Source organism: Nannospalax galili, unplaced genomic scaffold (genome assembly GCF_000622305.1).
Source record: "Nannospalax galili isolate Female #2095 unplaced genomic scaffold, S.galili_v1.0 scaffold1007, whole genome shotgun sequence".
Taxonomy (NCBI): Eukaryota; Metazoa; Chordata; class Mammalia; order Rodentia; family Spalacidae; genus Nannospalax; species Nannospalax galili.
Window position 1 is genome coordinate 912,849 of NW_008355473.1, and position 57,573 is coordinate 970,421.

The following is a 57,573-nucleotide window of genomic DNA, read 5'->3' on the forward strand; positions in this document are numbered from 1 at the left end:
GAGTCAAATGTGCCCCTTCTGGGAGGGCCTGAATAGGTTAGGGGGACAACCATGGCACACAGGAACATATTCTTTTACAAATATGAAATCTGCATTCCAGACAGGGAAGGCTCTAGAGAGCTGTTCTTGCCAAAAACAAATTAGCCAATATGTCAGCCTAGCCACTCATAGAAAGAACATGGAGCCCTGTAGCATAACCTCAGCCAGGAAGTGGAGGAGCCATCAGTACCCACTATCCAACCAGGTCTCTCACTGCTGTCCTCACTTTAAATGGTTCCCAGCCCCTCAGGAAGGACAGGGTGGAAACACCAGCTGTAGAGTCACAGCCCACATTCTTGTCAGGGAGTGTGCTGCCTTGGGCAGCCTCAGTTTCCTTTAGATATAAAGAGAAACAATAGATTCAATCAGCTAGACAATGTCAGGACACAGTGCAGAAGGATTTGGATAATGGGCTGGGAGGAGTTTGTGTTTCCTCCTGCTCTTTGAACACTTCTAACCATCACAGGTTCCCCACCTGTTCCCGCCAATGTACTCGCTACATCCAGGCCAAACATTTGGATCAAGACCATGTACTGGCTTGTGTGGGCTGGGAGCCCCTATCTCTCAATTTTAGAAGCTCTTTCTGTTCCAGAAGTCCTGATGGGAGAAACATAGTCAACAATCTTGACTTGTCAGGAAATAGTCTTTATTACAAAAATCTGCATGTAAACAAATAGCAACCATAATGAACAGCCTTGCTCCAGGACACATAAGCCCATGTGGAGAAAGGCAGAGTCCTGATCATGACCACAAGCTGGGCTCAGGCTTCTTGGGATACATGTGGGCCTGCACATGCATCTCCATGGGCCCAGCCCTCAAAGGCCACTGGGAGCTGCCTCTCTGGGGATCACTGTCTGTCTGTCCATCCATGACCATTAGGCAGGGTATACACAGTTGGCAGCTCTGAGGAACACAGACGGTGGGCCAGTCCTGAGGCACCTAGGGCAGTTGGCTAGGCCAACCCATCAACCCATCCATCCATCCATCCATCCATCCATCTGCCCACCAAAGTGAGAGTCTATGGGGCCCTAGAGAACTGTGAGGTCATGGCAGGACTTGGACTTGTCACAGAAGACCATCTTACGGCTGTTGCGTGCTACGATGTGACCCAGAAAGCCTTCTTGCCAAGGCTCTCCCGTCACCGGGTACCAGCTTGCCGACATGCATTATCCTCTTTGCTGTCCCTGCGCAGGCGTATCTGACGCACGACGCCCTCAAACAGTGCCTGGACGTTGTGATGCAGTGCTACTGATGTCTCTATGAACTTGCAGTCGAAGACCACCGCGTAGGCCCGGCCCTCTGTGTGGTGGGGACAGGCATATACCAGTAAACAAAAGGTGGAGGAAACCTACTCAAAGCCTGGCCACATCCAGCAGCTACCATTCAAAAATCCTAGTTGGAGAAGGAGGAACACTGGGTCCTTCCCAGAGACACAAAGACCCCAGCTCCTGTGTTGAGAGTCTCAAGCATTGCTACATCACTAGATAGGCACAATGTTGGAAAGTTTAAGGGGTCTCCAAAATGGAGGCCCAGGAAAAGGCATTCATTTATTTAGAGTCCAATGTTTTAAGAGTAGTCTATAGTAGTGAACCAAGGAAAATGAAAACTACTTGACAGCTTAGTTTTATGATTTGATATTATATTACAAGGAATAATCCAGTGGACTGGGGTGGGGGCATGTCACTGAGTCTGAAGTATTCAGTGCTGGAGGCCACAAAGGAGGTTGCTAAGTCCAGTGAGGAAAGGCCAGGCTACTCTGAGACTGATCAGGGCCTGGAGTCAGGTGCTGACTTGGCCTGATTCCCTATACTTTCACCTCCTCAGCCTCAACCCTGTTAGACATGGGCCAAGGGAGCAGTTGAGGAGGATGCTGAGGTACCTCAGCTCTCCTAGCAAATCTGATTCTTTCCCCAGCCCCTATGCGGCCTTTGGGAGCCCAGTGGACCTGTAGCAGCTCTCCTGCCCTCAAACACCAAGTTCTCTTCCTGCACATTTTTAGCCACTGATGATTCCCAAGGACTCGAGCTGAGCCAAGACTAATTGGCCCACAGTCCAGTCAGGATCTCCCCCTTTCCTGACCTGCTTACCATCCACAGAGACCTCACGAGAGCGCACCAGGTCACTCTTGTTGCCCACGAGGATGATGGGTACATTGTCTGTCTGCCGTGCCCGTTGCAGCTGGACCCTTAGTTCTGAGGCTTTCTCGAAGCTGCCCTTGTCCGTTATTGAGTACACAATGACGTATGCATCCCCCATGGCCATGCAGTGGCCAGGCAGCCAGCAGCCTCCATCCTGGAGAACATATTCATGCCCCTGTTATTCTCAGGACCGTTCCCCAGCTCACTCTCCCCGCTTTCACTCAGTGACCCAGCCTGTGTCCTACCTGCTCCCAAATGTCATAGACCATAAGTGATGCTTCTTCTCCATCCACTGTGATAGAGCGATCATATGTGTGCCCTAGGAAGGAAGCCAATAACCCAGTCACCAATTGGTTGTCAAAAGGCCCCACTGTCTAGTTTTCTGTTCTGGCCACACCTCCCACTCCTTCTCAGAGTTCCCCTATCACTGGAGGGCTTGGTACGCCTGACCACCATCTCCATGTCTCCAAACTAGCAAAGTCCTGAGTGTCCAGAGTTCCCTGCCGTCCTGTTGCCTGGGCCCAGGGTGGCTGTGATCACAATGGCTGGAGTTAGAATAGCGACCATCATGACCCCCCTGGAGACCTTGGCCATCTAAGTCTCCTCTCCTAGAAACTCCCTGTGGTGTGTTCCTGCCAGCCCTGACAGGGAGGAATGTGTCTTGTCCCCTTGCCACAGAGAAGTCATACCCAGTCCTTGGGTCTTCTATTCTGGGCATATCTTCCCTACCAGGGACTGGCAGGTGGCTAGGGGAGAGATGGGGGGAGGGGGAGAAGTAAGCAGAAATTTATGGTGGCCTTATTCCTTCAGTTTCCCCAGCTTGGGTTGGGAGGTAAAGACATGATTCTGAAATCCCCATAGTATTGGTCACTTTTAGTCTGGGTCCCTGGCCTCCCAACTCCCCACTCCTGAACAGTCCAGTTCTCTCACCTGCAGCTTCTGCCTCAGGTCCGTCCTCTACACCACCAAAGATGCAGTTCCAGGGGATCCGATATCCTCTTCTGTCTTCCATGGGCATTGCACAAGACAGGTGCACTTACACACATGAAGGCAATACACTCATACACATAAATATTTTTTAATGTTTAAAAAAATAGAGAGTGATCAAGGGAGATACTCAAAAGTAGACTTCTGGACTCCACATGCAAGCCTGTAAATGCACCCATATCATGCAATGCCTGCAGAGGTCAGAAGAGGCACATTGGATTCTCCTGGAACTGGAGTTAGGGATGGTTGTTAGCTGCCATGTGGATGCTGGGCATCAAACCTGGGTCCTCTGCAAGAACAACCAGTGCTACCAAGCACTGAGTCATCTCTCCAGCCCTAGAAACCTAACACTTTATAACCTAACTAGAAAATATAGTTTAAAAAAAGAATTTGAGGGACTGGAAAGATGCTTCAGTGGCTAAAAGCACTAACTGCTTCTTCTAATCATGTGGTTATTAAATAAATAATTTTTTAAAAAAATTAAGTAGTGCGAGTGGAGGAAAATATGAGCAAAGAAAGTACAATGATATATGTATGAAAATGTCATGATGAGGAGCTGGAGAGATGGCTCAGGGGTTAAGAGTACTGGATCAGATACTCTCAAGCTTTCTCCTAAGGTCTGGATCCTTCCAGGAAAGATGTTGTCCTCGGGAATTTGGTGGTTGGACTGGCTTGGGAGCAGGGCCCTAGAAAGATGTTGGTCTTGGGCAGCTGGTGGTCTGCCACCCAGAGATGCAAAGGGAGATGGGGGCAGGTAGAGGCCCCAAGGGCTTCTGGGAACTGCAGGGAGCAACTGGGTTGATCTGGATGCAAAGGATCAGGAAGCAGTGGTGGTTCCCCCAGTGTCTGGGGCGCCAAGACAAAGAATGGGACAGTACCCAGGCTAGGAGGAGAGATGGGCGGCAGAGATGGGAGGGTGAATGAGGCTGGGGGAATCAAGGCAGGGAGGGCCCGATGGACTTAGCCAGGAGAGAGGCTGGTGGGCTGTGCAGGCCCAGGGAAGCAGAGGGAGGTCGTGGGAAATATTTGAACCATTGTTATAGGCAATGATTTTTGGGATAAGATTCCAATAGTACTAGTAGGACAAAAAGCAAAAATAACAAAGGTGGCGAAAGCCTTTAATCTCAGCACTTGGGAGGCAGAGGAAGGCGGATCTCTGTGAGTTCAAGGCCAGCCTGGTCTACATAGTGAGTTCCAGGACACCTGGGGCTACAGGGAGATGCTGTCTCAAAAAGACAAAAACAAAACAAAACAACAAAAAAGGTAAATTATATTAAAGTGAAAAGCATCCTCACAGCAAAACATACAACCAGCAGAGAAAAGACAGTGGACAGAAGGAGAGAAAAATCACTGTCAGCTAATCATCTGACAGAGGGTAAGTATCTGGAATAAAGTGTCAACACAGTTGGAGAGACGGCTCAGAGGTTAAGTGTTTGTTGCTATTGCAGAGGGCTTGAGTTTGGTTTCTTGCACCTGTAGCCAAGGCTGTTGGATTGTCTCTGTCTCAGGTAATTGTGGATTTTTTTTTTCTCTATGACCTATTGTTTTGTATGAGTAACTCTAAAGTCAGGGACTCTGCCACCCCTTCTGAACTTTGCAGGTGCCTCCAAGAATGTACTGCAACACACACACACACACACACACACACACACACACACACACACACGCACTCTTAAACATAAATAAAAATAAAATAAATAAATATATTTTTTAAAGTTGACAAGCTGGGTATGATGGCACATGATTGTAATCCTAGCAAGCTGAGGCCACAGATCACTAAACTTGAGGCAAACTTGCATTACAATAGTGTGTACAAGGGCACTTGACCTATGTTCTGAGAGTCCATCTCAAAACGTTAACAACAAAGAGACTGACTATTCCAACTTAGAAATGGGTACCTTACCTGAATACACCACTCAAAGAAAGAAAGAAAAATGGCCAACGAGCAACTGAAAAACAAAGATCGTTATTAGTAGTTATTAGAGACGTGGAAATCAAAACTACAGCGTGATTCCAACTCATCCCAGTAAGAAGGGCTATTATCAGGCCGGGCATGCCGCCACACACCTTTAATCCCAGAACTTGGGAGGCAGAGGCAGGTGGATCTCTGTGAGTTCAAGGCCAGCCTGGTCTACATAGTGAGTTCCAGGCCAGCTGGGGCTACAGGGAGACCCTGTCTCAAAAAGACGGAAAAAAAAAAAAAGAATGGTTATTATCATGAAACCAAAAACCAAATGCTTAGAAAGGCATGGCAGAAAAGGAGCTCTTCCATGTTGCCAGTAGGGTATAAATTATGATAAGCCTGTGGAAAACCGTACGGAGATTTCTGAAAAATACCTAAAACTAGAGACATTGCATAATGCAGCTATCCCACTTATGGAGCATGGGCCACTTACCAGAGGGGTTTTCTGAAGAAAACTGACTCTCCTTCCCCAGCAGCTCCCATCTGTAGCTCCTCAATTAGGAGTAGGAGTCGTGAACCCTCCCCAAGCCTGCTGAAATGTTGGCTGCTTTGTTCTTATGCAAGTCTAAGGAAGGTAACTACCGCTGTTGAGAGCTCATGAATCCGTCATGTCCAGAACACACTATTTCATGACAGTCCTCCTGGTCCTTTGGCTCTTGCTGTCTTTTTGTTTCTTCTTCCATGATATTCCGTGGCCTTGGGGAGAGGGGTGTGGCATAAACAGCTCACTTGGGAATGAGCACTCCACAGCCTCTTATTCTGCCCCTGATCCTTTGTGAGTCTCTGTATTAACCTTTTAATATTTCTGGATGAATGCATATTTCAAAAGACCTTTCTTCCAGATCAGATACTCTTTCTTCTGCTGTGGAGTAGGTGCCAGTCATGATAATTTCTCTCCCCAATTCTTCTATTTGTCCGTGCCCACCATGAATCAAACAGATGTTTTTTGAGACTATTTGATGACTGAGGCCCATAGAATTTCTCTCTCCTTTTGGTGTTCTCATGAAGAGGGGAAAGTGCTATTCCCTAAACAAGCTTCTCTATGGACCTTATTTCTGTAGACCATGTGGCTCAACTGAGAGGCTATGGCCTGTGTCATGGTGACAACAGGTACCCATCTTTGGTGCTGGGAGAAAGGTGGTAATGACTGGATACTCCAATCTCAGAGGGAAGGCTTCCCAATCACTGGTTTTATGGAGGAGAATCTCTGTTCTATACCACATTATAACAGCTGTGACCCACTAGCTATCACTGTCAGTGGGTTTTAGCAGAATCGTACCACTGATCCAGGTCTGGCTTGTGAGGGCAACCACCCACTGAGCCAGTACAGCGGAATGTCTGTGGGGATCTGAAGATAGGGATATTCACGGCTCTCAGATTCCTAGGATACCCTAAATTCAGACAATAAATCCCCTTCTTAAGATGGCTCCCGCTTCAGCACATTGGGGTTTTTAGGGAGATAAAGTATCTTCATTTTTCCAACCGGACTTTTGTACACATGTCGGGCTTCTTTTGTGTGTAGGTTGCAAACCTGTAAGGGCTGTAAACCGTTCCAATAGGTTGTTATTACTGCACAGAGTTTTAGTTTCAGTCACTGTGACAAAATATCTAAGAAAGCAGTGTGAAACAAGGCAAGACTTAGTTCGTCTCCTGGTTGCAAAGGATTCAGACCATGTTCACTTGACCCCATTGCTTTTAGGCTTGGGTAAGGCAGAGACATCATGGTGGAAGTGGCAGAGGAAAACTGCTCACCTCAGGGTGACCTAGAAGCAGAGAGAAAGGGAGGCAAGGTCTCCTTCACCTTCTAAAACCCTGCTCAACAATGAACTCCTTGATGAGCTAATCAATTAATGAAGTTGGTGTTCTCATGATCCAACCACCTCTCAGTACACTGGCAGCTGCATATCATGCCTTCAATGCACAAACCTTTTGGGGGAGTAATGTTTCATAGTCAAAACTGTTGTCATGTATAGACTTTTCCTCCAGGCGTAACATGACTCTCCCATTACATCAGGGATCAGGGAAGACTTTGGCCCCACAGTCCTGGCAATGAAACAAGCAGAGCAATAGGGCAATAGCTTGGTCTATGGCTATGATAAGGGAACTATTAATACTTCCCAGTAGGAGAGGACAAAAGGCCATGTGATCCTCACTGGAGATTCCATTCATCACTCACTATTGCCTACCAGATGCCTATTGTTTCAGTGTGTGTGTGTGTGTGTGTGTGTGTGTGTGTGTGAGTGTGTGCATGTGTGAGTGTGTGCATGTGTGATTGTATGAAAGTGTGAGTGTGTGAGAGTGTGTGTGTGAGTGAGTGTGCATGGAAGTGTGTGAGCATGTGAGTGTGTGAGTGTGTGTGCATGTGTGAATGTGTGTGAGTGTGCATGTGAGTGTGTGAGAGTGTGTGAGTGTGAGTGTGCATGTGAGTGTGCATGTGAATGAGAGTGTGTGTGTGTATGTGCATGTGTGTGTGAGAGTGAGTGTGTGAGAGTGTGTGAGTGTATGAGTGTGGGGGTGTGAGTGTGTGTGTGTGAGTTTGTGAGTGTGTGCGTGTGGGTGAGTGTGTGTGTGTGTTGGTAGAGGTAGGGTCACTCATGATTCTGTAAGCAGCTCCTCACTCATATTCTTGTAAATAAATCCAATAAGTCGGTTACTTCACCAAGGTAAACTTGGGTGGAATCATTACATTGGCTTGCTATCTGTGCCCTGTATGAGTTGAGTACATTTTCTTATATCACCCCTGAAGTAATACAACAAAAGTATAACAGTCTATGCTTGGCCCCCAAAAGGTTGTCCATCTCAAAGATGCAAAATGCATTTAGTCCGTCTTATGAGCCTCTAGTGTCTCAATAGTTCTGTCTTTGTAGAAAAGTGTAAGTTCAAAATCTTCTCTGAGACTCAATGCAAACTCACATCTCTGAGCCATGCAAAATCAAAGGGAAGGGTTTGGGATGTTCTCAGTGACAGAGTGTTTCCTAACATGTGAAGCTCCAGAATCAACACTTAGTACTTCAATAAATGAATAAATAAATAGATATCGACATACATAAATTATGTATTTCCAAATACAGTGGTGGAACAGATTATACATTGTTGTTCTATAAGTTAAGAATAGAAAAAACAAGTAATCAGATCAAACCAAGTCTGGAACCTAGCAGAATGAACATGAAATCCTGTAGCTCCGTGTTGGGCATCTGGAGCAGGGTGGCATAATGTAAGCTCCAAAGGGTAACCCCACTCTTGCATTCTTTTGGGATAGAGCCCTGGCCTCTTTCCTGAGCTGACTTCGCTGTGTGAGGCTTTCCTCAGCAGACGTTTCACATCATTGGCATCTTTAACAGTCTTGATCGCCACTGTAGCTTCTGCATTGTGGTCAGAGTTTCATGCGTCACTCTCGTGGACTGCCTGTGGGATTTAAATCCAAACGTGCCTCGCCTGGACTTCTAGGCTTTTCTGTGAAATCTTTGTAGGAGCATCTGTGACCTTGCAGCTGTTCCACCGTGCATGCCTGTACCTACTATTTTAACTCAGGAAATGCTTTGCTGTCTTCATTTTACGCACGTATTTTCTTGGGGTTTTCTTCATGTACCGAGTTCCTCTTCCTATATGAGCACATCTTGCTTTGCCAATCTTTTGATTTCCCAAATTTGTTGTATCCTCTTCATTTCTTTATCCATATGGAACTGTATCTTTAAAGGCATTACTTTATTGTCTTTTTAGAATCAGAGGATACAAGTTACTCCCTTTTCCATGGGAAGTTGTGCACTTTTACTTTTAAACAGAAACGCTGAGAATAATTCTTTGTGCATTTTGACGACAATATTGTTTCTATGCTATGAATACTCACTAGGTTATTTACATTTATTGTTTTTCATCATTCATATTATTTTACTTTTTTTTAGTACTGAGGTGAACATCTGCTCCATATATCTTTGAGCTCGCTGACAATTATTTACAGACAATAGATTTCAAATGTAGGTGACAAGTGACTGCAATGGAAAGCATAGCTTGTTCCCTATAGATCTTAGTACAATGGGCGCAGCATGGGAGGTGTGGTGGCTTCATTCAGGGTGTGATGAAGTAAGAATCTCCACTGTGGTTTCCACAGGAAGGAGAGGGCATGGTCAGAAGACGTGAGATTGGCTAATTTGAATGATTTCTCTGGGCTCTCAGGGTGCTCTAACTGGTGCCTTCTGATTATGGCAAGAAGGTAGAGATTCAGAGTGTGAGAATCTGATAAAAGAGGTGGTTGAGGATGTTGCCTTAGGATAGGTGTGCTTGTTTGAGAGAGACACACTAATAAGTGATTTACGAGCAGTAGGGATTAGCTACCTGTGTAGGACAATGCCTTATAGATTAATTAAGGCCACAGGTACTCCAGAGAGCATTCCAACAGAGAAAATAAAGAGCATGGCTAAATCCTTATATTTACGGACAAGTACGACAGTCACCACTTATCAAAAAAGCTTCTTTTGCAATAGACAGAGACTATTATAGAGTCCCACAGCTGGTTACACATGGAGATTAAGTGTCTGTGCAATGCCCAACCCTCAGTGACACATCTACAATGGAACCTCTATACCTAAGATTCACAGAACACAGTGGAACAAGGTATAGAAAGAACACTAATGCATCTCTCAACTTTCATCAATGAAACTCCCTCATGTAACCGAGGGCAGTGAACACAAAAGGCCACAAATGACCAAGGCATGGAGCACAAGTCTGCAGAGTGTGGCTCCTTGGACAGGATTCTACTCACCCAGGACTCAGGGACCATTGAGGAAGAACAGACAAAAAGACTGTAAGGGCCAGGGGAGGTGGTGCATGACCATATGGAAACAGAGTCCTACAGGCTCTTGGGACCTTGCTCATATGACTCTATAGCAATGGGGTCAGCATGCACAAGACTCATGAAAACTCTAAACAGTCAAAAGCTCAGCACATAACTGGGAAAATGGGAACAGGCCCCAATCTTAGTTGAAGAACTACTGACAGCTGATTATTGATGGGTAAAGGAGAACTGATCTTCTTTAAGGGAGTAATTCTAGATAGGCTGACTAGACCCCAGTTGATGAACTTGCACTGAGAAATGTCTGGGTACACTAACTTGACTCAATAAGACTTAACCTAAATGACAATGCATGAAATCCGGTGTGGCGTGGCTATGGGAGGGTGAGGATGGGGGAGTGGGTATAAAGATGATTAAGATGCTTTGTATGAACTACATAAAAATTCAATAAAAAATTGGAGAGATCATACTAATGACTCAATGATGCACCTGAAAGCCTTAGAAAAAATAAGCACCCCCCCCAAAAGATTAAATGGGCAGAGATAACCAAAATCAGAGCTGACATCAATTAAATAGAAATGAAAAAATACAAAAGAATCAATGAAATGAAGAGTTGGTTCTTTGAAAAGATTAGAAAGATTGACAAACCTATAGCCAAATTAACCGAAAGAGAAAGAAGACCCAGATTAATAAAATCTGAAACAAAAGGGGAACCGTTTCAAGAGCTACTGGGGAAATTTAGAGAATCGTAATGACATGCTTTAAAAAGCTATACTCCACTAAACTGGAAAATCTAAAACAAATGGATGATTTCTTAGATATGTATGACTTACCAAAATTAAACCAAGATGATTTTTATCAAAAGGTGAAAGACTTTTACCAGGCCTACAACCAGGATCTTGTTTTGCTATCCTGCTTCTGCGCTTAGAATAGAAGGAATCCCCAAGGCTTCATGCTTATCAATGTACAGCATTCTTATTCTTGGAGTCTTTATTGATGCTGCGCAAACCTTAAATCTTTACATGAATTATGCATTTATTTTGTGCATTAGGAAAAAATTCTAATATAAAATCCATGACTTACGTTTCTCATTTGCAGCAGTGATTGGTGGGAGTTTAAGAAAATGTTCATTTCCTAAAAAAATTCTTAGCATATACTAAATGTATAAACTAATGGGTTTCCCTGTGACGTTTTCATATGTGGATATAAAGTACTTCATTGTATTCATACCCTTATTACCCCTTTTTATCTCCTTTCCCCCCAATGTCCAAAGTTCTTTGGTACACATCTGGAACATTTCCCAGCCTTCTTTGCAATTAGATTGATCATGTGTGTCATCATCTCTCCAATGACATATCAGTGCAAATGACTTGTGTCACATTCAGGCCTGGATGCTGAGATGCTCTCTACTGCTGCTCTTTTATCCCCTTCCCCCTGTGCAGATGGCTGGAATCAATATCCACGCAACTTTAGAAGCCATAAGTAAAATCTTTGACAGAGTCATCTTAGTCTAGATCAGGGATCAGTAAGCTATAGTCCAAGGTTCAACTGTGGCTTGCTGTCTATATTTGAAATAAAGTTTTACTGAAACACAGTCTTGACCATTGCTTATGCATTGCCTTTGACTGTGTTCAATGTAGTAGCAGATTTGAGAAGCTGCTACAGACAGTGTAAGGTCTGCAAAGCCCAAAGCATTTATTACAGGTTTCTTAGTGTACAAAGCTTCTTTACACCCTGTTCTAGGTCTTTGGGTTAGCATGAAGGATGTCATTTTGTTGACCTGAACAACACTGTAATTCCTTACATAAGTAGGAATAAGCCATTAAAATTCTGGGTCTTTTTTTCTACTCTTGATCACTCCCCTCTCACTAACAGTTTCGTCCTCAGCAGTCCTTCAGAAAATGCGATGTGGTTTGCTGAATGTCAGTCATCTGTTCCTGTCAGTCATCTCAGGATGCAACTTATGTCTATGGAGTGTACAACTCTTTCCCTGGAACCCACCTACAGATCAAAGATTCTCTCAGACACTGACTCAGTCAGTCTCAGGACCATATTGACCCCAAGGAGAATGACCCCTATTTACAAACAGCATCAGCAACTTTGGGGCTATGGCTACTTTAGACCTAAGTTTCACTAAGTCTAAGGGCATCTGCCTGCTAATGCCTGACCTTGGGAAGATCACCAGGCACTGAGATGAGAGTTCTACAATAGAGAATGTCTTATCATGAAGTTGTATGTGTTTATGGTCATCTGTTATTTGAGACTTGGGTATAGACAGTTCAGACAAAAGAGGGTAGACTGGGCAGGTATGACTTAGTGGCCCTAAAGTGTTTCTGGGGAACCTTTGGGAAGAGGGAGAAGTTCTTTGTTACATTAGATTACGCAGTTTGGTTGGGCAGAAATCAAGGGCAGGGATTGAGGTTTGGGGTGGGACAGTGCATTCTTTGAGAGGAGTATAGAGAATTCAGAGCCTCAAGATCCTTCCATGATGTGCCTGTGTACTCTGGTCCTGGCCTCTTTCTCTGCTTGCATGGGTTATGGTGAGTCCCTCTGAGATACAAATATACAGAAATCCTGCTCCTGGGAAGAGGTGAACAGAAATGCACATAGAGCAAGGCATTATGGGTCTGGCTCTGCAGCACTGTTCATTCTCTTTTGGACTTGGACTTGGATTTGGAGCATCATGGCCAATTACCCTTGGCCATGACAAGCACACAGGGGAGAATAAATCAATTCTCTGGGCCTGCTGCAGGCATCAGGTTCAAGAGGGTGCTGGCTAACCTCAGGCTTTACACATGAGAATGAAGACAGATCAGATTATGTCTCCCTTGACTCTTAATCTGTTTCTAGACAGATCATGAAATATCTGAAATGGATCTTGCAAAAAACTTAGCAGAATATCAGGAGCAAGGGTGTGGATCTGAAATCCAGGTCAGGCCTTCTTAGCTGTGCATCTCTCTGCTAGGCACTTACTATTCTGTGCCTGAATGACTCGCCTCTGAAACAGGGATGATAACAATATGGTGCTGGACTATAGTGAGGATGAAATGGGGGTTTGTTTCTACAACATTTAGGATGGTGACTGGTCTAGGGAAGGAGATGAACACAGGAGTGTGTGTGAAAGGGGAGGCACCAGGATCGTTTAGAATGTATGAGGTGGGATACTGTGGGAAGGGGCCTGAATGGAGGAGGGAAGGCAGAGGAAACCAGTGTGCAGGGCTGGCTTTTTGGAGTTACTTAAGAGGACTTTGGGGAACAAGGCCTATCCCGGTTTTCTGTCATCTGGCTTTGTGTGACCAGGCCAGGAGTGGCCCAGGCTATGAGACTCAAAATCGGGTGACTGGGGTATGAACTCTGGAGTGTTTGGACTCTGGGAGTGACAGCTCCCCAGGATCAACAGAGCATCACAGGTCAAAGCAACAGATAAGAAACTAGGATCTGTGGTCAATGCGGGGGTGTAATGAGAGGTCTTGTCACACATCTGTGCCATTCCATGGAGGGGGGAACTGAGGCTCTCACAGACATGCACTCATTGAAGTTTGCTTGGAAAATCAAACTCAGGCTACCTCTGATTCGAGTCCAACACAGTGCTCACCTATTACAGCCCTGAGAACACAGGTCCGGTCTGAATTTTATCTTCTTTCTGGGCACTTGACCTCACAAGACGCCTGGAGCTGAATGTAAGACAGAATGAGGAGGACGCAAACCTGGAGTGGAACATTTCTTCACTGCTGTTCATGCTGGCAACGCCACCCTATCTTCATCATTAGTAGGTCCTTACAGGCTGCTTTGAAATTCTGTTTGTTATTCTGTCAAGTGGGCATATTAACAGGCACCTAGCAAGACTTAGGGGAATTCTATATAGGGACTGGAATACACATCTGGCACACAGTAAGTGCTCAAGATGTGTAATTATGTACATTTGATATCACATAAGTGGCGTTTGTTATGGCACTCTTTATCCTATGTTAAGCATGTTTTTATCTTGGACAATCTTCACAAGGGTGGAAAGTCACTGTGCCGTGACAGGGCAAACCTAGTGATTTCTGTTCAGATGTCACCCACACTCACCTCTTTTAAGTACTCGGTACTCTTGTAGGCCCTCTTGGTGGGCTTCTACAATGTGGCCCTCCTTCCCCTGCCCTGAGTATGGTAGGTGTTCTCATTCTTTGCTGTGCGTGGCCCTGTGTTTTAACTTTCAATTTTTCTTTTTCCCGCATTCTATTCTCTGCAGTGAAGCCACACACATCTGAGGCATATAGCATCACTTTCAGCTGGATGACTCCTCCTGTGTCTCATTGACCTCTTTACAGTGTTGAGATACTCACATTCAGTGGAAAATTCTTTTTTATTTTTAGATTTATTATTTATTTTGTGTATGGGTGTTTGCCTGCATGTATGCAAGTGCTCCATTTGTGAGCAAGGCATCGGAACCCTGGAACTGGAATTATGGATGGCTGTTAGCCGCCACATGGGTGCTGGGAACTGAATCTGGTTCCTCTGCAAGAGCAGTCAGTGCTCTTGATTGATGAGCCATCTCACCAATCCCCAGAGGCAAGTTCTCAACAGGACATCATACTGAATCCCCTGCTGAAACTGTCTCTCCTGGAGCCAGCATCACACACCTGATCATCAGTCTTTGTTCCCTTCCACAGACTCCTCACTGGGGCAAGAATCACGTCCTAATTCTGATGCCTCATATACAGCTCCATGTTTTTTCATAAGTTTTTTTTTCTTTTAGCTAGAAAAGGGGTTTTTATTCAGTGCAGAAATAATGGAATCATAAAGAGAAAAAGCAACTTGCAGTGCTTCTAACTCAAGATATCCTAATGTTTATGTTGCCCAGGAAGTTCATCTTGGTGATATTGGTGATAACTAGGAAAATAATGAAAGAAAAGTAGCATGGGGTTAGCTTACAGTCACATGCAGTAGGGGTATGGGCTTCTAGCCTTATTTCCCATTGGCTTTCCAGCATTAATGGTTATTCTTCTGTAATAAGGACATCCTTAGGCTTATGATGGGGTTAGGTCATGATAAATTCATGATCTTAAATTTGAAAAACTATACGTCAAAATATCATAAATCAAGAACCTCCTGGATGTGTCTCCTTGAAAGTTTATAAACTGGTAATAATTAGCAGCTACAACAAAAATCAACTTGAATATTCATGGTATGGAACTTGCAATTGACACTGTAAGACCTGGGTACTGTTTTAAAAACTTTTCCCATAAAGAGTTTCTAATACCTTGGCCATTCTTCTTTTAGGCCAAGTCTACATTACCATTTTCTCTCTGGAGACACACTTTGAGGGACATGTCGATATACTACCTGTATCCAGAGGGGAACAATTGGGAGGACATGAGTCAAGATATTATTTCATAGGAAGGGGGTCCTGGCACACTAAGGTTATCGAAGTCAGACAAGAGATGATGTCAGGAGTGACACGAGGAAGGGGGGTTGGGTTTAGAGCCGACAGAGGAGGGTTCTAGATGTTTGCTGTGCTTTCTCCTTCAACGCACTTCTCGTAGCCTATTGCCCATGAACTAAATCTCAGACCTTATGCTGGTCTTCCACCTGCTCACCCAGGAGCATAGTTCTCTTCTCATAGACTCCATTTGGTGGCATCATAGGTCCTACGTCCTTTCCAGCTAACCTGTGCTTTGCTCTCTCTGGGCCTTTGTGCAGTCTCTTCTCTCTGCTTTGTGTTTTCCCGCCCCCTCTTCCTCCACTCCTCCCATCTGCCAGTCTTAGCACCTCCACAATGACATCAGTCAGAAGGCCTCACTCTTCCTCTCAACTCCCATAGCCCCTTCCTGCTCTTCTCCCAGTTCACAGCCTTCTTCTTCCCGGAATTAGATCAAACATGTCTGTGCTCCTTCCCCTACAAGGTCAGCACCCTGCCAATCGAAGGGGATACTTCTTGTTCATCTGTCACCCAGCACTGAGAACCTAAAGGATAAATGTTTCCAGAGGTTTCTGAGAGGGAAGCCAAAGGTCTGTTTATTCCCAGCAATTCTTTTTTTTTTTTCAATGATGTTATTCATATGCTCTTCTGTCTCTAATTATAATTTACTCTTTCCATAATACCTGTGAGTTAGGAAGGACAGTTTTCTTCATTCTTAGTTTACATGAGAAGAAACAAAGACCTAGAGGGCTCAGGTGACTTATCCAAGGTCACACATCTAGAAAGAGGAAAAGCTCACTAGGAATTCAGTTCTAACCTTCCTTGTCTGATGTGTCCGTCTATTCTCTTGTCCAATAGGGCACCTGCCCTCACCACCCATAGCGGATACTGTGCATGGAAAAGTCCTGGGGAAGTACGTCAGCTTAGGAGTCCCACAGCCTGTGGCCGTTTTCCTGGGCGTCCCCTTTGCCAGGCCCCCTCTTGGATCCCTCAGGTTTGCTCCGCCACAGCCTGCAGAGCCATGGACCTTTGTGAAGAATGCTACCTCCTACCCTCCTATGTAAGATGCTGGAGTGGGCCTGGGCTTCTTTCAGTGGGGATGTCTGTTTCAGTGATGTGGGCAGGAGTCGAGGCAATTCTCTGATCAGTTATACTTTGTTGTGGAAGTCTCAAGAACACTGTAGAAATTAGAAGCTTCTAGAAAAGTCATAGCTTTCCAGGGCACTTTATTCACCATGTATTTATTGAGTGCCTATTGTGAGTCAGGCATATCCAAGGTGTTTGACTCCATGAACAAAGAAAACAGTGACCTTTACCTTCATGACACTTGTAGTTAGTAAACAATGAGCATGTGAACAAATAGTTTATATAATTTAATGTGTTAGTATATTGAAAAATAAGATTCTATATTTTCTGTCTTAAACTTTGGTGGACTGGGGCAACGTGGGGTGGGTGAGGCTGTACATGGGCTAGAGTGAATGGAGGTTGACTCTGCAAAGCCTTACCCCTGATGCTTCCAGATACCTGGTCACAAGCTGAGAGGTGGTGGCCGGACTGCCTTGGTCACCCTGGCCAGACAGGTGAAAAAGTTGAAGATCTTAAGTGGCCTCACAGCCACTCACAGAGAAGCTCGGATGCCTATAGATGTCAGTGCCAACATTTATCACCTCCTCAGCCAGTCACTTCTGAGGTTTCCAGGACCCCATTTCAGGCAACCTTCTTATCTTCACATTTTTAAAGCAAAAAATCACTTCCTGATTGCAAGTATAATGCAAACATTTTGCAAAAGTGTTAGGAAATACAGGAAGCAAAGGTAGACTAAAACCACACTCCATTTCATCACCTAGCGAGGACGGCTTTAACATTTCCAGTCATGTTTTCTGGTCTTATCTGTGGTGTTGGAACTTCCTGATCACTGATGCAGATACCATACCTGACTCCTCACCCCTGAGTATGTCATCACCACCAACCATTCCATTGAATTATCATAGCCTTGTGATAAGACTATAGTTGCTACTCAATAGCAGCCTTAAATTAGTATTAAAACATAATTTATTTTCTCAGTCTCATATTCAGGGTCTTTGTTTGGATGTTTTTGGCAACATAAATAACAATACAGTGAATATGTTTTTCTTGAATCATTACACACTTTCATAAATATTTTAGTACCCCAAAATGACATTTTTGAGTCAAAGAATATACGCTTTTGGTTTAATTTCTCTCCATAAATATTCCAAATATGCAAGCTCCTTTCATTAATATGTGAAAATATTTATTTAGAATATGCTTGCCAAGGCTTGGGCTTAATCAAAGAATGCTTTTTTGGCTATTGGTTAAAGATAATAATAGCATAATGGTCATAATAACAAATTCTAACACTGGATCTTCATTTTGCATTTATTTAAATACCAGTGAAGTTGAACACGTTCTCCATCTGAACACTGAATATCTGTTATGAATATTATTCACCTTGCTATTGATGACTTAGGGAAAAACTAAGTAGAAATAATGACTCCATCTCGGTTATCTCAGAGTCTGCCACTTGACAACTATGCCATTTTGGTACCGCGGACCCTCAGTTTCCTCTTCCGCATCCTAGGGGTAGCATGTTTCCACTCTGAGTCCACTATCAGGAAGTATTGATTCTCACTTACTTGGAATATAAGCACTCTGTACATGCGGCTTCCTGGCTGTGGTACCCTGGGCAGTTTCCTTAACTAATCTTTACTCATTTTTCTCATCTACAAAGTGGGGATAAAAATAACCCACGACAAGGGCTAATCTGAGGTTTAAATATTTTAGCATATCTAAATCAAAGAGAATTTGAGTCAATGCCTGGCTCATTGAGAAAATTTAATTCACCTTAACAGTTGTAATCTAAGGTGAATCTTTGAGGCCTCTTGAGAGGGAAGCCACTAAGGATTGATGGGATAGGTGGATGACAGAACCCAAGTGGACCAGAGCTGCAAGATCCCTAGAGACAGCACACTTCCCACCTGAATCTGGAAGATTGAGGACCAGAGCAGGAATGGAGCTCACCCAAGGTCACCCAGCATACCAGTGGCTGAGGCAGGACTAGATGGCAGTTCTGAGGTTAAATTTCAAAGATGCTACCCCTGTCTTACAACACGTCATTGGAGGTTATTCTCTGGGTTGGTAGAAATTTCTCAAGGACTAGAGCATATTTATATGGTTGAGGAGCATAGTCACTTTGTGGCCCATTACGCAAAGCCCAGCAGAGGGCAGGTCCTGTCCAGGGCAGGGCAGGAAATGTCATCTCTCAGGACAGGTCAGTATGTGAGCACCTCCTCTCCTTGGACCAGGTCAGCCTAAAGGTTCTGGGGAGGGGAATGGTGCCAAGTCCTTATCCTTTCGTACTTTTAGGAGACTTTACAGGGTCCCATGGTTCTCTGCAGGAACCACAGAGATCCTCTTACCCTTTCATATCAGCCTCTTTTCCGGGTTCAAGCTTCTCAGTGTAAGGCTGAGCCCTAGGTGACACGTTCAGAACCTGTCTTGTGGAATCTCAGGTGTTGTTTCTCCCTCTCAGGTGCTCCCAAGATGCTGTGGTGGGGCAGATACTCTCAGATCTGTTCACCAACAGAAAGAAAAGCATTCCCCTCAAGTTTTCTGAAGATTGTCTCTATCTAAATATTTACACTCCTGCTGATTTGATGAAGAGCAGAAGGCTGCCGATAAGTACAGGGACCACTGATCGAGATTTGTGCATTCCAGCCTCAGGATCTTCTGTACACCCAAAGGGAGATAAAGGCAGTTAGGGGCAGGATTGATTCGGAGATCCAGAGCTTTCTGAAAAAAATTTTAATCTATTATTTTTATTTTATGTGTATGAGTGTACTGTCTGCACTGTGTAAGTGCACCTGTGTCATACAATGCCCATGGAGGTCAGAAGAAGGCTTCGGATCCCCTGGAACTGGAGTTTTGGGCAGTTGTTAGCCTGGGAACCGAACCTTGGTCCTCTGCGAAAGTAGCCAGTGCTCTTAACTGCTGAACCATCTCCGTAGCCCCAGAGCTTTCTTTAATAGTTAGGGATCAGCTAAGATATAAGTTGCTGTAAGTTAAAGCTATAAAGAGACAGGAAAAAAGAAGCCTTTATTTTACAGATAAGAAAAAAGAAGCAAGCCCTTGTTCTGCATCGCTGGTGTTTCTAATCTTCAAATTCATGTCCTTGGCATGGACTAAGAGCTATGGGTGATGTTTCCTCAGAACACAGCTGTCATGTCAAAACCTTCACTGACCCATGGCTGAGATGTGTGGGCAGTCTTAGAAGCACTTTCTTTGTCATTAGTTGACCAAAGACAAATATTTGAGATTCAACTGTAGCTTGTTTACTTCCCTAGTTGCCTTTGGTAGAGGTTGTTGATGTGGTAAGTCAGCATTTTCCAAATAAATGAAGGGCCAGGGTTGGGGTTGACTGTTAGTTGGAGGCTACAAGGTAAAGGGGCTGCTGGCAGAGAGGATGACCTTTGAGGTAGAAGAAGTTGAGGTGTCAGGGCCCAGAAAATCTCCTAGGAATACACTGTCTTTTAGCCTAGGAGCCAGGGAGGAGATTGTGAACTTAAGATTATCGTTTGGTCTCCATGTGCCTTGGCAACAAGGAGATGGGAACAGAGATCACTAACTCACTCACTCAATCACTTTTTATTGTGTACTCGGGGTCCCCATGCACACAGTCAGACATGGGATCAGCAAAAAGAGGAATATGAGCCATTCTCATGCAGCTGTGCTTACAGATGTGGATGAGAGTTCAAAATGCTCCCACCAAAATTTCCAGGTTCTTGTTTCCTGAAACAAAAAATTGAACTAGAGAAAGATGGATAGTGATATTAATAGCAACACTTTATTAAAAAGAGAAAGGCACTCCTGAGAATGGAAAGTGTGCCAGAAAGCTGGGAGGGGTCTAAGGCTCAAGGGCCTTAGCCCAGAAGAATCTTGATTATAGCTTACTTACATATCATTTACACAATGCCGATTCTTACCAGTGTTTGGAGATTGCTGAACTCTTTTCCCCCACACATGCTGTTGTGTTACATGCATCCTGTTGTCTGAGGACTTTCCAGGTTTTCTTTGTCTTTTGTTTCTTTCCTATGTTGATCTTGATTTGTCCACAGCCTCCTTCCACACACTATTCTCCTAGCTCCACTTTCCCCCCGAGAACTGTGATTCCATTCTTTGTGGAGAACCAAATGATGATCTGACTTCTAGAACTTCTTCTATGCTGCAGAGGGTATAGTTCCTGCCTAAGAGGGACCGTGAAACCTCTCCCCACTTTATTGGTTGGAAAGGAGGCTTGGGATTCCCTGTAGCAGGAGTTGTCTGGAATCCCTGTTAGTTTGAAATTGTCATACCTAAGAAGGCACAATTTTTTCATGCCTAAAAAAATATAAGCTCTAAGTAAAAGTAATATGATTACACCAACCAATGGCTCCAGAGAGGATAAGATCCAGAAAAATCATGGCCATGAGTGCCCCAGGAGCATCATTCAAATGCAGTTTGCTCTTGGACTGTGAACAAAATAACTAAAACACACTGATAGTTATATATTGAGACTGTGATACGATGCAAAAGAAAAATTTAAGGAATCCAATGGTCGAAGAGATTCAAGGGAAGATAGTATGAGGTTGTAACCATTGAGTACTAACAGAATTTAAATCAAAACAATGAAGAAAAGTGAAGCATGAAATTACATTTTCAGAATGAAGAGCCCTGAGAAGAAGTAACACTGTGAGTGGGGAGAAAGTTATTTCTAAGTGCTTAGAGCTCAGTTCTTGGTGGCTAGCTCATGTTTGATGTTTTTCTCTATTAGCAATGTTATTACAACATTATTTTAAATGCTCTCAATTTTTCTCTGCAATATTATACCCAGAAAGCCCAGAAAGATGAATTAGAAACTGTATCCTCTTACCCCCTTAATTCCTATCACAGTCCTTGTCCCTGGCAGGTAATAATCAGTTACTGATGACTTCCTGGAGGAGGTGGATATAAGCTTAGAAGGGTGGGAAGGGCACACAGGGGAAGCACAGTAGGAAGGGGCATTCTTGGAGCAAGTCAAGATAATCACTCATGCATAAGAAGGTTGAGTTCATCACTGAAGAGTTGACTGAAATGAAACATAAATTGACCTGGATGAGGAGTTCAGTAATGAGGGTGGTGGAGTCTTGGGGAGAGCAGCTCATCCTTGTTCCTTCCTGTGCCTGTGATGAAGTTCTCAATTTGAAGAGCATTAGAGGGCATGGCACTCAGGGTATGAGTAAAAGGCAGATATTTCCAGAGGACACAAAATGGTGGACTGGGCACTGCGAGAAGAGTTGGGAGGAAATGCATTTTCCATTCTTGCTGGGCACTGATAGACTTAGACTTTGGGAGCTGATCTTCAGTCAGGGTCAGGAAAAGGTAACCAAATCAAAAAACTTTCAATGTCCTTCCCAACTCTTCTTCCTGTGATGGCCAGTATAGTTGTGTCCTGCAGGTGATGGTGTGGATCCGTGGAGGGTCTCTTGTGGTGGGCGAGGCATCAACCTATGATGGCCTGGCCCTCTCTGCCCATGAAAACGTGGTGGTGATGGCTATCCAGTATCGCCTGGGCATCTTGGGATTCTTCAGGTAGGGCTTTGGACTCTGCATATTAGCTTCTGCAGTAACCTGTAGTATATGGATCGTGTGAAATAACAGGTTGATTTGGCTCTCTGTTTTGGAGGATCAAAGTTCATGATCAAGTGTCCTCAAGGTTGGCATTTGGTGTGGCCCTTTATCAGCATTACAGTATAGTGCATGAACAAAATAGAAACCGAAGCCTACAGAGCCATCTCATGCCAATAGAGAAAACCAGAGAGGAGAATTGTTCTTTCTGTAAGAGCTTTCTAGGGCTGGAGACACGGCTCAGTGGTAAAGAGCACTGACTTGCAGAGGACCCAGGTTCAGTTCTCAGCACCCACATGGTGGCTAACAACCAACTGTAGCTCTAGTCCCAGGGGATCCAATGCCCTCTTCTGACTTTTGCAGGCATTGCACAATACAGGTGCACTTATATACATGTAGACAGTACTCTCATAGACATGAAATAAAAATAATAAAAATTTAATAAAGAACTTTGGCTTGGGAACTAACCAGTTTCCTATACTACATAGATATCTTCCAAGTGTAGACCTGGTTACCTAATCACTTTCCACTGAGTCTTACCTTTTGCAGATTCCCTCACTGCATATTCCTGCTACGTTGGGAGCCAATGTTCCAGTACATAAACCCTGGTAGCACGAACCATGTCCAAATCTTTAAAGCTACCGGATCAGTGATGTCAGAACCCAGCTCTAATGACGTCATCTCTCATGGGTTCCTTTGCTAAGCTCCTTCATAATGTATCTTGTACCTTCATTGTTAGACTTCTCTTACCTGCTTATTCCCCAGCAATGACTGTCCACTTGCTTCTGAAGTTTTATATAGTTTCTTCTGCCCAGATGCCTACTGTCCTTGTAAAACTCCTATTTATTCTTTATGGCCCAGTCTTCATGTTGTCATTCCCAAAATGTTCGTCTCTTTTTACCTGTGCTACCCGGCATACTGCACTCCCCTATGATGGCAGGCACCGTGCAGCACAGTAGTTGAATGTTATACATCTTTGCACAGGAAAGGAAAGAAGAGATTAACTCATGCAAGGAACTTAGTGAGTGCTTCTGCAGGCAAGCTATCATCTGGCCATGCCACCCAGGCTGTCCTTAGGCTGACGGTGACCCGCACAAGTACTCATCTTAACCTCATGTGCCTCTCTTCCCCAACCGTGAACAGCCACTCCTGCCTCTCTCAGATGCTTCCTTCTCTTCCTTGGCCGTTCCTTCTCAGCTCCTCTGTGCCCCTTCCCCTCCCTGTCTTGGGCTCTGTGTGTCTCGCCCTCTCCACTAATGTCCCGAGTGATCAGAGCAGCACTCTCACAGCTCCCTATTTGTTGACAGCTCCGTGTCTGTAGCTCCCACCACTCCTTCGAGCCCCAGGTATTCTTTAGCCACCTCCCCTGGTTTCCCCTGGATATCTACAGGATACCTTTACAGAGGCACACTGAGACCTTAACGCCAACTCCCCCCGCAGAAAGAATCCTCTCCTTGCCCCCCTCATGATCTCTTGCACAGTTTTTGGAAGATCCATTTTCTTTGTTTCTCAGGACAGAGGTCTCATTGAAAGCCCGGATTCCTCTTTTTCTCCCATCCTACATTCAGTTAGAGAGCAAATTCTCTTGGATTATTTTGAAATATACCCAGTATCTAGCTTTTTGGATCTATTCTTTCTGTTTATGAACAATCAAAGCCCTATGTATCCACCTTGTATAATCATTAAAAACCATTTACTATTGTAATCATTCACTATTTTAATACCATGGCTGGATTGCACAGATGTCAGAGTGTTATGGGAGACAAGTTGAGTTACATTGACAGTGCAGAGCATTCCCATCAAGGCTCACAGCACCTGCTCTGCCTGCATCTCCATACATATGAGCTCCGTGCATAGTTTTGTTCCCATGGCATTGGGGCCTTTGAACCTAACTACAGTTCTTCCTTTGACTATTTCCAAGACAGATATGCTTATTTTATTTGGGTCTCTATTATGACTCTGCCTCAAAGGGTCCCTCCCTGCCATGGAATCTGAAATTCCACCCTATACCTACTCATCTTTTTCTTCGCCAATTTTTATTTTCCCACTAGATGACATTGTATTCTCTTTTCATCTGTTTGATTCTGGTTTGAAGTTTGAACTGAGTATAGTCAGAAATATTGTGTTTTGTTCCCAGAAGTTCTCTAGGTGTTAGACATTGGTTGGATTCACAAATCAGCACATAGTTTCTAGAACTGGATTGTAAAAACCCCATATAGAACAATACTATGAGGATGAGGGGATGGGTGAAGATTCCTGGGTCAGGGATGTAAAGCCCTATTCCAAAATGCTCACTGAGAGCTCCTTCCCAATATGTGGTCCCTAGAGCATGCAATGATATTTTTGTCCATATCTGTACCCTGTTGTCTTACAGCACAGAAGATGAACACAGCCTGGGAAACTGGGGTCACCTGGACCAGATAGCTGCTCTGCACTGGGTCCAGGACAACATTGCCAACTTTGGAGGGGACCCAGGCTCTGTGACTCTTTGGAGAGTCAGCTGGAGGAGAAAGTGTCTCTGTTCTTGTAAGTGTTCCTGATACTAGGCCCCATGTCCAAGCTTGATGTTGGTGCTGATGGGACCTCATGGAGATCAGCCAGCCAGGCCATGGAAACTTTGCTTTCAGAGTTCACTCTCTCTATTGCACAGTTTCAGAAAATGTTGAGCTAAGGACTAAACTTTCCCCCAGGAAGCTCAGAACTCAGATTTTTTTCAGTTTTAAAAATATTTTATTTATTGTTTTTATTTTATGTGTATGAGTGTTTTGCTTGCATGTAGGTAAGCGCACCACATGTGTGCAATGCCCCGCAGAGGCCAGAAGAGGGTGTTGAATCCTCTCGAACTAGAGTTACAGACAGTTGTTAGTAGGTGCTAGGAATCAAACTTGGCTCCTCTGGAAGAACAGCCAATGCTCTTAACTGCTGACCCATCTCTCTAGTCCCACAGAACTCAGCTTTATGTATTGAAGTCATAACAACATTCAGTTCTGCCTGGAAGAGTGACATGCCTATATTTCACTTAGTTAAATTCTTTTTCCATTTGCCAATCATTTTAACATTAGGACTCACCTGACTATTCTTTTTTAAATCCAGTCTCTAAACATTGAAACCTTGGATTATTTAGAAACTTCCTCCTTATAAACAGCACGAACAGTCTTAGATATATTTTTTTCCACCTCCATTATCATATTTGTTTTCTTTTCATTGTTTTGATCAAATCAAGCAATCCATGGATACCTCTGAGCTACAACCTTTTCTTTGCTCTTCTTTGGGGGGATGTTCGAGATAATTCCATATGGTCATTTTCAAGTAGTATAAGTACTGGAATGGGATTTGGATTTAGACATTGCTAAATCCTTTTTCCAATAGTTTTGATTATCATGATTAGGCATTTGACACACACTTCCTTTTCTGTTTCTTTCTCTGAACTCGGATTCTACCCCAGTGAGGTTCTCTGAGGGTATTAGGGTCCACAGGGAGCCTGGGATTCATTGTTGGACAGATAAAGAAAAGTCATATCCACAGAGCACCAGTGTCCGCAGATGAATGAATGACTAGTAGAGGTGGAGGGAGACTTACAGGACAAGTGAGTCACTGACCCCTTCTGTGCATAACCCTCCTCCTCTTCCTCCTCTCCCCTGCCAGGTGTTGTCTCCTCTGGCCAAGAACATTTTCCACAGGGCCATTTCTGAGAGTGGTGTGGCCCTCACTCCTGGTATGGTCAGGAAACATGTCAGGCCTGTAGCTGAGGTAAGTCCTATCTTGGACAGCTTCCATGCCGTTTCCTCTGTTCTTCTGGGGTCCTTGGAAGTCTTCCTTCCTAAGGGATTCAGCTAAGATGCTCAAGAGCACCTAGTTGTGAGAATGACTGAGGAGACGTCTGCTAGGACCCCATCCCAATCATATTCTGTAAGTTCTGGACTGTCTTCATGTAAACTGTGTGATCCAGGCTTCCTATAATTCTGCATAGGTTTTGGTGTATGGAGATATGAAATTGTCCTTCACCCATCACATGTATTAGCTCTCTTTAGATAAAAGGTATAATCATCACCCTCATCTATAGGTGGAAAAACTGAAGGTAAATGGCCAGAAAGTGGAGGAGGCAAATCTGAACCAGATAGTGGAATTCCAGATTCCTCGTTCTTTACCCCACTGTGCACAGCCTAAGATAGTCCACTTTGATAATGTTGTGCTCACTTTAAGAGTACCAAGGACACAGACATACAGAGTTAATGTCACAGTTCCAATTAGTAATAGATACAAAATTCTGTTGTGTACACACCTATTAGACTAGAGCGTTTTCAACTACTACCTACCTTCTTCAGAATTGAGGATATTGAACACCCCTGTCTGTACTGATGGAGGGAAGGCACATTGATTTTTACTTCTACTGTTACTTCTGATTTTGTGCAGCAAGTTGCTATTACTGCTGGGTGTAAAACCACCACCTCAGCTGCCATGGTTTACTGCCTCCGCCAGAAGACAGAGGATGAAGTCTTGGAGACTACATTGAAATTGGTATGTATTTCCTAATGGCCTCGGGCCTGCAGAGTTGGCCTGAGGATTTCTCAATTTTGTTCTACCCTGCTTTAGATGATCTGCCTAGGAAAGTTTCTCATCTCTTAGAAGCACTGCCAACCTCTTGATCCAAACTGGGAATTGCATTTCTTCATTTTTAATGTTAAAAAGTCCAAAAATACTATGATGAAAATTGTGATAGGTCTGAGGATGTGTAGCATGTACATGGTCCTAGGTCCAATACTCAGCATTGTAGACAAAAATACCACAACTGTATAATAATGTACAATTATCTTAAAACCTGATAATTGTCATTCAATTAATATTTTATATGCATTTTAAGAATTAAACATTTCATATTCCATGAATAATTACTATGATAAATTTTAAGATGGGCAATATTAAACACATTTTTTAAAGAACGGTGCCAGAATTTATCTTGGATGCTCAAATTTTTTCTAATAATATAGTAGTAGTCCAATTATCTAGATTTTTCGAGATTTTGCCCTAATTATGATTCAAGAATAGCCACCTTTTTACCAATTTGTTCCGTCCATCCATCCATCCATCCATCCCAACTGTGTGCAGGCACGGTAAAACAAGGGTCCATACAGACATAAATTGAACAGTATCTCTGCTGACAAGAGACTATCTAGGTAGAAAAATGACCCTGTGATTAGTTGATTACATGAAGGGGGTATATAGACAGGGCAAGTGATCGTTATAGTCAACAGATATTCTTCCCAGGGAAGATGATGTTTGAGGATCAACTGATGGTCTTGGCAGTCTATCATTACAGAGAAGCATTGGGAATGATTCCCATTATGACAGACGATATGAAGTGAGCTTGACCTGTCTGCACCTTGGATATTGAAGGGTACCTGCGGATACCTTGGATAGCCCTCTAACATTGTGGCACGCCTGCATATTCATGAGTTGAGTTCATTGTACCTTTAAGTCATGGGTCTTGGTTTATCAACCTTAGATAAGGTAATTAAGGGATTTGAAAATGGAGATATTGCTGTCTTTTACTATCTAAGAAAGGGAAAATATTTCAGGCATTCTCAGTGTGGCTCAGAACCTGGATTACATGAGAAGAGTTGGTGACTTTGGGAAACCCAGAGAAACTAAGACTAGGACATCCTTGTGATGTTTTCCATCCTGTGGAGATACTTCCATGACTGTCCACTGTCCCCAGTAGGCTTGTGGAGCTGCAATCCACAATGGACAGATCCTAGTGGTTGATTCCCATGAATAGGCCAGATCTGACAGGGTAAACATTGTAATCACTGCAATCTCGACAAACACATTAAAGAAAATCATGGTTTGGAATGAATGTCAGACTGTTTGAGTGAGGGTTTTCTAATGCAAGAGAACACTCACTTAAGAGGACTTGAACAGAAAAAAGAAGGAGTAATGGGATCATCAGGTAATTAATGTGTTGAGAAGTGGGTAGGCACAGACACTGAAGATAATACTGATCATCTATAGCTCAGCTTTTTATTCTTGTTTGTTGACTTCTCCCTGAAGCACATTTGTCCCTGGAGAGGTTAAAGACAGCACTGTACACTCATATCCTATTTTCTTAGAAACTATCTAGTACCAGTATTTGAGAGATAGCTTTGACTAATGCTGGCATGTATCAATCTTTGGACCATTTTCTATGTTTAGAGACATGGTGACCCAGATCTCACATAGATGCCCAAGCTTATGAAGTGAGAGCGGGGAAGGGTGGACAAAGGACAAGTCTACTCTGTTCTGATGCTTCATCTCACTTTCTGCCTTATCTCCCCTCAAGACTACCACATCCCTGTCCTCAAAATTACTTTGTTTCCACTTTTTTCCTTAGGGAAAATTGGGATATTGTTACCAGAGGGAACAAGTAGGTGGAACAGCATAGGCTTAGGCAGCAGACATGTTCAAAGCTCCAGCAACCCCAGCTCTGAGTCGGAGGATCTGACCCCTTGCTACCCTATACTTCCCTATCCCACTCTATCCTGTACCCATGCCAAAGGACTCTGTATAAGGTTCTCTTACTCTGGGCCTAGCAGGGAGAAGTCAGCAGGGAGAACCTTGGGGACATAGGTCAAAGGATCAGCTTTTAGACATGGAGGACTTCTAACTGCAATCTCTATATTTATCTTCACAGAAACATTTTCAGATCAATTTATTTCGACACCACAGAGAGGTACGAACCTTTGCTTCCTGTATTATAGGTTTTGGGTCTTATTAGTATTAATCTTTATATCCTAGTTTGTTTCTCACAGCTGTGACAAAACACTCTGACCAATACCAACTTGGGGAGGAAAGGGTTTATTCGGCTTACATTGCCTGGGTCACGGTTCATCACTGAGGGAGCCCAAGGAAGGAACTCAGGGTAGGAACCTGGAGGCAGGAGCTGGAGCATGGGCCATGGAGGAACGCTGCTTACTGGCTTGCTCCCTTGGCCTGTGCTCAACCTGCTTTCTTATACAATACAGGACCGCTTGCCCAGGGGTGGTACCACCCACAGTGGGTTGGGGCCTCCCGTATCACTCAATAATCAAGAAGATGCCCCATGGACATGACCACAGGCCAGTTCAATGGAGGCAACTCACCAATTGAGGCTCCCTCTACCCAGTGTGTCAAGTTGACAGTTAAAGCTACCCAGCACACAATTAACTAAACTGTGAATAAAGACTCTTCCTTTGTGGAATCACATCATTTCTTGTGTGTATACTGCTGATGCCCCAAGAGGGGAAGTCAGTTGCCAGGGTAACAGAGGCAGGAGGACCTGAGGCAAGATGGCCTGACTTCCTATCCGGTGCTCCCAGCCATCAACTCTGTGTCCTCTGCTCAACTTCACATTCTTATATACTCCCTGCTCCCAAACAACCCCGCAGGATGGGGCTACACCAGGACCTTCCACTGTCAGGAGGCCAAGATACCAGGCTAAGTGTCTTAGGAGTCTCCATGGAAGAGCACAGATCTTCTAGGAGCTGGTGATCTGTGTAGAGAGAAGCCTGAGATCTCAGTCCTAAGGACATCAGCCTCCTCCCAGGATCTAGGAAACTCAAGCAGAACCTTCCAGCTTGTCTTTCCTGTCTTCCCACCTCTTAGCAATGACCCAGGCCTTGTGACAACGGCTGTGTAGTAGTACAGACCTGTTCTCTCTCACCCTTCTTGTGAGATCCCAGAACTTCTCTTAAAGATCTTCTGAAGACGAAATGAAATTGTTTTCAACCATTCAGAAAAGTTTGAATCAGAATTCACTGAGTGGCAGTACCTGATTCTGCAGTTAGAATATGACCGTGATTCCTGGGAACCTTGCATTTCAGTGTTGGGGTCTGTGTACGAAAACGTGTATGTCAGACTTAAGGTAAAAAAGAAATTGGCAGACATGAGAAAGTTGGCCAGTGGTTTGACGGGAAGAGGCCCTAGGGCCAGAGTGTAGCTTGATGAGCTGGTGGTATCTGAGTAAAGTTATGGATGCCAGCCAGAGGGTGTCAGCTGTATACACAAAAGGAATGACATGATTCCACAAAGGAAACCTGCAGAAAGAGTGTTCCTTACAAAGGGAAGAGCAGCTACAAAGCCTCCTGCTGGACGTCAGTGTGTGTGGAAAGAAACAGTGAGGGAGGAGGAGGCTTATGGCTTCAGAAACAGTAGAGGTGGGAATGGAGTGGGTCACCGAAAGGCTTGGATTGTTATGCAACATAGTACAGGAGGTGTGCAGAGGGTTTTCAGTGGAGCAGTTACATCATCTTGGGTTCTGTTAAGTTCACATTGACAGCAATATGGAAATAGTGGAGAGGAAAGGGGTAGACTAGGTACTGAGGGACCCAGTGGGAGGATTATGAGCTGCAATAATTCAGGTGTAGGATCCCTATTTACTATTCCAAATAATAAATATTATAAATAAACCCATCTAAATAAAAACTACCCGTAAAATAAAAACAATCTATAGAAATAAACCCAAATAAAAAAATAAATAAACCCAAGCAGGAGGGTGGTAAGAATTGGTTGGGATTTTGATGATTTTTAAAAACAATTGTTTTATTTTTATTTTTAAATGAAAAATTTCAAATTTCATGTAATATATTTCTATCATATTTAGAACCCTCTAATCTATCCCCATACTATTTCCCACCTGGCTTAATGTACTCTATCACACACATATATCACACACACACATATGCCTATAGAGTCAAATTTCTGTCCCCAAATGCCCTTTGGTGTATTTCTATCCACTGGAACCTAGTGAACCTACCTAGTGTCATGCCTTTAAAGAAAACTGATTCTCCCTCTCCCAGAAGCCATCAGTTGCCAATAGTCCATCAACTAGGGTTGGAACTTCTTCCTCACCTCCCTACTTTTTTTTTTTTTTTTTTTTTTTGAGACAGGGTCTCCCTGTAGCCCCAGCTGTCCTGGAATGCACTATGTAGACCAGGCTGGCCTTGAACTCACAGAGATCCACTTGCCTCTGCCTCCCCAGTGCTGGGATTAAAGGCGTGTGCCACCACATGTTGGGATTTTTGTCGGCTTGAATTTATGTGGGAGTTGTGTTTGCTGTTACCATTCCTCTGAGTTCATATAAATAATGGCCCAGCTGTCTGGAAAACCCCATTTTCCTATGGTCATATACCAGCTCTGGCTCTTACAGTATTTCTAATCTCACTTCTGCAATGATTCCCAAACCTTTGGAGGCAGAGACTGATACCAGTGTCCAATTCAGGTATAAGCACTCTGCGGCCTTTTGTTCTTTGCATGTTGGTCAGCTGTGGGTCTCTATTAATCACCATCTGCTGCAGAAAGGAAGCTTCTCTGGTGAGAACTGAGAAATGCATTAATCTATGAGTTTAACAATAAGTCGTTATAATTCAGTTAAACATTCAGCCCATTTGGCAGAATAATATTAACAGATTTCCCCTATGACTTGTGACATGTCTAGCCACAGGTTCCTAGATCTGATATCAGTGTCAGATATGGATTCCATCTTGTGAAGCAGACCTTAAATCCAATTGGAAAGTGGTTGGTTTCTTCTATAACATTCATACCATGATTGCACCAGTGGGTTTATTTTGCCAGGCCTGTTGTAGTTTGCAGGATTAACAGCTGGGCAAGGTTCATGATTACTTTTCTTTTCTGGTAGAATCTGTAGCACCTTCTCACACTATGAAAACTAGCCAGTAGAGATGAAGCTTTGAGGTCAGTATCAGCTTGATTTTTCCTTGTTTGTTCTATATTTCATGTATATTAATATCTTTAGCAGTAGGTTCTTACTGTCAAGTTTTGGTGGGTAACCAAGAACAGGGACAGTGGCCAGTACTGTTTAAGGGTCTCTTGGAAGCCCTGATCAACAGCTTTAAAAGACAGAGTTTACTCCTGGAATTGGGCTTTTTGTTTGCTAGCTTATGGTATCTGGTGAGGCAATGTTCCCTTGTTATAGAATAACTCATTTTAATCTCTTTAAAATTTATTTATTATTATTTTTGTTATATTTTTATTTTGTGTATATGAGTGTATGTAAGTGTACCTGCGTTGTGAAATGCCTGCAGAGGTCAGAAGAGGTGCTGAATTCCCTGGATCTGGAGTTATGGATGGTTTTTAACTGCCATGTGGGTGCTGGGAACTGAACCCAGGTCCTCTGGAAGAGCAGCCGGTGCTTTTAACTGCTGAGCCATCTCTCCAGACCATTGATCTCTTTTTATATTGTACATGTATATATTTTAAGACACTTCTATACTGGTAAATTTTCAAATGGCTTTTTGTAAAGGCCTTTAGTGTTAATTAACCCTCCCCACACTCCCTTCTCTGCCCTGCCCTCCGAATCCCCACTCTTTAACTCGTCCTTACTGTCCTAACCTATTGTTCCCCTTTTTAAAATTTATTATTTTTATTTTATGTGTATGCGTGTATTGCCTGCCTGTAGGTAAGTGCACCTGTGTCTTGCAATGCCCATGGAGGTCAGAAGAGGCTGTCGGAGCCCCTGGGACTGGAGTTACAGACAGTTGTTAGCTGCCATGTGGGTGCTGGGATTCGAACCTGGGTCTTCTGCAAGAACAACCAGTGTTCTTAACCGCTGAGCCATCTCTCCAGCCCCTTGTTCCCCTTTTTAACTTTGTATCACTACATTCTATCTCCCCTTCCACAAATCCTCACCACCCCCACAAATCCTCACCCCACCCCATGGCTGTTTACTAGTTTCCTGACCTCTATGGATTTTCCAATTGAAATGCACTTATCTAAAGATTCATAGCTAGCATTCACTTGTAAGAGAGAATATGCAACATTTTTCTTTTTGTGTCTGAGTTATTTCACTCAGGGAGATTGTTTTCAGTTCCATCCATTTATCTGTGAATTTCATGATTTCAGTTTTTAAACAGCTGAATAATATTCCATTGTGAAAATGTACCACACTTTCATTATCCTTCAGTTGATGGACGTTTAGATTGTTTTCATTCATTCCCTGGCTATTGCGAATACAGCAGCAATATATGTGGATGAACAAGTATCTGCAGGAGGATATAGTCTTGGATGTGTGCAAGGATGGTACGGCTCAATCAAGTAGTAGATCTGTTTCTAGCTTTCTGAGGAATCTCCACCCTTATTTCCATAGTGGCTGCACCAGTTTGCACTCCCACAAGCAGTGAATAAATGTTTGTCTTTCCCCACATCCTTGCCAGCATTTGTGATCTATTTTTTTTTTTTTTTTGGATTGTAGCCATTCTTCCTGGGATATGAAGAAATCCCAAAGTGGTTTTAATTCGCATTTCCCTCATGGCTAAAGATGTTGAACACTTTAAAAAGTGTTTCTCAGCCATTTGTGCTTCATTTTTAGAGAATTCCTCATTTGTTCCTCGCCCAATTTTTAATTAGTTTGCTTGTGTTTTTTTTAATGTTTAATTTTTGGAGTTATTTGTATATTCTAGATACTAGCCCTCTGTCAGAGGTATAGTTCATAAAGATATTTTTTCCCATTCTGTAAGATTGCCTTTTCACTAGAATACTGGCATTCTTTGAAATATAAAAGTGTTCTAGTTTCACGAGATCCTGTTTGTTAATTGTTGGTCTTAATGCCTGCAGTATCAGGGTCCTGTTCAGAAAGTCCTTTCCTGTGCCTATAAATTCCAATGCATTCCCCATTTTTTCCTCTATTAGATTCAAGGTATCAGGTCTTATGCTGAGATCCTTGATTCATTTGGAGTTTTGTGCATAATGAGAGATAGGACTCTAGTTCCATGTGTTTGTAGCTATTTGGTTTGACCAGCATTTGTTGAAAATGCTGTCTTTTTTTCCCCAAGGTGTGTTTTTGGTCTCTTTGTTAAAAATCAAGTGACTGTAAGTGCATGGACTTATATCTGGATCCTCAATTCTATTCCATTGACCGATATGTCTGTTTTTATGCCAGCCAGCACCATGCTGTTTTTATTACTATAGATCTATAGTATAATTTGACACCCCCCAATATAACCCTAGGATGACTAAAACAACCCTGATAAATAAAAGAAATGCTGGTGGGTTCTTGAAATTTTTGAAGGAATAACTGACATGTTTTGCTGATGAATACAGTATGAGGTATGAGCAAAAGGAGTTACAGGCTACCCCTGACCTTTCTAATGCAAACAGGCTATGCATGTGGCCTCACAGTATACCCAGAGCATCCCTGGGTGCACAGTGATGGTCTCTGTGGCATTCATGTTTGCTGACGTCAGTTTTCTCTCCTAGAATCTTCCCCAAGAGCCCTTCCTATCCCTTTCTAGGACTTTGTAAAAACTTCTCCCTCTACTTTCTGCTTTCCTGTTCCTTTTATGTAGCACATCATGGTGAGAGCTTGTGGAGGAGCAAAACTAATCACCCTATGGCCTAAAAGTGAAAAAAGAAAGGAATTGGGCACCAATATTTTCTTCAAGAGTGTACCCCAATCACCCGAAGCCTTGACACTGAGCTCCAGATCTTTAAAAATATTTTATTATTTTTATTTTATGTGTATGAGTGTACTGTTTGCATGTATATAAGCGTACCCAAGTCATGCAATACCTGTGAGATCAGAAGAGGGTGTCAGATCCCCTGGGACTGAAGTTATGGATGGTTGTTATCTTCTATGCCATTTCTGAGAATTGAACCTGGGTTCTCTGCAAAAGCAGTCAGTGCTCTTAACTGCTGAGCCATCTCTCCCGCTCGTGAGCTCTGTATTTTAAAGTTCTCCCCAACGCCATGCTAGCTTCCAGCATGAGCTGGAGACCACGGCTCCAACACACTGATCTTTGGGGGCATGTAAGATCTAACCTCTAGTACTTCCAGTGAGAATTCTTCAAAACAGCCTTGAGGGTCAGGCTGTGATAGATTCTGTGCAGAAAATGGGCCAGGGATTAGTTCTGCATACTGACACCTCTGTCCTTTCTTATGCCATTCCCATTGTCAATAGCATTCATCCTCAAGCTCACTGCAGATAGCAAGAACCTACCTGTGTGGCCGTGTGCATCTTCCTTCAGATGAGCTGCTCCTGTTGCTCGACTAGCTCTGACTGCACCGCTTTTCTATGGCAGGAGTAGTTAGACTTGAGATTTCTTCTTTATTGTCAGCCTATTGGAGTAGGCCACTTTAAAAAACCTTTAACTTATCTTAAATAGTTAATAAACTTTTCAGTTCAGGCACCTTGAGTGATGAGCTCAATATTTCTGAAAGCCAATCACATATGCCAAAGTGCTCAGATCTAGATATAGAAAGGCAGACGCAGTCTACCTTCAATCATGGATTCTGTATTTATGAATTCATTTGTTAAAATGGACATATAAACCTAAACTGATACTTGTGAGACATGTCGTCTTTCACGCCACATGTACAGAACAGCAAGAAATTTGAGTCACATGATGTTCAGGTTCCCATCTGAAGTCAAAAAGGAAACACTCTGTGTCCTTGCTTCCTCTCTTGTAGTCACTAAATGTCCTCTTCATGGTCTATCAAATGCTGAACTTTTATTTTGCCATGTTTTCTGTTTAAATTATTTCTCTGGATTGGCTCTTAAGTGTGGTAATGAAGGACCATCTGACATTCCCAACCAGAGGAGGCTGGGAGGTGCTGTACAGAAAGAATGCATGTGACAGACGAGCTTCCTTCAGGCTTTTGTTGTGATGCCTTGGCTGTGAAGTCAGTGTTAATGAGTCAACAGCATGGTACATCCAAAGAGGGAGAGGAGGATTCTCAGTTTGTCCAGCTGTGGGAGAGGCAATTTTGGAAAGGGAACTGCTGTGTCTATAGTGTATGATAAAGCTAAGGAAAAGATAAAAAGGAACTGAATTTATGGATTCATAAGATGACTAATTTTTCTCTTTTCCTCTCCCCTTCTCTTCTCTTCTCTCTCTCTCTCTCTCCCTCCCTCTCTCTCTCTCCCTCTCTCTCAATAGGGGTTCAGTCTACAGCCTAGCCTGGCCTGGAACTCATCATGTATCTCAGACTGACTTCACACTCACAGCAATTCTCTTGTCTCAGCACTCCTACCAGTGTTAGAATTGTAGGCATGAGCCACTACACTCTGTTCACAATGATGAACTTTTAAAATATTTTATGTTATTTTTATTTTATGTGTATGAGTGTATTGCCTGCATGTATGCAAGTGCGCCTGTGTCATGCAGTGCCCATGGATGTCAGAAGATGCTGTCAGATCCCCTGGAACTGGCAGTTGTTAGCTGCCATAAGGGTGCTGGGAGTCAAACCCAGGTCCTCTGCAAGAGCAGTCAGTGCTCTTAGCACTGAGTCATCTCTCCAGTCCCTCAGAATGATGATTTAAAAACTATTTTATTTATGATTTTTATTTTATGTGTATAAGTGTATTGCCGGAATATATGTAAGTGCACCTGTGTCATGCAATGGCAGCAGAAATTCCCCTGGAGCTGGAGGTAAGGACAGTTGTTACTCACCATGTGGGTCAAACCTGGGTCCTCTGTAAGAACAGCCAGTGCTCTGAACCACCGAGCCATCAGTCCAGCCCCACAATGATGAATTTTTTAAAAGCACAGTGGAGAGCATGGTTGTAAGACTGAAGTAAAAAAAATTACAGTTATGTTACTCAGGTCAAGAAGTATGAAGCCTTTCTAGCTATCCTACTATTATAAACACATATAACTAATTATCTATAACAAACCTATATCACATAACATGTCGATAAACAGGCATCCATACACAAATGAGTGAAAAATGTTTTGATCAAGAACTAACTCTAGATAGAATTCTCCTTGAAGCAAATTCTGCATCCTCTGCAACTTTAAAGACATAACTCCCATGGAGAGTAAGAAATTATCTATGGGACCTGTGACTCCACACCACTTGAAATTGGAGTATAATTATTCATATATGAGGTGTATTTTAATTTTCATGAAGATGCCCTGCTCATTTCTCTATGTTATCACTATTAACTTTCCCATCAAAGTTCTGCCCTTGTGTCTCACAGAGTTAGGACAGTTGGTAGGACCTTAAGTTTCTGTGGCCATTGCCCATAGTCATGGGAATCTTATGGTGCTGGGCTTGTAACCGTAAAGGCTGGGTGGGCATGAGTGTTTTCTGGGAAGAAGTAATCGCAGACATTACATTGCCCTATTTCCTAGAACTGTCCCTTCCTGCCTACTGTAGTCGATGGAGTGGTACTTCTAAAGGCCCCAGAAGAAATTCTGGCTGAGAAGAATTTCAATACTGTCTCCTACATGGTGGGGATCAACAAGCAAGAGTTTGGCTGGCTCCTTCCACTGGTAAGAACATACAGACCTCAGACAGAAACACATCACCCTATATCAGCCCAGGAGTTCTTTCTTCTCCACCTTGTTCCCTGTCCAGGGAAACGGCCCCTGTTGTCCTGAGTATATAGTTCCATGAAAAATTTCTCCAGAATGGTTCAAATGCCTCCTGGATAATAATCCCTGGGAACCCTTGTCATCCTACTCACAAACATTCTGTCTTTCCATTAAAGAATCTCAAGATGTTTCTTTTAAAGGACCTTCTCATTAACATTTTATGATAGAATGCATGGAATCTGGTGGGGGGTATAGGGGGTGTGGTATAAAGATGATTAAGATGTTTTGTATTTAATGCACAGAAATTCAATAAAAATATACAAAAAAAAAAAGAGTCTTCTCTTTAAAGAATCCCAGAATGTTCAGGTTGTGACTTGCTCAGAAAGACGACCAGAGAGGGAGACAAGCTGGAGGTTCACAAGAGTCAGGCCTGGGGCATAACAACTTCTACTTTGTATGTAGAGTCTTAGGTGCCATAGATCTCCACATCTGATCTCAGGCACCTCACTTGAAAGACATCAGAGAAATCGGGCAGTATTTAAAACAATAAAATAGGTTTTATGAAGCAATATGACTTCAGTAGGCAAAATATTACCTGCAGGAGAACTGTCACCTCTTTATAACAGGAATCAGAGTTATGAAGCAAGGACCTCGATGAAGTTAAGCATTCTTCTATAGAGACCAGTAGTGTCATCAAGTGTTATCTCTTCAAATACTTACTTTTCAAAGAGGTTTCAAACCATTTTTACAAGTTTTCTCCCAGGTCCTCGAGGAAATGATTTTCAGGTAGAAGATTTACATCTCAGGGGGCAGAGGAGTGATTGCTAATTGCAAGCTTTTCACAGTATCAACACCTGAAAGCATCAAGCTTTCTCAGGCGGGCAGTGTGGGGTTGTGGTTACCCTAAGATGCACCTGAGATGTCAGAGCAGTGCTGGGGTCACCACTCAGAGTGCAGAGATTTGGACAGTTAGTACGTGCTGCGAGTCTGCGTTTTTCACTGGAGATTTTGAGAGTTTTCAAAGAACACAGCTGTAATGATTGATTTGGTTTTCCCTGTTACCTGAGTCCAAGGGGATACGGCCTGTGTCCTCTGTCCCTGAACCCTCTGCTTCCACATACACTACCATGGTTTACATGTTCCCCCATTGACTGGAAACCTACTGTGCCCCACAGCCTGATAAATATACATACCTATTAAAATATTTTTTGTAGTCATTACATTTGTAGATATAAGTCCATTTGTTTCATTGCTTTTTTTCCTGACTAATGCTCATCGAGACCCAACAAAGGAAATTCATTCTTAAGTAGTTTGGATGGTTTTCCTGCTTGGAAGAATCCTTTTAATTCCCAGGGACTAACAAGTACTTAATCATTTTTTTAAAAAAAACAGATTATGGAATATCCACTTTCTGCAGGCAAACTGGACCAGAAGACAGGCACACAACTTCTGAGGAAGTCCAGCCCTTATCTTGTAAGAATCTAAGGCTTTACGGGAATTGATTGAGAAGCCCAGAAGAGCTGCGGACTTACCTCAAATAATGGAAACTTCAACGGCAGGAAAATACTTTGGTTTGGGGTTTTGTCTCATGATTCTGTCCTTCACACTTAATCACCCTAGGAAGGATTTAAAGGTTCATAGTCAGTGAAGAGTTTTCAATTGCCAAGGAAGCCTAGTTGCCCACCATCTGTGACAGGGGTCCACTTTCTTGATTCATTTCAGAACATCTCTGAGAATATGATTCCCGCTGCCATTCAGGAATATTTAGGAGGGACAGAAGACCCTGTCAAAAAGAGAAACTTATTTGTAAACTTGATTGGAGATGTGCTATTTGCTGTCCCATCTGTACTTGTGGCTCGTCATCACAGAGGTGAGATCCAAGGATTGGATTCCAGGGTCACTGTGACCAGCTTTTGTTCCTGACACACCTAGCTAGCGCAGACAGATGTGGAAACTATTGAGGATCAGGCCTCAAAGCCCGGATCCACATGGAGAGGGATAGTACTGTCCTGTTGGTGATCTGCTAGTATGGAGCCTGTGCTGAAAATAGGATCCAAATATGTGTAGTTAATTTGGTAGGTGATTCAGAAAACAGCAGTAAGAGATGAGGAAGAAATGACTGACACATACACACCCCTTTGCATGTGGTGTTTCTTATTTCTTAGTGGCCCTGGAATTTCTCCATGTCTTTTGAGTTCTGATATATTTATCGCTTTGTGCCTTTGATGAAATTAATTTGTCATCTCTGTATCCTACACCTGTGGTACATCATCTATCCCGAATTAGGAAAAAATGTAGCCATAATTTCCTGAAATGTGCTTTCTGGTCCCCTTCTCCTTTCTTCTGTTCCTGGGCAGATTCTTAGTCACTATCTCTGCTTTTCTACTCCCCAGTTGGTATTTACCAAATTGATGCCTTTCTCCTTTTAAAGCTTTGTATTGCATTTATAAGAATTTTGTAAACCTCAGTGATAAGCAAATTTAATTTCTTAGATAAGCAAATTTAATTTCTGTCACTTTTCTTGGATGGCCGAGAAAAGCACTAGAAATACTCGGAATTAGACTGAATGGAAGGCGCTTGTTAGTCTGTAGATTGGTTTTCAAAGACAGGGTTTCACAATAGAATACCAGCTGGCCTGGAACTCGCTATGTAGACCAGGCTGGCCTCAAACTCACAGAAATTTGCCCGTCTCTGCCTCCCAAGTATTGAGATTAAAGGTGTGTACCACCATGCTTAGCTAGTTATAGATCTTGAACTCAGTGAGCACCAGGGTGTTTGCAGTGAGAATATTCAGTGCGTTTACTATATGCATTCATCTACTTTTTCTCTATTCAGTAAACACCTGGCTCAAATTCCAGTTCCACTCACCCAGGTGTGAAGCTCTAAGCAAGTCACTGGGCTTTCTTGAAACTGTTTATCTCCTGTGCAGCTAACCAGGGCCTTCTTTGGGTGTTGGAGACCTCGAAACCATCCAGATGTGTGTTTCTTAACACTAATTGTGCCTGGATGTATGTCTTCTCAGATGCTGGAGCCCCCATCTATATGTATGAGTTTCAGTATCGCCCGAGCTTCTCATCAGACCTGAAACCTGGGATGGTTTTGGGAGACCATGGGGATGAGCTTTCCTCAGTACTTGGTGCCCCATTTATAAAAGGTAATGGTTTTTTGTTAGTTATAACTTGAAGATAGGAGGCCTGCATAGCAGTCTTGCTTTGGTGGTCTTGAGAAAGTTTCTCCTTCCCTCTGGAGCTCTGGATCTTAGTTTTATGATTCACTGAAATGAGGCTGAGTTACACTGGGTAGTCCTCAACCTTTCTCCTTGCTCCAGTGTACATGAAGGAGAGCTAGTTTATGTGCCCCCAGTGTAGTCACTCTCAAAATTCTGACCTGTGACTTCAGTTACAGGGACTGACTCACCTACAGGACTTTGCTTGAAGACAAGAATACCACTGTTTAATTTCCTACTCACAAGAACGAGGGGAAGGTTAGAATTTGTGTTAATCTTGAATTGGATGCCATGTGTCTATTTACCTCTCTGTATATTTAAAACTCATATATTTTATACTATGGTATATATAACATTGCATTAATTGAAGGAAACCTTTCCCAAATGTCTTCAGTACCTTAACTCTCAGCAGTTGCATGTGACCTACCTCATGGCACACCAGTCTTTCCTAGCTGGGTGACTCGTTAGGATCTTTGCATTTCTGATATTTTTCTGACTATGAAAGTGTGTGTGTGTGTGTGTGTGTGTGTGTGTGTGTGTGTGAGGGGACTTAGAAAATAGCCAAGACCCACCAATCCTATAAGGCAGAAAAATCCCTGGATTGTGGCATTTCAACCCTGTTGGGGAAGGAATGGGCAGGTGTTAAGGAAGACAGAGCCGGCCAGCCAGCTCATGGATGCATGTTGCTGAGTCCTAGACAAGCCATCCTCCAGTTAAATGTGCACAAAAATTCTTCAGGATTTTCTTCAAATACAGATTTTGACTTGGTTGGTATGGAATAAGGGAGAAGGCTCTGTATGTCTAAAGCTCCCGTGGGAGTGACGCTGCTGCCATGTGGACCACTCTATGAGAAGCAAAAAGACTATCTTTATTCTCACAGAGGGGGCCTCAGATGAGGAGATCAGCCTCAGCAAGATGGTGATGAAGTTTTGGGCCAATTTTGCTCGGAATGGGTGAGGCTGATGGCAATGGTGGACAGAGTTGGTGGGAGAAATGGGGAAAGAGTGGTTTTTAAAGTTTAAGTGTCCAGATTCATGACCATATGAGTTCAGCAATTTGACAATGGGAACTTTCTAAAAATGATTAGATTGCCTTAGGAGATAGAGAACTCCTCCTCTCCAGAGCTGCGTGGTTCCATGACAGCAATATACCAGTGATCCACACAACTCTCAGAGAAAAGTGGGAATCACACAGAAGCATTGTGAAATCTTAATTCTGACTTTGTTTCTAGGAACCCCAAAGAGGAGAGTTTGCCCACATGGCCAGAATACAACCAGAAGGAAGGCTACCTGAAGATTGGTACCGCCACCCAGGCAGCCCAAGGGCTCAAAGATAAGGAAGTAGCTTTTTGGACCAAGGAGGCAGTAGAGAAGCCATTTCAGGAAAAAAAAAAACTGAACTATGAATGGGAACTCCAGCCAGTGGCTGAAGGCTAAAACAGCAAAGGCAGTGGTGTGTCACACAGGGTAGCTGTAGGTGTAAGAGGTTTCTAACTGTGGAAGCTCCAAACCCTGTGGTGGGGTATTCAAAGGCAATCAAGAGGAGAATGTTTCTCCTGTGACCTCAATTAGCAGCAAAAAATGTTCTTTCAGAGACCAAACCAGCGTCTTTGTCTTTGATTCTAAATGAATGCACTCTCCTCAGGGAGAGGATGAAGAAAGTCATCATCGTAGGAAGATAGTTCCACATGGGGTAGCTGTAGGAATGAGCATCCTGAAATCTAAAGAAGACAAGCACTTTGGGGGAGGGGCTGTGAGTATTAGCTTATCATCCGCTTCCAGAAATAAGAAGGTATCAAATACGCAAGGAGAGTGATGGAGCTTACTACGGTGCTGAAGACCACAAATGGGTTAGCATTAAAAGCCCTGGGGCCACAGATCCCAGGAGGGGTTCATACCCATCACAAACGCTTCATGAATGTCTGACAAGTGTTTATGAGAGCAAGATTGGAGGCAGACAGCATGACCGGATAAAGCTTGTCTCTAGGGGTCCAGGTACAAAACACTGCACAGGTTGTGCAGGAACAAAATCCTATAGCAAACAGGGAAAGAGCAGCAATGCTCATCTCATTCTGGGTCCTGGGGAAGACTCACTGAGGTTGAGGAAAAGGAAAACTGTGTAATCGTTATGGAACCTCATGAACAGAGGGTGAAGAGAATACTAAGGCATCTCTCAACTCTCAACAGTGAAGCTTCCTCATGTAACAGAAGGTGAAGCACACAGTGTAGAGAATGAGAGACTGCAGAGTGTGTGTCCCTGGACTCCTGTATTAAACCTCACCCACCCATGGCTCAGGGACCATTGCGGAAGAGGGGGCAGAAAGGTTGTAAGAGCCAGAGGCAGTGCATGACCATACAGAAATCTTCCTTGGCTTCCTTTTTAATGGTCTTAATTTCTTCAGCAGAAAAATTTACATTGGTCCCAATATCAAATAAGCTTTTCTGACCAAACTGCACCTTTTTCAAAACTTTTGCACTGCTTTTTTGCTCCCACTTTTCAGTCAAACTGGCTAAAACCAGCTAACAACAATTTCATAGCCCTAATACTCCACTACTTTGAAGTTTCTTTCACCAAATAATTAGCCTGTCATTTTAAATTCAGTGTCAAAACACACTCCAAAGTCAGTATCTCCATCTTTTAAAAGTTTCTTTTGCAGACCAGTTTCAAATATTTCTGAACATATGGTCAAGAATAGATACATCACTAGCCCCACAATCCAGTAGGGATGTTGGTCAGACTTTCTATCATTATGATATACCTGAGAGAAACAAATTTAAGGATTTATTTTGGCTGGGTCATTTCATCATGGTAAGGAGGGCATGCGGAGTAGACCAGCTGACACCATGATGGCCACATAGGAGAAAGAAAAGATGCCCGTGTTTGTGGATTCTCTCCTTTATAAAAACTATTTGGTATTGAAATGTATTTTGATCATATTCAGACCCCCTCCCAATCCCTACCCTACCCTATTACCCCTGACTTCATACATTCTATTGTCATTTTTCTTTTCTTTCCTAAAAGAAGGTTTATTAAGTCTAATTTGTGTTTCCCAAGTGCTCTTGGCTATGGACTCATCTCTTGGAGTCTGGTCAACCTACCAGGCATCACACCAGTAAGGATAATGGACTTTTCCTCTTCTGGTATCTATCCACTGCCAATAGAGCCTCAACTAGGAATGGGGCTTCTTGTCCACCTCCCTAATCCATGCTGGGTCTTTGTCTGCCTTGGGCTTGCACAGGTCTTGTGCATGCTGTCACAAGTGCTGCGAGTTCATATGTGCAACTGCCCTGTTGTGTTCAGACAACACGGTTTCCTTGTGTTCATCTACCACCTCTGGCTCTGGTGCTAATAGATCCTGAATTACTGCCTTATCACTGGTGAGAAGAAGAAAAGACCAGGCAGGACTTCAGGTTTTCTAAGTACCCACAGGGAGTGATGTGACATCAGTGGGGAGCAGACATAAAAAAGACTGCACATGAATCCATAAAAGGCACTACTTGAAGCCCCACTACTCAATGCCTGAAATTCCAGGGTCCCAGCCAGTTAGCGCACACCTTTAGGAATCAACAGTCTCCTTGATTGTTCTCATACTTTACAGGAATCAGAATCCAAGTGTGTCCTGGACTAATCCTTATTCTTCTAAACACAAACTGCCTGTCATTTTCTCTTTTGAAATAGATACAGCAATGAATCAGAGAGGGGCACAGTGCTCAGGAGGTGGATGAAGGTGTTACCTCTCTGCAGCTCCACTCCTGCTCATTCAGACAGTCTCCGGGTTAGAATACTTGCCTAGCATTCATGAAACCCAGGGTTCTATTCCCAGAAACACAACATAAAACACATACACACTACCACAACCACTACCACCAACGCCATCTTTCAAAAGGAGGGAGAAGACAAACAGCTAGTCAGTTGCAGATCATCTGTGCTGGACTGCAAGGCTAGAAATAAACTATTTTACCGAGAGGCTACCCCACCACTTTTCCTAAGACAATAACAACTCCTAATTGGAGGTAAGGAGGCTCTGAAAAGCCTCTCACCACCAAGCAGCACAAACTGAATAACTGGGTACCACAAGACTCAGCCTTATAAGAGAGAAGCTTCCTCTGCATGATGCCTTTTTCCCTCACATCATTAATCTTCCCACTAAACATTTTCTGCATCTTTTAAGGAAACAGTATTTCCACTTGCTATCTAAATCTAGAGAAGAGTCTGTGAAGACCACTCCTCTATTTATCCCCTATGAATTGACTTTCAGAAAATAAATGTGTCTGTCTTAAAATGCTGTCCCCACAAGACCAAGGTCAAGATGGAGCGCTTTTAGAAGTTTGGGTGTGAAGGAGAATAGGAGACCCCAAGGGGAGGGAACACTCGATCTGAAGGGGAAGGCACCTGCCCAGGAATTTCCTTTCCATTGTCTCACTGGACTCCCTTTCATCGCAAAAAGCCCTTAATGCACCAACAGAAATGGGCAGTTGAGATGCAAAGGTCTCCATTATTTTTCTAAGGGTGGGTTTTCAACTTGTTTTTAAGGCACATGTATGCTGAAAGTTTATAGGCCAGGAGGAGAGGCCTCTGGGAAACCCTGCAAAGACTCCTGCTCATTCATCTAAAGTAAAAGTATGGCTGGTACGGGACCAGCCAGGAAATCCAAGAACTTCGGGGCACTTCTTCCCTTTCCTAGGACCAAGTACTTCCACGATTTACCTTCCATTACACCAGTTTTCACACGGGCATTAAGTATCTTAACTGCCTCTACTTGCCATGATTTTTCAGGCGTGTGGACCCTGTATTTGGCCCTCAAGTCAGCTAATTCTGGGTTTGCTGCCCTCACTATCCCCTACTGAGGTCTCCAGTCCTGTTAAAAGAGACACCAGTCTACCTGCCTGTGCTGGCTCCCTGAATCTACTTTTGTAACTTAGTTTATAACTTTTAGGCACACTGTAACTGTAAGGACATGGTTAGGTTTAAAGTAGAATAAAAAAGATATTCCACACAGACAGAGACAGTTTGATGGCTATATTAATACCAGATCAGTAAATCAGAGGAAAAAAGAGGGACATAGAATAATGGAAAGGCCAATTCACCAAGATATAGCAACACTCAGGGCACATGCAGCTAACAGAAGCACAGAGGCCCAGCACGATGTCTTGGCTTGCTTCCTTCTGCTCTCCACTAATGGGCCATGAGGCAAAGATTTACATGTGGCTCTTTGGGGGAAATGATTTCACCAAGGACTGGGAAAGATGTAGAAAGAGAGACCAGACAGACCAGGGGACCAGCCATTTCAGGTCAGCCCCTGTGCAGAGCCCAGGAGGTGGCACAAAGCATGGGTCAGAGTTCCTCCAGAGGAGAGGAAGGTGTGCTGAGTATACATTCGTTCCCACTTGTAAGTGCTTAATGGTTGCTTTTTGGCCCTAGGAATAAGACCAAACCACAGGCAAGCAAGCAACCTGAAGCTTCATGGTCTCTGCAGCTATAGAAGGATCATTTCTACTTTGATATTTGGGTAACTGAATGGCTGGGAAATGCCACTCGACACATTTAACTGATATTGCAGACAATTATGTACTTCCGACAGTCTCAGCATCCTTGAGTCCTAGTTTTGGAGGTATTTTGCTAGGTAGAGGCCCTTTCCACACCTCCCAGGGGTAGGACACTCTGCCTTCCTGCCTGCCCATATTCACTCAGGTGTTTTGTAGAATAAACATTTGTATATAAATGACTTGGTGCCTACTTTGTTCTCATCCCCGAACTGAGGTTTTCCTGACAGGAATGTGAGAAAAGAATCCTAGTACTCAAGTGGCTAGCCACTGCCAAGTCGAGTTGAAGTAGAAGCTTCTTGGCTATGAACTGGACATCTATTTTTCAAGTTTTGGACATTTTTACTCACACCTTTGATTACGAACCACCATGTGTAAACTGTGTGGTGTATTCTTCAAGTGACTAGAATCACTAAGAATTTAATATCCTAGATATTTACGGAAATAACTTATGAGTAACTTTAGGAATGAGTAGTTTTGTGTTGTATCATATTATGACATCCAGTTTTACAGATAGTAGATGGGGTCAAAGGCCAGGTTCCTTTAAAATTAATCTTACGTTCTGCAAGTTCATTTTTCTCAACAATCACATTCCTTCACAAACATAACCAGTCTCATTAAAAAGCATGTCAGTTACCTCTGCCTTTCCATCATTTCAAAAACAAAAAATTAGGTCACGTTAATATTTTGGGGGGCTCTGAACACAGAAGCTTGAACCCAAGGCCTCTTGCAAGTTAGACAAGCACTATGTCACTAACTTACATACTAGCCCTAATGTTAGCATCATGAAATATTTTTGTTTCAAATAGAACCCTTCCCACCAAACACTTTAAGATATTATTTGCTTTTTCATATGGTATTTCCATCTTTAGTTTTATCAAGAAAATCCATAGTGATTAAAAAAAATTGATTCCAGAATTTCATACGATGTGTTTCGATCACATTCAGCCCCCTCCCTCCCCTCCAGTCTCTCATTCCTCCTGCCCAGATTTCATATCCGCCGCTATTATTTATCTACCCTTTATTTAATTTTTTTGTTTTTTAAAGGCCTATCTATTCGAATCCGTGCCTCCCAAATTCTTCTGGGATGTGGGTCCATGCACTGCAGTCTGGTCAACATACCAGGTGCCACACCAGTAAGGAAAACCTACTCTTCCTTTCCCAGAAAAAATTCAGTTTTCCATAGATTCTCAGCTAGGGCTGGGGCTTCCTGCCCCCCTTCCCCATTCATGCTGGGCCCCTGGCTGGCTTGGGTTTGCACAAATCTTGTGCATGCTGTCCTAGGCTCTGTGGGTTCATATGTGCACCTGCCCTGTGGTGTCCAGACAACACAGTTTCCTTGTATTCATCTACCACCTCTGGCTCTTACAATCTTTCCATCTCTTCTGCAAACTCGAAACAAAAATTTAGGGGTAAATCACTACAGTACCTGTGAATTTCCCAGTGTCCAGCAGATGGCAGCACGACAACGTGAAGAATGTGCTTTACATTCAAAGGCTCTTGGCTGGTAGTGATGGAGATGTCTATCGTGGACAAAGTAAGAACCAGTGTAAACAGCAAAATTAGATGCCTATGCAATGTATCTTATCCTTTTCCTCTGTAGCATTTGGAAAAAGAAAAGGTTATATCTATGACCTGAAAATAGACCCAAATAGGTGGAATTTCGGGTCTGTCGTTTTTTTCATTTTTTAATCTTTGTACTTTTTGGTCAAGTTCCTGAAGAGCCTCAGATAAAGACAGAAGGAAGTCTGTCCTAGACTTCCAGGTCGTTCTGTTTACCTGGCATCCTTTGGTCTGTGGATCGTTTGTCCAATTTCGTGGCCCAATTCTCCTCTCTTAGTCTCTGGTCTAAGCTGAAGTTTCCATATCCACCTCCTCCCAACATAAGCAGAGGTGGAGAGAGTGGGAATCATGCTCAGGCCTTGTGCCTGGGTGCTGATGAAGCAGGTAACTCATCTTCATGGTGAGTTCCTTTTCCCAGAGCTGAGATGGACCCAGTCAGTCACAATCCTCGTGCTCTGAAAAATTTGTAAGTATGTACCTGTCTTCCTCTCCCCCCTCCTCCCAACACCTAGGAAGATAAGGGCTGTGAGTGGAAACCATACCTTGTTACTTGATTATAGCACAATATAAGAGTTGGGCTGAGAATGTACCCCAGTGATGATAGAGTGCTTAACATGTATAAGGGCCTGGGTTCAAATGTGAGCACCCCCGAAAGAAAGAAACAAAGAAAGACAGGCAGAAAGAAAGAAAGAAAGTTCATTGATGGACCATCCACTTGGCTCCATGGATGGGTTAGAGCTCAGTTCTTCACCTAAGGTATGGGTAGAAAGGAGACAGGTCAATAACAACAGTGTGGAGGAAATATGGCCATACCTCAGAATGGTGAGGGCCAATCAAGCTGACAGCATGATTTATATTAATAAGGTTGCTGAAACACACTTGAGGATTTAGGAAAACAGATTTATACCTTAACCAGCTAGAAATACTTCTTCTTCCTCCTTCTCCTCCTCCTCCTCTTCTTCCTCCTCTTTCTCCTCCTCCTCCTCCTCCTCCTCCTCCTCTTCTTTCTCCTCCTTTTCTTCCTTATTCTTGTCAATGGGTCTCAGATTAATATAGTTTGTTGTTAAAACAACATACCCTAGGCTGCGCTCTTGATGAAGAAAAGAGGTTTATTGAACTTATAGTTCTCAAGGTTCAAGAGCCTGCTGCTGTCATCTGGTTGAGTCTGATGAAGACTTTATGGAAGATGCTGTTGTAATGGTGGAGATATGCTTAAAAGGGATCAAATACAAGAATAAGAAATAAGAGACTTTGGAGAGCCTAGGCTTATTTTACTTTTCATTACAAACCACTCTATAGGTGAGAGTGGTCTTGTGAGAAATACATTAATCTCTCCTGAGGTGGTTATCCCCAATCACTGAATTGTCTCACATTACATCCATCTCTTAGGTTCCGCATTCTCAACAAAGTCATACTGAGTGCAAGCCTCCCTCAATGAACAACCGAAGAACACACTCACATTATGTGCAAATCACAACCGTGTGCAAATTACAGCACGGATGATGTGATGAAGGTGAGCCTGACTCTTTGGCTGTGTCCATTTATATAATTGTAACTGAAGCTCTGTTTACAATTTTGATTTCATGTATGAGAGACAGTTTATCCAAGAGGTGCAATTAAAAAACTTTAAGCTGGATTTCTGTCAGTATATACAATTGAGTCTCAATCAAAATAATTGATATGTTTGATCATTTATATTCTATTTGATAATTGTAATGTATAAGATCCACAATAATTTTATCTTTATAAATCTTGTCTCCTTTATTAGGTAATAATGTTTTTAATGCCTGAAATAAACTTTTAAGTTTTTTGAGACAGGGTTTCAGTATGTAACTCCAGCTGGCTTGGAACTTGCTGTGTAGACCATCTCAGGCTGGACTCGATCTCACAGTAATCCACCCTCTTCTGCCTCCCAAGTTCTGGGAACAAAGGTGTGCACCACAATACCTGGCTTTTTTTTAAAGGGCTGCCTTTATTTTAAAAATTTATTCATTTAAAAAATTTTCAATTAATAACCACATGATTAGAAGAAGCATTTCATTACAGCTTTAACATATTCAATAACAATTTCCAGAGCAAAGATACATCTCTTTAAAAAGTGGCTATAAATTTTTAGGTTCACAGTTGAATTAATACAGTATAAAATATTGAACTGAGTATAAACCCTGTAAGACATAAAATTGAGTGAGTTTTTAATCTTTAAAATCTGCATTTCATTTTAAAATATACTGTTTCCTACAGACTCATTTTTAATGCTACTAACACTTAGATATTTGCACACGCATCTCTAATCTCTGTTTTGCCTGCATTTGTGTAGGTGCATCATGTGTGTACAATGCCCTCAGTAGCCACAAGAGGGCAGAGGGTCCCCTGGAACTGGAGTTTCAGATGTTTGTTAGATGCCATGTGGGTACAGGGACCCAAATCAGGGTCCTCTGCAAGAGTAGCTAGTGCTCTTAACCACTGAACCATTTCTGTAGCCCTCAAATTTAAGTTTTTAAATCAAATAATATATATATAAGAAAGTATACAAATATCTATATAAATATAAATATCAGTTCAAGAAACAGCATGAGAGGTTGGACAAAATATCTGAATACAGACCCAGTAGCATCCACCTGCTCCTCCAAGGGCGGAATCAAAGCAAAGGATGCCTAGCTGCATGTTGAGGCAAGTGATCACGGGAGAGTCCTGGAAGTCAGCAGCAGAATTTTGTGCCATGGGGAACCCAGGTTGTAACATGGTGGGGAAGGGAAGATGTTACTCTTTAGAATTAGTAGGTCTTCATCTTGCCCTCTAGACCACTGAATGTGGTTTTGTGTCAGTGTGAGAACTGAGGATACCACAACTGTTGATAGCAGATCACAGGTTTCCACTACCTCCATCTCAGCATACAGCTTTGTGTCTCCATTGTAACCCATTCCATTTTTATTACTTATAGTTGGAGGGGCAAGTTTAGGGTGGATATGGTCAAAACACATTATGTACATGCATACAATTTTCAAAGACTAAAAGAATAAAGAAGATACCAAAATCTGAATAGATCAATAACAAATAATGTGATTAAATCAATAATAACATGTATCCCAACATAAAAAAGCCCAGGACTCATTGACTTCAGTGCTTCCTGGGAGAGGAGGTAGAATGCACTGATATAAAGGGGGAAAGATAACATTAGAATAGGCAGGGTTAAAGGGGGCTGGAAATGAGAAGGTGGGGCAAAGGAGAGAGTGTGGGGAGGGATCATTAACACCAAAGGCCTTTACAAAAAGCCATATAGAAACATACCACTGTAGAAACTAGTTAAGGTGTAAAATATACATAATAAAATACTTAAAGGGGTTATAACATGGAGAGACTACCCACAGTAAACAGCATAGGCTAGCAAAGTAAAAGCCCAATACCAAGAATGGACTCACTCTTTTGAAACTGTTGACCAGGGTTTCCATGGACCCTCAAATAATACTGACCATTACCCCTTTTCTTGGTGACCCACCAGAACTTGATGGTAAGACTCTATTTCTGAAGATACCACATATGTTTGTTGTAGAGAAACAAGGAGAAATCAGTCTGGTACTGACTTCAAGTCTTCATCTCTACTGACTAGCTTTCATAGGGCTGGATGGTGCAATACAGGATACCCGAAGAGAAAATTCAGCATGACCTTATCTAGCCATAAATCTTGAGAGCTACAAAAACAACTGGCCTGGCAAGATATGCCGACAGGTGCAATAGTGGCATGGATATTATGGGTGTGCGTCCTTCTAGGGTTTGGGTAATACAGAAATGTTTTCTTAAAGAACAAGCTTGGAAAGTGCCTTACTTTTCCAATTTTATGGAATCTTTTGAAGCACTGGTGTTAGTTCTTTTCTTCATTCTGGCAAATTTGGTATAGGTGTTCTATTTAGGAATAAGTAGTCTTCAGCGTCTTATTCTTTCCAGGTTGGCCAGTTGTGGGTCTCTGTGTCGTCTACTGATAAGGAAGCTTCTCTGCTGAGAGTTGAGAGATATGTTGACCCTTCGGCATAAGGCGGAATATGGTTAATCCAAGGAGGTAACTCAAAGAAAAGTCCCCTTTCAATAATAGGATACATTTTTACTGAATTAACCCCAAGACAGCATGTCTTTTTCTATACTGTTGCCAATATTTGTTACTATCAATAAAAAAGCAGTGGAAAAATCCTCCCCAAATACACAGCTTCAGTTTGGGTATCTGATGTGAATTAACATGCCTTGGTAGACATAAACTGGTTAAAGTGACATCTTGACTGGGTCCACTGAAAACACACCTGTTACCTTAGCTGCTCTGGAGGCTGAGGCAAGCAGTGGCTTGGGCCTAGGATTTCATGGCCTCCACACAGTGAGATCTTGTCTCAAAAAGTATTTATTTGTATGTGAGTAGCTCGAAGTGTCCTTCTGAAACACCTGTGATTAGTGGGCTGGAAAGAATAGTGCTTGGAGTCACCTTCTCATCCATCCTGTGCACCTATGGTACACTCCTGATCTGCATTCAAAGAAGGTCCAGCTAGGAATGGAACTGACAAATGATTTGGGGATATAAGAAAGGCAAAGAATTGCCCTCCCTGCCTGTCAGCCAATATAGCAACAGTATAGAGAGTTCATCACACTATAGCCTTCCAATGTGAAGTCAGAGGACCAGCAACAGCAGATCCTGGGATTAGGGCAGAACTTTGTGCCCTCCTGCTTTCTGAACAGCATGTGTCCTTCACCCTAGCACAGTCTTCCAAAAGTCCTCAAAGCCAAGATTTCACTTGCAGAGGATGGAACCATGTTTGAGGAGAAGAGTTCATCTTCTACCCACCAATGAGTGCTTAGGACATTGTATCTTTGAGTAGCCTTGCTGGTTTCTTCAAATCACTTGCTTGCTTCTGGCAGAGTACATTTTCAGGGCTTCCCTTGTTATCATATAATTCACAAGATTGAAGCCTTTCAGTGGCAGCCCATTGTCTGAGAACAGAGTCTGCTTAGTTTGCTTCTAAACCCTTGACCATCTTTTACTCTTCCAGTTCAGCCACTAGATATCAAGCCTACCATGTACCACTGCTAATGTTTTCTGTTCTCTGATCCCCTAACTTCTGCCTAGTACCATGCAGAGATGTCACAGACAACTTTGGGCAATAATATGTACAGATACTGATAATTCTCAGGGCAAGAAGCAAAACTCTTGTCTGTATCAAGGCTACTCTATTTACCCAGGGGACTGTTATATAATCTACAATTTGAGTTTGCTCAAATTTGGGCTATTTCAACCCAACTTTGGGGCATGTAAAGTTTTACATACCTTTCTGAATCTCCTTTCCCTTTTGTCATTAAAGGGAATGGTCTATGAAAAGCTCCCTATATCAGGTCTGGAAAAGTGGCACGTGTTTAATGATCTTGTTTTTGTGACTTAAGTTAAAGAACTATCAAAGCTCAGTGTTTGTCAAAGTTTGGTGCATTTATTCTTAAAGTTATGCAAGATATTTTTTACAGGGAAATTTCAAATCATTATTGCCTTGTACATTAGGAAAACATTTCTCAATAAAATATTCATGGATAGTGGATAGTGTTCGTGGCGGGGATTGGTGGGAGTTCAGTAAAGTATGTCTTCTTTCTTGGGCCACACATTTAGACCACATTTCTCAGCTTTCTTTGTGATAGGATTGATTATGTGACTAAGTTCCCTGCAATGGAATTTCAGGGAAAGCCAGCTAAGCCACACTCAAGCTTGGACCCTGTAAAAAGTCTGGTCACTCCTGCTTGCTCCTCCCTCTTGTACTTGCCAAGATTCAATACAATGACAGCATTAGAAATTATAAGTAAAGATACCTAAACCAAAGGGCTGAGGAGATAGCTTTGTCATACAGCACTTGCTTCATGTGTATGAGACCTATATCCAATGCCCACTGTTACCACTATTTATGAAAATAAACCATTGCTGAAACATGGCCATGCCATTGCTTATGATTGCACTTGGCTTCCTTCATTACAGCAGCAGACTTGTGCAGCTGCCACAGAGTATAAGGCCTTCAGTGTCTAAAGTATTTGCCATCAATCCCTTTACACAGAAGTTTTGCATACAAGCTGTTCTAGATCTCTGGATTACCATATGAATGATAGCTATCTTGTTGACCTACACAGCATTCTAGTTCTTCACCTATACAAAAATAAGAACTTGAAATCCCTAGTCTTTTTCCCGCTTGCTCTTTCTCTCATTAATCGATTCTTCTCCAGAAGTCCCATGGCGTCAAGTTACTTTTCTATTGCTCTGATAAAATATCATGGTCAGAAGCAACTTGAGGAAGACATTTTATTTTGGGGTTTTATTTCCAGAGGGAGAGTCCATAATGATGGGGGGCGCATGGCAACAGGCAGTGAGAGCAGGAAGCTGGGAGATCAGATCTCAGCAGCACACAGGAAACAGAGAGCGTGAACTCTGATGAGACTACAAGCTTGCAAAGTCTGCCTACGGGGATGAACTTCCTCCAGCAAGACTGCACCTCCTAAAGGTTCCATAACATCCCTAAATAGTACCACCAATGGGAGGCCACGTGTCCAAATGCATTGTCTATGGGGGGCCTTGATCATTCAAGTCACCACATATGGTGACCCTAAGATGTTTGTAGCCTGAGTGCCAGTAGTCTGTGCCACTTAGAATGCCATATTATCTCTGTGTAGAAAAGAGCACGGTTCTTCCATTTGGGACTCAACTACAGGCCAGTTTCTCTGAGACAACCTTAGTTTCAGGACCAGACTGAATCCAGGTGGACTGATTCCTTATTTATAAAAAAACATCAAAAGCGTGGAAGGTATAAATGTAATACGGTGTCTGTACAAACAAATGAATGTCAACAGTGGTTCCCTGAAGCTCAAGGAAATGGCTAGAGTGATGATGATCCTTGACCGACCCAATGCTTGATGCCTGCCTGGTGTTATGATGGTGGTCAAGGTCATCCCTGTCTTTATTTTACTGAATGGCCATTGATGGTTCAGGTTCTTTTGTAAACCAGGTGTATTATCTTCTGTATCATGATTTCACTTTTATTCTCACCCTTATTTTAGCTTTAAAAATACAGTGATACATTTTCCAGGCCAATCTTTATTGAATTAATATGCAGCTTCCATTTATGGAAATGATATTACAGCTCCTTTTTGAGGAGTATACTAAAGTAAAAATATTTTTCACATTTATAGAAAACTAATAGCACAGATGATATGTTGATCTGCATTAATCCTTAAAAATATTTTTATTAATTCTTTAAGAATACCCCACAGTGTGTTTTGATGACATTCCCCTCTCCACAAACTCCTTTCATAACCACTCCCACCTCCTATCCATTCAACTTCGTGTTCTGTTTCTTTCCTCGTTGAATCCAATTTGTGTTGCCCAAATACTGTTGGGTGTGGAACCTGCCTTGTATTGTGGTTAACCTACCAGGGTTCACACCTTTAAAGAAAACTGACTCTTCCTCTCCCAGCAGCTATCAAATGCCAGTATTCTCCAGTTAGATGTGGGAGTTTTTGCTTATCCAAATGCTGTTTTGTCTGGCTTGAGCTTGAGCCCGTCTCATGCACGCTGGGACAAGCACTGTGGGTTGTATGTGCGACTGCCCTAGCATCTCGAAAACACTATTTCTTTGTAGATGTCCATTACCACTTGCCCTACAGTCTTTCTGCTCCTCTTCTGCAAAGATCCCTGAGCCTTGGCGAGAAAAGTGCAGCATAAATGACCAGTTTAGGGCAGCGCACTCTACAGTCTTTTATTCTCTGCATGTTGACCAGTTGTGACATTCTTTGCTAATCGCCTTATACTACAGCAAGTAGCTTCTCTGACAAGGGCTGAGAGATGCGTTAATCTATGGTATAGCAGTAAGCCATTCGGAGTCATTTTGATACTATGTCCATTTAGTAGGATATCAGTAACAGACTCTCCCCTAGTGTCCATGACCTATCTAGCCATGTTCCTTGGACCAAATAGTGGTGCCGGATTTGGGTTCTATCTCATGATATGGGCCTTAAATCCAGTCAGAGGGTGGTTGGTCACTCCTATAACATTCGTGTCAGTATTGCACTATTGGCCTATCTTGCCAGGTCAGTAGTTATTGTAGATCACAGGATTAACAGCTGGGTAAGACTGAGGATAACTTTTTTCATCTGATCATATGCATGGCACCTTCCAGAACCATGAAAGCTAACCAATAGGTATTAAGGTTCTAGGTCTGTACCTTGATTTCGCCATGTTTTAAGACTCAATAATGTGGTAAAGAATGTGTTGTCCTCAGCAATAGGGTCTTACTGCTAAGTATTGGTGGGTAGCCAAGAATAATGGCAAGAGCCTGTAATGTTTGCATGATATGGGAACTCACTGCCCAGCAACGCAAAGAGAGGTAACTCACTCCCAGTACTGGGTTACTTTACTTGCTAGGATGAGCTGTCTAGTTAGGGTCCCATCATTATAGGGTGACTTTATTTAAAATCTTTTATATATGTACATATTTTAGAGAGCTTCTACAGTAGTAGATCTCCATACTTTTGTCTTTTCTTCTACTTTATTTTATATTTCCACCAAAATAATGATTCCTTTAGTTTAAACTAAAAGCCATACAGAACTCTTGAAGGGTAGCTGCAAAGGAATGGTGGTATTAAAAATGGAGGGAGAGGTGGGGTGGGGTATCAGCCAATTGTCTTAGCTGTGCTCTTGAAGTTTCTGATGGCTTGGTGCCACAGCTGGCCTTGAAATCATACAGCCAGGGCACAAATTGTTTGTCAGTTTGCTTGGGTCAGTATTCGTGATGAACCGTGATGAACATGTGAGAAAACCAGTGTCAAAGTAAGTGCTATCTGTGTGACGGTGCCTAGACGATTAGGGTATGTACACGTCCATGTACTTGGGGCAGTAAAGCTAAACCATGTCCTTATCGGAATGTCTAAAATGCTGATGGGAAGCATTCGCTGTTTCTCATGTACATTAGGACAGTAGCCAAAGTCTCCTTGCTCACACTTATCTAGCATTTGGGCAATGCCTTAACTGCTGAGAATGCAGTGGGTGTGAGCCAACACCATAAAGCATCTTGGCTGCCTGTGCAATCAAGTCACTCTGGCTTGGGCTGTCTTCCAGATCTTCATCAGGCTCTAGATCCAAGATCATGACTAGAGCTTGTTGATAGTGAGCTACCAAATCATTGAGTAAAGTAAGATTAAATTTGTCCTGGGTGTAGTCTTAATTAATCTTACTGAAGAATTCATTACTGCTGAGCCCACAGGAACCCAGGACACCATCTCTGAGCTATTCAGCTTCATCATCCAATTACATCCGATTTAATCTTTCCTGTTCTGTGCAGTGATATAAAGGGAGAAAAGGGAATAATGCAACAGGGTCAGCCTTTAAATAAAACACAAAGGAACCTTTGTCAAATATCAGGTGGCTGAAATTGCGTGTACTCAAGTTTGGGTCTTCAATGATGTTCCATTGATCTCTGTGTATTTTTGTGCCAGTACCACACTATTTTTATGACTATAGCTCTGTAGTATAGTTTAAGATCTGGTATAGTAATCCCCTCAGTGTTGCTCTTTGTGCTCAGGGTTGCTTTGGCTATCTAGGGTCTTTTGTGCCTCTATATGAATTTATAGATTTTTTTCTAATTCTCTGAAGTATGTCATGGGGATTTTGATTGAGATTGCATTGAATCTATATATTGCTTTTGGTAGGATGGTCATTTTCACAATATTAATTCTTCCAATCCATGAGTATGGGAGGTCCTTCCATCTCCTGGTGTCTTCCTCGATTTCTTTCTTTAATGATTTTAATTTTTCATTGTAGAAATCGTTGGTGTCTTTGCTCAGGTTTATTCCAAGATATTTTATTTTTTGCAGATATTGTGAATGGGAGCATTTCCCTGTACTCTTTCTCCAATTGCTTGTTACTGCTGTACAGAAAAGCTACTGATTTTTTGGATTTATTTTATAACCTGCCACTA

The 57,573-nt window shown here is 42.8% G+C and overlaps 1 protein-coding gene and 2 pseudogenes across 1 annotated transcript; 1 reads left to right on the top strand and 2 right to left on the bottom strand.

Moving 5' to 3' along the window:
* Positions 1 to 1,067: 1,067 nt before the first annotated feature.
* LOC103749867 lies at positions 1,068 to 3,171 on the bottom strand (annotated as a pseudogene).
* Positions 3,172 to 12,404: 9,233 nt separating this feature from the next.
* Positions 12,405 to 41,926, top strand: LOC103749868 (liver carboxylesterase 1-like). Its single transcript, XM_008852760.1, is given in 15 exon segments — positions 12,405 to 12,456; positions 16,179 to 16,380; positions 18,871 to 19,014; positions 21,810 to 21,944; positions 24,355 to 24,465; positions 24,467 to 24,506; positions 25,626 to 25,730; positions 26,394 to 26,498; positions 28,648 to 28,686; positions 37,082 to 37,222; positions 38,657 to 38,737; positions 38,987 to 39,134; positions 40,287 to 40,418; positions 41,371 to 41,443; positions 41,722 to 41,926. Coding segments are annotated over 15 exon segments (1,713 nt in total).
* A 14,312-nt stretch (positions 41,927 to 56,238) lies between these two features.
* On the bottom strand, positions 56,239 to 56,896 carry LOC103749869 (annotated as a pseudogene).
* Positions 56,897 to 57,573: the final 677 nt, after the last annotated feature.